Below are 63,106 nucleotides of genomic sequence, written 5' to 3'. Positions count from 1 at the left end.
TTTCTCTTCTCATCGGTAGGCTTTCCACATAAAAAATTTTATGCTTTGCTTGTGGTTGGTTTGATTTATTTTTCTGTAAATGTTTGTGAGTTTCTTTTTCGCTACTCAAGATTGTTATGATTTGCACAAAAAAGGGCACAAATATTTTACTGTCTTTGTCATTGAATCATTGGTGTTCACCCAAACAAAAGTTGTTTAATTTGCAAGACATAAACTAGGACAAAGCCAACAAACGAGGAAAGCTGTTTTTTTTTTTTTTTTGGCAAACTCACACACACAAAGAGTAAGATATTACATTGAATTTTTTATAGGCTTACAATTCCATCAAGCACCATACAATAATGCTAGAAAGATAAAAATTAATACTTTTCCTAAAACATTTTATTTAACTAAATTTAAATTTGAGGCTTTCTTAAATTCACCATTCTTTGAGTTTGCTACATCCTTCCAAAATCTTCACAAACCATTTGTACTTCCTTGCAATCACAATTTGCCCCACAACAACTCCTATCATAAATCCACATCCATACCCTATGCCAACTGCTTTCCAACTAAATTCAAATTGAGGCTTTGAGCTTTGATTGTCTACAAAGGGAGAAGGCACAGTTGCTGTGTACTTAAAATCTCTACATTTCTTCCACACAACCCTGGATTACTTCTAAATGAACTATTCTAAAATGTTTCAAATTGATTTTCTTGTGGTATATATAGGTCCTATTAGACGTTTGTTGGAGACCTTAAATGACGCAAGGAAAAATACTTGTGTTAGTTATGGAGGTATTTCTCCAAACAACTTGTTTTCAAAAAAGTCCATTTATTTCATACGTGTCAAGTTCCCTGATGCAGCGTGACTTAGTGCGCTATAGTGAAGAACAAGAAGAAAGCATCGGATAACTAATTCTAGATCTTGACTTTATCAATGATCTAAAAATTCTTCTAAAAACAATAGATATTCTCTAAAGTTTAAAGGAAAAGAGGAATAAACTCAACTCTGAGTATTCTTATTAATCAAAATCAATAATAAAACAACAACTGATTTCTCTGGAGGCTATAAGCATATATTTATAACTCAAAACCCTAAACCTAATAAAATATGACATAAATACCCCCAAAACCTTAAACCTAATAAAATAACGAAATAAAAACTCTCAAAATCCTAACCATAATAAAATAACAACATAAAGTCGATTTAAATAATAAAAAAGCAAAAATAACATAATGACTCCCCACGTGTGCTCAATCGCAGGCACTCAGGCGATCGATCGCACTTCCAGGAACTTGTGCGATCGATCATGTGCTCGATCGTAGGATCGAGCGTAGTATCAGAACATGTGTTCTGCGATCTACATCATTCTCCCCTTGTTGGAGAGAATTCGCCCACGAATTCGGCCAGTTCTTTCCACGGTCCTTCGGATGTCCAGTAAACTCATTCCACTCGCCCTTACTCAAGATCAAGACAAAACACCACCCCACATTAAATGCGAGGCTCTTCATCATCGGTATACCTCGATTTTTGTCGTAAAAGCCCCACATACCACTTGGCAATACTTTAGATTTGTCATTCTTCTCTCGTTCATTCTCCCTTCCACGTGCCATGAAAATACTTAAGAATGGGTCAGCCATTGTTTCCCTTGTGAACATTTAATTTTTCTCATCCGCATAAAACTCACCATAATCGTCATTAGGAGAATTTAAAATATCTTCAACACCAAGGAAATCAACATAATCAACCTCTTCACCAGTAAAAGTAGGCATTTCACCTGAAAGGTCTTCACCACCCTCTTCATAACCGATGATGTCATCCGTGGGCTCTTCTCTTCCAATTGATCATCTTCTTTGGGGTAGAGGCCATCAAACATGGGATAAATCCCATCTTCTTCGTGCTCCTCCAGGATTTTTTTCTCTTCCCATGAATCATCTTCTTCGGGCTCCTCATCATAGGTTGGTGGGGAATCTCAAGTCACAAATCCTTGCGAAGGATCTTCAACAGCTTCATGTTGGAACTCGTCATCAATGAATGCGGATTCCTGAAACTCTCCATCCACATATTCTTTTTCTTCCTCCACAGAATATGGATTCGGTTTATGGATTTGTGGTTGGCAAGTAAGGGTCTAATTTGCCCGTCGTGGACTCTTCGCCTCACTCCATGTTTCCCTAAACAATTTTTTTTTGTAGGAATTTTCTATTTTATTTGTCACTGCCATAAACCCTTGTCTCCAATTTTGTGACTTCTGACCAATGGTAGAACTATGGGGCAAGAAAGCGACTCGCATATATTTCAATAGTTTTTCCCAACTAATGATCTTCTATTTGCCTTGCCGTATCCTAGTTTTCTTCAGTTGTTGCCACCACGCACCAACTCTTCCCCAGAATGTGCGTACCACCAAAGAGACTCGTCGCTCATCGGGCACCCCGTTGAATTCAATAACCTCTTCAACAGCCAACACCCAATCCATAAATTCTTCGGATTCTAGATCCCCATCGAATTTTGGAATATTGAGTTCAAATCTACTCACCCGCCAATTGGCATGAGCTTGCGCAAGGTGCTAACGTCCATGCATTCGGCGCTCCGCAAACGGGTTTCTAGATTCGCTCTCATGTTGACGACACCAGTCGGATACTTGGGTAGTGAGGTCTTCAATTTGTTCCCTCATGGCCTTGAGTCGATCCTCAGTGTGTTGCCTACGTTCAGCGATATATTTGTCTTCCGCCCCCGTGAATCGCGGTCTTGGTTGGCAACGACAACCATCCGGCACACCACTCATGTACCGCAAGCGAATTGCCGATTACTTCTTACGTGCACCTCGTTCATGTTTGCACAACGGTCACTCCTCCCCATTCATGGAAAGTAATTGAGCTCTTATACCAACTGATGTAGTGTGACTTAGTGGGCTGCAGTGAAGAACAACAAGAAAGCAACGGATAACTAATTCTAAATCTTAAGTTTATCAATGATCTAAGAATTCTTCTAAAAACAATAGATACTCTCTAAAGTTTGAAAAAAAAAAAAAAAAAAAAAAAAAAGGAATAAATTCAACTCTGAGTATTCACATTAATCAAAATCAATAATAAAACAACTTATTTCTCTAGAAGCTATAAGCATATATTTATAGCTCAAAACCTTAAACCTAATAAAATATGACATAAATATCCTAAAAACCTTAAACCAAATAAAATAACGAAATAAAAACTCTCAAAACCCTAACCCTATTAAAATAACAACAAAAAGTTAGTTTAAATAATAAAAAAGCAAAAATAACATAATGACTTCCCGCGTGCGCTCGATTGCAGGCACGAGGGCAATCAATCGCACTTTCAGGAACATGTGCGATTGATCATGCGCTCAATCACAGGATCGAGCGCAGTATCAGAACGTGTATTCTACGATCTGCATGATTCCCTAAGGATGATGGGACAAGACCAATAAGAGCATTATTAGAAATATTTAGCAAATGAAGTCTTTTAAGACTCTCCACAAGTTCTGAAATTTCTCCTTCAAATCTATTGCTTGAAAAATCAATGACCATGAACACATCTTGGATTTTCTCATACTCTAAATTTATGCGTTTGTTTGTCATTGCGACTTTGTATGGGAAAGTTGAATCCCACCGGACTACGTGAAAATGTGCCACCATGTATTCCAATTGATTTGGACCAACAATTTTCCTGGAATTCCAATGTAAGAAATCCATTGCGGTCAAATTTCCAGAGAAACTATTATAAGCGAGATCAATAATATGCAATCTTCTAATGGGCAGCTCTGGACATTAAACAGCATTCATTTGCCCAATCTCAAATAACGTAATAATGTCGGTAGCACTCCAAATCGCCTCGTCAACAATACCGTTAGTAAGCCCGTCGTGATGAGAGAGTTTCAAAAGAGACATAGAGAGCTCCGTCAGCAAGACGTCTACACATTGACATGAGTACTTTTAGAGAGCACCGTTAGCAAGCCGCCAGCAATAGTCTATAGAGGCAATCCAGAAGACCAATCACCCAGCAGTTTCAGTTTCAAAATATCCAAAACTTTGATAATCCGACACGTAATTGACACCCACAAAGCTGAACCTCCACGCCCAAGAAAGGTTGAATTATTATTATTATTTTTATTTTTCTTTTCTTTTAGCTTCAATTCAAGGGCTTTTGCTTCTCTCTCTTTGAAATCGGGTGAATCGAGCCATGGGTTGGCGGTGTCGCATTCTTCTGAAGATCGAGGATACGAATCAAATTTCAGCCTTTTTTTTTCTTTTTTTTTTTTTTCTATTTTTTGTGCGAATTGAAGCTCGTTTAGCTCTATTTAGTTGCAAAGAAATATCATAGGAAAAACAAAGAGTACTAACTAGCCTTTTCTATTTTTTTTTTCCTACTTAAGCATTGTTTTTCTTTACGTACGTTTTCAATTATCTGGCAAAATGAGGGGTTGAGATTATTTGTTGGAAACCAAAGCAACGCTATAACTAGTAGATCAAGAGCGTGTACGGTACTATGGTCTACTCGTTAACATCGAGTGTATATATATATATATATATATATATATAAATAAAATTAAAAAAATAAATATTTTAATGATATATGGAATGATTAAGGAAAGCTATTGGGTGTATTTTGACATAAGAAAGCAAAAAATAGTTTAAATTCTTAAATATAAGAAAAATGACGAGGAAACTACTAAAAATGCTCTAGAGTACGATTACAACTCTTAGGTGCATAAACTTCATTGTTTGAGAAGTCTTTATACGGTGTATTTGGAGGTAAGGAGCATGACAAGTTTGACAAAGAGACAAAGCCTTTCCTTTTTGTCTACTATGAGTATGAGCCAATTTTTCAACAATTCTCCACCTTGGCGAATATTCTCTACTTCACTGTTGCACTCCCAATTTGCTTCAAATCTTCACAATATTGGCTAAGCCCAAACAATGTTTGAACTTAGCTCCAATAACCACTTATGGTTAGCATATCTGCAGCTCCTGTTAGGAAATTAATCCTATTTCCCAAGACCCGTGAGATGCAAAAAAAAAAAAGGATGCGGAATAATAAAGATAAGTAATCACACACGACACAAAGATTTAAGTGGTTCGGCTTAACAAGCCTACATCCACTGGCGGAGACGACCCAGAGAAAATTCACTATCAAAAGATGAGTACAAGAGAGTAACAGGGTGAGAAAACCACTCAAACTCAAAGCCCCAAATACACCCAATTCTTACTTTGCCCAAAGGAGAATAATAACAAAAAGGGGAAAAACAAACTCTCTCTTTTTCTTGCTCTCACCTTTTCTTTCTCTCAATTGCTTTTGGCACACCAAAGCAAATATTATTTTTATTTTTGCACACCTCATTGCTGCACAGCACTTGTCTTTATATAGGAGCACATAGTCGGTGCTTTTTTCCTACTAGAAGTCCAACAAGGAAACCCACTTTCGTGTAGGACAAAAACTCCAACTCCAACCATGAAAGGGAATTCCAATCCTTGTATAACACAACAAAATTGGTTGGGTCCCACCCCTAGATTCAAGGCACGCATAACAGCTCCAATCTCTAGAAGAAGAATATCACCTTCTTCAAGTTCCATTTGCATCCAATTGCTTTTTTCTTTCTTGGTAGTTGAACCACCTCCCATTTGCATCCATTTGTTAAGAATGTTTAGAATGGGCAGAAAGAGAGAGAAAGAGAGAGCATTCCAGAAGAATGGAGGCATCCTACTTGAGAAGCTGGTTGCCACTTGTAATGGCAAGCCTCCTATTCCCATCCGTAACTTCTCCGAGACAGACCTTATCTCTGCCACCAATAACTATGATCCTCGCCTTGCTTTACATGATGATGGGTGCTGGAAATGGTATAAGGGTTCTCTTGAAGGCCGAACTATTTCCATTAAGAAGGATAAAGGCACCCTATATTTGGATGAGGTCTTCACTGATATAGTTATTTCTGCAAAGATGAACGCTCACAAGAATGTTCTACGGCTCGTGGGATGCTGCCTCGAGACTCAAGTTCCTATTTTGGTGTATGAATCTACTGAGAAAACAACCCTTCACAGTCGAATTCTTGGCTCCAATTCTGATGCATCTCCACATCAGAGAATGGCGTGGCAGAGTAAATTAAAGGTTGCAAGGGAAATTTCTCATGCAATTGCTTATCTCCACACTGCTTTCTCCAGACCCATCGTTCATAGGGATATAAATCTTAAAAATATTTTATTTACCGAACATGATGTCCCCAAACTGTCTGATTTTTCATATTCCATAACAATTCCAGAGGGTGAAACTCACGCAAATGATTCGACACTGTGCGGGAGTTTTGGATTTATGTGCCCTAACTATGGTGCAACAGCCCGAGTAACAGAGAAAAGTGATGTTTATAGCTTTGGTGTACTTCTATTAGTGCTTTTAACTGAACTACTGGCCCGTGATGAACGTCGAGGAACAGAAGATTCGGACATAGTAAAATATGTGAGAAAGTGTAGAATAAATGAGATTGTGGATCCTGCAATCATTGCAAGGGAAGGAGCAGCTGTGCTGGAGCTTGCCTTTGCATGCACGAAAGACGATCCAGATAATCGCCCCACAATGGTCGATGTTACAAAAGAACTTAGGCGGATTGAGAGGATTCTCCAACCATGATTATTAATATTTCCTCACTTGCTGCATCCAAGTGCCTTTGTAAGCGTCAATTTTATCAAATAAGGGAGAATGTATGGCTCCCCCTAGTCTTTCCCTCTGGTTATTTTCCCTGTTAGTCCATCAAATTTCCTATGTAAACATTACTTATCAAATAATTAAATATCATTTTTATGGCTCTCCAATTTTCGGTTAATAATATGTGTAATTCTATCTTCCTCTGTGAAGATAGAATTGTAGAAGCCCTTACAGTACTGGAGCTGGCAGATGATTTGTATGCAATACCTTTTGATTCTGTTGAAAGTTAGAGAACTTACACACATCAAGAGAGAGAGTTCTACAAAAGAAAAACTTCAAGAGGACTTTGATTTTTTGATTCAACTTTATTCAGCTTGGGCTGATTAGTCAATTGAAGGAGCTAACAAGTCCAAGCCAAACCCCAAATAGGCCCTCTAATGATACTGTTCACAGTTTTTGTGTTAAAAATAATAATAATTATTGGTATAGAAAAGTGAAAAAATGGTATTGAAAAATGAAAAATTTTGTTTTTGTAGTGAATTTTTTAATTGAATAATAGTAAAAAATGAATGATGCGATATAAAAAGTGAAAATGTATTAACGTTGATTTTTTTGAAAAAATGAAGTGAATAGTATTTAAGGATGGGTGGTGTTTAACAAACAGGCCTTAATGCCACCTAAATGATGCGTGCACGTTATTAGAAGGATTATCAGGGAGATGCCTTATCAGAGTCGGTGTCCAAACGTTATAGGCAATTCACGTGCAACCCAATTGGAAGACAACACCTAGGAAGGTCATGCTGAGAAACAGGCTCCAGCACAAGATATTAATTCACTCATTCCTTTTACAATAGATTAGCCGTTCTTTCTAATTTCGAAAGTTCTCAGCCTACTTCGTAGGTTCACTCAAGTGACTTGGGCATCGAAAACATTTTTCATCGACACACCCGACAAGCCTTCGTGCTGACTCTTCTTCTTATCGTAGGTATCACAAGTGTTCTTTGACTTGGACTTAGTATGGCAGATCTCAACATCATCAAGCATCAACAGCAAACAGAGGCTATATATGAATGTTGTTGATAAAGATAAGATGCAGACGCAAGCAGAGAGGATTATACAGACGCAACCATTGCTTGACTAAAATTTAAATCATATACAAATAATTGTATATGCAATTTGTTGGTGTAAAACGTGGCAAATTTGAAACTTGGGGAATTAATCCTCACCCAAAATAGACCCTCAGCATACTTTTATGTGCATGGATTTGTGATCGACAAAAGGATAAACATGTTTTACTCCCTGATATCAAAAGTAGGCACAGGTTTGGGTTCAAACAGTGGTAACACGTTGTCTTCTGCAGTAAAGAAGGCCTCCAACAAATGCACAGTAAATTTGAAGGCAGGCTTTGTGCATTTTATTATGTGTTCTAATCATTTCTTGTGTACTGCTTTTTGACCAACCCTCGTGGTTAATAAAAGAAAAAGAAATGAGCAATAAGGCTCAATTTAATGTGTTTTAGACCCCTTTTTTTTTGGAAAAAGTGGTGAAATACGATATAAATTCTGAGTATTTTATGTTTTAGCCGTCGTGAGAAGAACAAACAAAGCCTATCTTTTAATAAAAAAAATAAAAAATAAAGAAATCACCTATGAGATGGCCCCTTGAGACAAAAGAAGAGAGTGTTTGTTAGTTTTGAAGCAAGATCCGGGTGTTTCAGAGTGAGGTGAGACGCGAACAAATTAGATGGGAGAAATTTGGTAAGCTTTTGTGGGGTCATTTGTGGTTCAATTTTACTGAAATTTTGATATGTTGTTTCTGGATATGAGAGCTTTGTATTGATGGGTGTTGATCATTGGAATTCCTCTCCAATTGTTTGGTTGACAATACCCACTTGGTGAGAACTTTCCTTGTTATTTTTATTGAAATCCACCTTGAAGTGATGAATTTATATTGTAATCTAAAAATGCATAAGCTCTTAATGTATTGGTAACCTCTAGAAATTATCATAGAAAAGATGGAAGTAAACTCATTATTGTTGACATTAGAAGACTTAATTGGATTAGATCCCGTGGCTTTTTCTTCTCATTGGAAGGTTTTTCACATATTTTTCTGCAAATGTTTGTGAGTTTCTTTTTTGCTACTCAAAGTTGTTACTGCACGTATATGATTATGATTTGATTTGTACAAATATTTTATTGTCTTTGTCATTGATTCATTGGTGTTCACCCTAACAAAAGTTGTTCAATTGTTAGTGTGGAGCTTTTGTGTAAGTTAACTAGGAGAGTCATCTAACAATATGATTAAACTTAGTAAGAGGAGAATATTTTGAATTGTTTGAACTTGGTGAATTGAATAGAAAAGCAGTCAAACGTATATATTAGGATGTTGGTTGATCAAAGTGTCTTCCATCTCGTAATTAAAAAGATGGACAAAGAGTTACGGAGCAAATGAATAATTTTTAAAAATAAATAATGAATACCAAGACAAATAAAATAAAACAAATATTTGAATAAAATAGAGGAGGGAGATTGACGAAAAGGAAGAGTTAAAAGAAAGCCCTACCAGTAGGAATCTGAGTAGGGAAAAAAGGTCGGCATTTTTGTGAGCCAAATTAAAATAGGAGTCATACAAAGTAGATAAGAAATTAAGAATAAGCTACAGCTCAGAGGGCCCCATCACCTGCATCGAATTACCACTACAGCCACTTGAAGGCTTTGAAACTATACATTAACAATTAGAAAGGCCTTTTTGGTCACCCACCACCTAAAAAGTCCCCAAAACAGCGTTTCCTACGCCCCACTCTCTCCCTCTCTCTCACGTCACTGTCCTAACTCCACCCTCCCCCTACTGCGCACCAAAATCCCACAGGTGTATTGTCGTGTCAATTCCCGCAGCAGCCACGTGTCTCTCATTCGCCACAAAAGCGTTTAGTTCCCCGACTCTGTCCCTAAACCGGTACAGATACTCTCCATCCTCTGCCCCCCACACCATAATCACTCTGCCAGCGCTTCGCAGCACGCAACCCATGTTCATGCACCCCATCACCCCGCCGCCACTCGCCCCCATGTTGAACCTACACACCTCCGCCATCGTCTCCACCCTGCGCACGCTAGCCCTCCCGCGCCCGTCCACGGTAACGTACACCCCGTCTCCCACGTCCAGCGAAGTCACCACCACGCCTCTCCGGTACTCCTCCTCACCCAATATCATCCCGTGGTTCCTCAGATCGAACACCATCACTCTCGAGCTCGTGCACGCCACGCCCAATTCCTGGTTTGTGACCCGAACCCGTCCCACGAACTCAGTTGCTTCTGTCAGCATGTGCCAGCCCATCACAGCCTCCGGGTCGGTCAACGACCCACCCACGAACAACAGCTCCTCCGTCACCCCGTCCCATATGTGGAATGCCCGGCCCGCCGCCCCCGCGTAGAGGCCCACCCACCACCTGTCGCAGCCTGTGAAGTCCACCAAAGCCCCGTCCCTCACTACGTCCCCCGCATGGGCCCTCCGCGGATGGGCCGCCGGACCAGGCTCATTAATGATCGCCACGTGGATGTCCCCGTCCAGCCTGGCGAACACCAACCCGGAATTGCTGGTTAGGACGATCCCCGACACCGCCTGCGAGAACCGACCGAGACGGTTTGGGTGGTGGGGCTGGAACGTGCCGATGTGGACGAAGCTCTCGATGTCGAAGAGCCGGACCGCGCCGTCGGCGAACCCGCACGCCACGTGACGATCGGAGAGAGTTATGCACCGGCACGTGTGAGCGTCGGGGTCGTCCATGTCGGTCAGGTCGAAGAAGTTCAGCGTGGCGTGCGACGACCTCCCTGCGCGGAAGTTCTGGGCCGTCCGATGCCAGTACACGAACTCGTCGCGCCACGTGGCGCGGAGGAGGTGGGTCCTGCCCCAGATGCTACGAGTGAGGCGATGCCAGAGGAGATCGGAGCGAGAGACTGCCCGCCACGTGGAAGAAACCTGCAAAGCCCAAAGAAATTCCACGTAGCCAATTGAAACGTCATGCATGCACGTTGAGAATTGAAAAATCAAACGGTGAAGTTAAAAAAATCGATAAGATGTTACGGAGAATGTTACCCTAAAACTTTGTGGAACAATTTAGCATACACAAACATGTCTTCGTGACATGCACCCGCTGGTTCACCCAAAAGCCTAAAAAACATAATATTTACTACATGTTCTAGGTATCCTAGTAATTTTGAGGAATTTTTGTCTTAAGTAGAAGCTCAATCAAATCAACTAAGAAGCACACCTCAAAATCACGGCTCGGAATTCACTTCATTTCCCATTTTCCTCTCATTTTCTTCTTTGTGTGGAGACGTTAAAAAAAGGTCTCCCATATTTTGGATATATTTATATTTGGTTTTGAGCAGAAACAAACCCATTTATTTCTCTACACTTGCTTATTATCATCTTAAATGTCACTCGTGTAATAAATGAGTCTTAAAAAGTAGCATTAATGACATAATACGTTGTCTTCTACTGCAAAGCAAGAAGGAAAAAGCATGCTAAAATTAAGGAGTGCAGCCAAAAAATGATTCCACAACAAAAATGGGTTTATTTATTATTAGGCTTGAAATTAAAAATTATAACGGGTAAAAGCATCCAGTTTTGACCAAGTTTTGTCCACTTTAACCGTTAAACATAAGGAAGGTGTCATAGGGTATAGGAAGTAGGATATTGAGGCAGCAGTGTAAATGAATGGGTTCAGCTTTTAACCAAAAAGAAAAAGAAAAAAGAAAAAGGTAAATAAGTGATGGCAGCATGTGATTGGGTTCCCAATCAGAAAGCTGACGGATATTAGAGCCAAAGTCCATGCCACGCCCGAAAAGCTTTGAATTGTGAGAGACTTTGGAAGGTGGAGGCAGTGATAGCAGGCAGGCATGAAGCAGCTAGCAGCTAGCAGCTAGCAGCCAGGCAGGAGAGACTAGGGACTAGAGAGCAGAAGTATAGGTGTAAGAGAGATGTCAGGCGGAAGCCCTAAATAAACAAAAGGGTTTTTCCTTTCTCTTTAGTGTATATATATGCTGTCTTTTTCAACATAGATAATTACCTTTGTCTTGTAGCATGTTCATGAACAGCACCCTCGCTCGTGCCATTTTACTATCAGGGGGGAGGGAGACCATGACAGCTCCTTGCTTTATAATTACTTACTCAATCCATGTTAACAACAAATCATAAGGTACACACCAAGTACAGTCTCCCACGTAAAGAAACACATAACGAGAGAGAGAGAGGCAACAGGCTGCAGGCAACCGCAACCATTACTGCCATTTTTACGTATTAATTCCCTTTTTGAGTAACCAATGCAAGCAACAACAGGTGCTGTGCCATTTAATGTCAAAGAACCATACCTTATGGCAAAAGGGAAAAATTGCTTTCATTATTAGCAATTCGACAAATAAATTAGAAAATTTAATGGGATTCATATGTTGATTGCAAGAGATACCTTAACAAGCAGTTGAGGGCCGGGAAAGGACAAAGACAAAGAGCCTAGGCTAGAAGAGATGTGGTCCATGCGTTATATCATTAAGAAAAGGTTACATAATATGAGATATATAAAACATAGGATAACGAAGCGTGCTTTCCCACGAATTTTTCTTTCATTTCCAAGAAAGGGCAAGCCAAAGGCCTGTCTCGTTAAAAGCAGAGAATCTTTATCTCCCATGACCCCCCTCCCCCCAAACCAACCCTTCCCCTTCTTCCCCACCCCCCACATCCATCTTGACCTTCCCTTTTTCAGATATCTTTGACCCTCTGCCCTACTTCTGCTACATACCCACAAAATTTTGCTCAACTTCAATACTTCCTTGTTTTTTTTTTTTTTTATAAAGTCCATCTTCTTATTTAAATTTTGGACAAGAGGAAAATAAATAAATAAAAGAGAATAGGAGATCGAGGGTATGAACAGCTTTGCAATTACTTGTCAGAGAAAGAAAATAGGATTTCAAAAAGAATACAGTGGCCACAACTAAAAAACAAACACATAAAAAACAGAAGGCCATAAACTAGGTTGTTGGGTTTGTAATGAGACCATACTTGTTGAGGTGACCAGAGGAGACATCAAACATGTTAACTCCAGGAAAGGGCTCCACGTGCTTTTTGGCTTTGAAGCACATGCTTGGCCTTGACTAATGCCAACGGTACCATCAACTAGTAATTACTAATATTTATAGCTCGCTTTCAAATAAAATAGTGCAACACCAAACATGTCCTTTTGTCTTTTATTTTCATGTTTTTTTCCTTTCATACATTAAGAAGCCACCCAAAACATAAAACACTATTCTTTCCACTATTATAAATTTAGTGGGTTATTCTAATCATATAAATTTATTCTGCATTCATGCTATTAAAAATTAATTAATACATTCATTGAAGAGTGAGAGTGGACCAAAATCTTTTTTTTTTTTTTTATTTATTTCTTTTCTCGAGAGTGGAACATAAAAAAAAAACAAAAAAAAAACAAAAAAAAGGTACTATTCCGACACAGGCAATGCTAACTAAATATAGAAATGCAAGACTTACATGAATAGAGCCCCCCCCCCCCCCCCCCCCTCAAATCATGCTACATGATTTCCCAACACTACCGCTAAGTTAAAAAAATAAAAATAAAAAGTAGGCCTCACATGTAGTACTGGATTCTTTTATAAAAAAACATTTGAGTATTAGAAGATGAGAAAGGGAACCCACAAATTTTCTAGAGAGATAAGAAAGTTGAGTCAAAAGTAGGAGAAATTCTAAAGCATAAAATGATATAAATTCATGCCAATAAAGGGAAAAGGAAATCTCCAAGCCAAAAGAGCCCTTTTCATAAGATATGGAAAGATGGTCCAAAAATAGACATTTTCTGAAGTGGTAAACGGGAGGGAACTAATTTTTGCCAAGAAGAAAACCACACCTTCTTGAAAAGGACATGATTTCGTTAGAAAATGACCCATCAAAAAGCAATTTGCTTTCACAAAACTGTTTCTTCTTGGATGCTAATTATTATCTCACCATTCATTTAGATCCTCCTATTGAGCTTGGTTTTATTTATTTAAAAATAGAACAGAATCATATCCTCCTATTTAGTTTTTGGCAGGTGCTTTGACTCGATCAATAACTTGTCCATTTCGGGAACAACACCAACTTTTCTTTTCTTTTGTTTTTTCCTTCTGTTTCCAATTTAATGATTCTAGCTATTTCCTAATGATATACGAGCTAGAGAGATTACCCACATTAACAAATGCAACGATTTTGGCATCACAAACAAAATCTCAATCAAGAATTCCCAAGAAAAATTTCTCAAGAAAAAACACTAGGAGCATGAAATGATGGAAATCGTGAACATACCCGAAATACATTGGCGAGGGCAGGAGCGGCAGCGAGGCGGCCAAAGGAGTGAGAAGCGTCAATGGCGACTTGGGCAGCAAGAGCTTCAACAAAAGGCTCCGGCCAGACCTCGTTGACGGCGCGCCTGCGAGACGATGAAGGCCCTTCAAAATCACCCCCTCTTCTTGCACTAGTGGCGCCAACGCCACCGCCACCGCCATTGCCATTGCCACCGCCATTGCCATTGCCGTCATGGGAAGACGAAGAAGAAGAAGAAGAAGAAGAAGCAGAAGAAGAAGTGGAGGAAGACATTTACAAGAAGTGAAGCTATAAAAGTGAGAAGAAGGAACAGAAAGGAACAAGGACAAAAAGGTGGAGATAAAGACACAAATTGAGGGACCCAAAAAGAGGGTGTTTGTGCTTCTTTGATATATATTGACTTTTATATATATATATATATATATTTTTTTTTTTTTTGTTACGTGGATAATTAATACTATATTATTTATTACATACACCCGCATTTATATATGATTACGTATGGCTGGCTCAGAATATATATATATATATATAAAATAAAAAAATAAATACATTTACTTATTTATTTATGAGAAGAATATATTCATTTATGAGGTGGGGTTCCCTCGGTTTCTCGCCCTGCAAAGACGGCGGGGGGTTCTAGTTTCAGGTTCATGTGATAGTGAGACTGTTGGTTTTTTCCATTTCACCACGGTTTTTTCAGGTGCTTCTAAACACGTATTTCGGCTCTCTGGTCCTTTTCTTCCTCTGTGCCTGTTTTGGGTGATTATCAAGATCAATTTTTCTTCTTTTTCTTTTTTTATTTAAAAAAAAAAAAAAAAAAAAAAAAAAAAGAAAAGAAAAAGTTGTGTAATAACCGTGAAGTATACACTTCAATCGGAGGATCCTTTGGTGTTTTGGAAGATTAGCAGCAGGCAGGAATGGATGAAGCAGCTGCCAACCAACCAATCTGCAGGTGTACGGCACAAGAATTAGAACAAGCTACGTGAAAGACAAATCTTAATTACGCGTCCGGCCCTTGGAAAATTATCAGATAGATTTTTCTCACTTGCAAAATTAACCCATTTTCATTTCTCGTGTTTATTATATATCGATTTTAATATAATTAAGAAAAATGAAAGAGATTACATAGTATGAATCAACCGTATAGAAGAGATGGTATCAAGAAAAAAATTTCCATTCAAACAAGTTTGTTTGGATCTTTATTTTTTATTCTAAAAAACCCCAAAACACATATTAAAACACTCTTAAAAACATAAAAATAATTTTCATATATTTATATAATATCGAAGCAATTTTTTAAACAAAAATAAAGAATACCCACTAAAACACATTAACAAATATATTTTAAAAATCTTTAAGAGCATGTTTTGGTGTATTTTTGAAGGATCTAAAAGTGTGTTTGACATTCAAAAAGTATCTATTTAATTAAAAATTTTAAAGGTTAAAAAACCTTAAAATTACTAAAATACACTTTTGACAAAATCTTAAAAATAAAGATTTTTGTTAAAAAGTGTTTTTTTATTTTTTTTTTAACTTAAAATTTTTATTTTTCAAACACAATTTCAAACATACTTTAAATACGTAAAGAAAATGGTTACAATTATCATCGGACAAACATAAATATTTTTTTGTTTGGGGAAACTTCACTTACCCCTCTATACTTCCGTGCTTTTTGTAGACATTCCCCTATTGTTCAAAACCTCTCACTTTGGTGTATCAAACTTTTGTTTCCTTTCAAATACCTCCCTACCGTTAGCTTTTGCAGTTAAATCAAACGATAGATTTAGTAAAAGACCTTTTTAATAAAAAATAAGGGCACGATTGTAATTTTTCACCCTTTCCGTTAGGATTTAACAGAAAATCCTAACGGAATGGGCAAAGTGAAAGGAAACAAAAGTTTGATACATCAAAGTGAGAGGTTTCGCGAAAGTATAGGGGAAAGTGAAGTTCCCCCTTTTTGTTTTTTTGTTTTTAAAACAAAAACATTAATAAATAACTCAAAATTTATAATAACTCATTCTCCTTTTATATATATATATATATATATATATATATATATACCATTTTAAAATATAAAACACCCTCTAAAATTCATTAACAAACAACACATAAACTATAATTAAAAAAAAAAAAAAAAAAAAAAAAAAAAAAGGTGAGAGGAGGAGGAGGAGGAGGAGGTAGGGTTGAGGAATTAGGAGGGAGGGTGTTTGAATTTGCATGAAGACAGAGTAAACCTACCCACGATATTGCGAATCCTAGAAGAAGTACTGGAAAGGGAATCGTAGCAATGACTAATGAGCAACTTGTGTGACACAACTGTGCCATTGCTTTCCACTGTAAAAACAGCAGGGATGGAGTACTGCAGGGTCACGAGTCAAAAGATCGCCTTCCAAATGCTCCACATGCTTCGCTGGATTTTTACTTGACTAATCAGTAATCAGTTTCCACTGCATTTCTGGGGAAAATACATTTCTTTCATTTCATCATTTTTATCTATTACGTTTCCTTTTTTTACCTGAAAGGGTCCTCCCTCACTGCTTCATCTCCTTTGGCATGAGTGACACGAACCCCCGGCCCCTATCTACTTATGTGAAAAGTTACTAATTGTACTACTCAATTGATTTGTCAGAATTAGTTACCTTTCTTAATAATGCTTTTAAATAGTGTTTTCTTAAGAATATATATATATAATTGTCTAACTTAAAAAGTGAAAATAATTTGTAGTGTTTTATGTTTTGAAGTATTTATTAATAGTTTTCTCTTGAAAAATAAGTAAAAAAGTTTATATTGTGAATTTATTAGAACATTTTTAATGAGCTCTCTAAAATCTATTTTTAGCCAAAATTTGGTTAATCTTTACAAAAAGCAAGCTTTATCCGGCTCTCTATTTCTTTCTTCATTTAAGTAGATTAGAGTAAAATTTAGAAAGTTTATTATTTGATACTTTTGCACAGCTACTAGAAAAAGTGAGTGTTTAGCCAAATTTTAACTAAAGAATTGAGAGTTCATTGAGAATTTACTATTCATACTAGAAAGAAAAACTCCAGAATGATTATTCTATTGGAGAGGAAAAAACGCTAATAATAAACAAATTTGACAATTATAAAAGATTTGCCTATTTTGCAAGAATTACTCTAAATAAAAGGAACCCTTTTCCATTAATCCTACACCAACAATTAATAGACTAAGATGTATTAAACCAAAAACAACTATTATTGATTGTCCAATAGAACTATAAAAGTAAGAGTGATATTTCATATTCGCGTGTTAGATGTGATAGTGTTGAGGATGAGTATAAGATTATATAGATTAATCATAATTTGATTCATTTAATTAAACGAGTTAAATTCATTAAAATTCTAACTAGATAATTTTATAATAAATTCACATCTTTGTCAAAAATTACTAGCCTTAAATTATCACATATTTAAATTTTAATCGTATTAAGATATAGATATGGATATAACATTTTATATAAATCAACTTTATACTCAACCCATATATATTAAATTCAAGTCAAATTTAGGTATCCCATAAGAAATTATTGTCACTATACCTAAAAGTAGCTCTTGATTATGGGAAATTCGATTGTTCCTACATCCTGTCTAGAGTGTAGCTAGGTTTGAAAAGATTTGTTTCAATGCTTATTAAAAAGAAAAAAAAAGAAAATAATTGCTTCAAGGCAGGAAACAAAGACAGGATCTAGCGAGATGTGTTGAAATAGGAATTGTAAGTGATCGAGGAGAAAAACAAGTACCAATGAGTCTAGATTTGGTACTGGTGGGTTTGATTGAACTGAAGTGTCAGCACAAGGATGATTGATGAAGGTGGGTCTGGATTGGAGATCAGTTCCCATGATTTGTGTTGAGAAAAATATATATAAATTTTAAATCACAAGCAACATGCTCAAATCAAAGTAAGCGTGAGCTCCCTGTCCCTTGTGCTTGTGCCACCATGACGTGTTGATATGATCTGTGATCATTACATCCCATGCATAATTTTTTCTTTAGAATTTTGGCTAAGGGAGTACCATCCAATGATGCCTATAAATTCTAGTATAATAAGTTGCCGGTGTAGTGCTCAAGAAAGAAAAAAAAAAGGGCCGGCTACAAATTGATGGAAATCTCCTTCAATTCTCTCTCATTCAAAACTGGCCATTTGGGGGGTGGCAAAGCTTTAATTTGGGTATTAAAGCCTGGTCGGAGGTGATTGAAGCATACTGTTCACAATGATTAACTATTCTCTTAAGTTATTTGAGGTGGTTCAATCATCTTTAAAAACAATTAAAAATGGTTTTATCACTTTTAAACTTTTCTTTAAGAATAATCAAATCACTCTTTAGTCACAAAGACGAATTACTATTTTTTCTCTCTTGTACATTGCTTTACATACTATCATGGCTATCAATCTAAGAACGTACTTGTATTGAAGAATAGTAATTGACAAGATCATATTTGTTTAAACAACAATGAGATATTTTATAATTCACGGTCAATCATAATTAATTATATGATTATACGGTCTCTTGCTCAAACACTAAAAAAAAAAAAAAAAAAAAAAAAAATTGGAGTAGGAGAGAGCGTGGTTTCACGTAGGGGGGGAGGAGGACGTAAGGTAAGAGTACGAAATGGGGAAGGAAAAGACAGGAAGGGAAGGGGAGGGAGGTGGGCCCCGAAAAAGACATGGCCCGACCTTTTTGACCAGAAGAAGAGGGAGGGAGGAGGGGAGGCCATGCTCACGTCTTATCAACGATAATCGATGATGGAATATAACTGAAATATCTTTTTGCAAAGTACAACTTCCTACCTTTATAAAGAAAGACTGTCTATTAGCCTATTTAGGTCTTTAGCCCTACCCCTCCTATGGATTTGCCCTACCCCCTACACTACTTCTCTTTCCCCCCAATAACAACACCACACTACACACAAAACAAATTGGTTTGTCCACTGTCAACTGAACCTGTGAACCTTTTTCGTTAGGTCCCCGTAATTCTTTGGAATTAAATCCCACTGTTTTGAGTTAATAGTAAGAGTTAAAAACGTTGAATAATAAAGGTTGTTGCACCTCTCTTTAAGGTAATCGGCCACCCCATTGAAGAGCAGTCGACCACTATTTCAACGGGTGAGGAGGCGGTCGATTATCTTAATAAGGTGTTTGGGGTGGGCTGACTAGTCTCGACAAAGTGGTTGAAACTGTTCAACCACCTCAGTAGATGACTTGGGGTAGTGTACAACTTTTTTCTCAATAAATGTTACACATTCTCACTTTTACACTCCCAAGTATGAACCATTTACACTTTATACCGCCAAGTTAAAAATGTAAAAATGAGAAAATGTATAGCATTTTATTTTATTGCTAAACACCCCTATAACTATCTTAGAAGTAGTCAACCACCCTTTAAATCATTTCTCTTTTTTATTTTGATGGCCAAAGACCTCAAGCCCTTATGGGGGTGGTCAACCACCCCACTTAGAGATAAGGGGGGTGGTCGGTCATCTTTCAAGGAGTAGTTGAGGTGGCCGACCACCCTTTGATATTGAGGGGTGGCTAATTAGCCTCTTGGGCCACCATTCCCTTGAGGGAATTTTCCTGTCCCGAGGAATTATAAGAGAGCTTATCATTGGGGGGCTTTGATATGTAAAAACACTATTTTGCTTATGTTATGTGAATGATTTCTGTAAACACGGAATACATAACAGGGGTAAATTTTAAGTTATGAGAGAACTTAAACATTAGATTTTAAGGAAACCTAACTTTTTAGATTTTCAAGAAATATAAAAATCATTTTCCAAACACAATGTTTGGGATTAACAATTAAACTAGGGAACAACTAAACAACAATGATAACCAGACTCTAATACTATGACTCCAATACTATCTAATACATTAAGTCTAATCTTGAAATATTGATAACAAAACTAATTTAAACTAATCTTAAATAAAATATAATTTTTATTAAATAGAATTCTACTCTAATTCAATGTCTACTTTATCTTTGCATTGCTTCCGTAACAGCTTAATTTATTGGCAAGACTAGTTCACTCTTAGAAACTCTCTCAATCCTTAATTCATCGACAACAAAACAAACAAGAAAATACAAGGAAAAAGACAAAAACCCACAAAATAGCTGCAACCATCGGAGCAAGGAGCAAAGAAAGGCTTGCTGGAGGATCCTGGCCGAGAGTGAGGAAGTTGCACAAGAGCGTGGATGCTAGAGAGTGACTCGGAAAAAAGGCGATGGATGGAGATGGAAAGGCGGAGTCACGACAAGCGGTGCTTTTGGGCATCAAACCAAAAAAAAAAAAAAAAAAGAAGAAGAAGAAGAAGCTCCAAGTAAAAAATGGTACACAAGAGAAAAACCGCACAGGCGAGGAGGAGGGGGGGAAGCTCTCTCAATCCTAAATATTAAGAAGGGCTAAAATAAATCAATTTATAAGAGAAGGAAGTGTACTAATGAGAAATTGTTTAATTCATCCGCCTAGTAAAATCAAATTTTGTCTATCTCAAAGATGACCCAAACTTGTTAAAAGCTTTTTACTTATCCCTTTTGTTTTCTATTTTTAAAAGAAAAGCATTAATAATTAACAACTTAAAATACAATATACTCAAAATTATTTTAACATTTATTTCATATTAAAATACTTTTCAAAAAAAAAAAAAAAAACACAATCAAAATATACATTAATAAATGAAGCCCAATGTCGTACCTTATATGTGATAGTATGATGTAGAACGCATCAAGAGGTCCTTTATGAGTGATTAATTAGGTAGATGAGTGATAAAAATTTAAAAAATTTTTTTTAAAAAAAAATTAAAAATTATTGGTCGGTAATCAGTTAAAAATTTTATACCGATAAGCTTATCGGTCGGTTAAAATTTTTTTATCGGTTAACCAATATGACCGATAAGTTATTTTAATTTTTAATTTTTTAAAATTTTAAAATTTAATATTTATTATTAAAAGTTAAAACCAAAACAACGTCGAATTTCCTTCCAATGAAGAATTTCAATTTTGCCATTTTGAATCAGATAAAGCTTGATTTTTTGGTTGACATATTTTGTTCATTAGAACAAAAATGGGCTTCCAGAAGCTAGAACAGTATAACCGATTTTGCATTTCTGCTCATGGAGCAATCTCAGATGATGCTCCCAGTAAGAGAGAGAGTTTATTATATTAATATAAACTTTTTTTTAAAAAAAAGCCTAATAAAAAGCCCACAAAACTCAATCTAGCAATTCTAAAATTAAATTTAAGCCCAATTAGCAATCAGTAAAAAAGCCCAATAAAAAGCCCACAAAAGCCCAAACCGGTATAACCGACCGATTAACCGACCGGTTAACCGATTACCGATTTGACCGATAATTTTCGGTTAAGACTTCTTATCGGTCGGTAATCGGTTAAGATTTGGTTAACCGATAGCTTATCGGTTAACCGACCGATAAGTCCATTAACCGGTCTTAACCGACCGAAACCCAGCCCTACTTATGATTATTAAAATAAATAAATAAAACGTTTCTCTCTCTTCTCTACTATCTCCTCTCTCCTTTTATGATTCTCTCTCCTCTCTCCTCTCTCCTCTCATATATATATAATATAATTAGAAAAACAAATAATTTAATGATATAATGAATGATTAAGGTAAGTTATTGGTGTATATTTTGACATAGGAAAATAAAAAGTAGTTTGAATCCTTAAATATAAGAAAAATGACGAGAAAGCTGCTGGAAATGCTCTAAGCAAAATTTAGGGTTAATTTTCTTTAAGTCCATCGATTTAAGATTTAGTTTACGAGTTTTTGTCAGTTTAGGGTGTTTTTGTTCATTAAGAATTATAAGTCTTTATTTGTAATAATTATTAATTATTATCCCTTAAGGCTTAAGAGTCTTTATTTAATTTGTTTTAGAATTTCCTGTAATCTTATGATTAAGAATTATAGGACATGTTATGAATCTCTACTATTTTAGCATATTTTTCCCATTATGAGGTTTTGCAAATTATTTGGTAAAATCCTCATATCCTCTATTTCTAAAGAGTAACGCTATATATATATCGTATTTTTATCTCACAATGCTAGCTTTACGATTTAACCTTTTTTTTTTCGCTATTTGTTAGAGTGCTCAATAAATCTGTTGACCATTGTGGCTCTTGACAATAAAAAAATAAAAAATAAAAAATAAAAAACTCCTAATTTTTTACCATGTCAATTTATTCAAAATAACAAGAGAAGTGAGAGAATGGTTCTTAGAGGAGGCCCTCTCACACATCTTTACCGAAAGAGGGGCCGTGATTCAGAGTATACGGCGTGCTTAGCACACTGTGAAGGAATTTTTTTTTTTAATATTTTAATGCAAAAAATAAATTTTCACGTGGCGTGCCTCTTTTCATTCACCCCCAAAGAGAAGAGAGAAGAAGAGTGATATCTACTTTCAAGGGGTCCTGCCCTTTGGAAAGAGAGTCAAGTCTTACATGGGACTTTACACTCACGGGGCCACCTGTAAGGATAAATTTTCTGCAACCACTGAGCTAAAGTACACATGGAAGGGTGCTGTGCTTTTTTTATTTTTTATTTTTTGGAAAAAATACGTTTATATATTAATAGTAAACCCTACTCTTGTAAATTAGTTTCATGGAAGGGTAATGACTCATAAGTAAAGCTCAAATTACCCTTACTTAAAGAAACATAATAAATCCCTTCAAAAATAGTAATAATAATAATAATAATAAATGGGTGTGAATAATTTTCAATTGAAGGGGACTTTTATTAGTTATCTCAGCTTTACAACACCCCATCTCCTAGGACTTGGCAAAATGAGAAAGTGATTTCTGACTTTTTTTTCTTATTAATCTAGCTTTTTCCAATTGGGAGGTTATGAAAATTCACAAAAGTGAAAATTTTTGCACTCATCATATATAGTATATTGGGTGGTAGCAAGAGTTTTCTCGAGCTGTATTCTCACCTTCTTTTTCCCCTTTCTTTCATCCCAATTTGTAGTGGTAAAGATCCACCCCCTCTCTCTTATAATTGCTCTTTGTTTTTGAATGTAAGATTTATTAAAATTTTTTTAAAAAAAGAAAAATAAAAGACACATACTAAATAAAATAAAATATAATTTTTAAAAATATATATATAATATAATGTTTTTAGAAAAATTTTCACACCTTTAAAGATTAGTTTTAAAAATATGATTGTTGAAAAAGAAAGAATAAATTTTTTTTAAAAAAAAAATTCACTTATCCTCGTGAACTATCACGTATTTTTCAATGTCTCCTTAAACTTTAAAAATTGATTATTCTCACAATTATTTTACCCTGACTAACATGACGTGTTTTAAATACTTTTTTTTTAAACAAATAATTAACATAAAATACACCACGCTAGCCAATGTGGATCTGATAATTGGGGTGTTGTTTGTTAAACATCACATTCTCCCACATTTTTCAAAAAAATCAACAACAAAATATTCTCACTTTTTATATCATATAATTTACTTTTTATTTCACATTATTCACTTTTTACTACTATTTAAATAAAAAAATTACTACAAAACAAAATTTTCTCACTTTTCAATACAACTTTTTCACTTTTTTATACTAATTATTACTCATATTTTTCCTCACCACTCATGAACAGTGCATTGTAAAGTCATTGATGTTTACCAAACAACACCCCATTGTTGTTGGGTGTCAAAGAAGCATTTTTCTTAACAATTTGCAATGTGGATTAATGATTCATCAACCCCTTTCAATCACCCCCATTCCGTTTGATTTATAGTTAACTTAAATTGCCAGCATATAAAATTTATGTTCTACTCCCATAAATTTTTTAAAAGTACAATTTTGCCTTTAGTTTAAAAAGATGGAAAAATTCAAAAATAGTTCATGTAGTTACACTAATTTGCAATAAGCTTTTAGTAGTATAAAAATGTTCTAAGAACTCCCTGTGATATACAAAACTAACAAATATGTTCCGATGTAACCCATCATTTTTCCCTAAAAAAAAGAACTAAAAAAAAAAAAGAAAAGAAAAGGAAAAATCATAAGAAGGAAGACCTACTGCTAAAAAAATAATAAACAAAAAAAAGTTGGAACCCTTTTTAATACACCTGAGACGAAAGCTCTTATGAGAAATGTTACGTACTCTCACTCTCACACTTTCTGATGTGAGAATGAAAATCATTATTGAATCCAAAATCCAATAATAATATATACAAAGCATATGATGATTTTTACCGTAATACATAAGATTGCGTGTAATACAAAAGCATCGTGCACTAAAAAAAGAAACAACTTCTGAAGAGAAACAAGAGTCGGCTGTGAGCATCGAAGCTCTTGGCCGCTCATGAGTCCTCACCGCTGAGATCTCCCCATCGAACATTGTGCTTTGCAGCGAGATAATGTGCTCCAACTGGTCCTCTACTACCATGTGGGTAGAGCTCTGGAACAATCTTCTTCTCTTCAAGTTCATTCAACAATGGCGTGAATAGTGCCCAAGCAGCATCAAGCTCATCACTTCTGATGAACAACCTCCGTTCCCCTTCTATTGCATCCAAGAGTAGCCGCTCATATGCATCCGGTATTTCACTTGGATACCTGCACATTAAGATTAACTGAAGATATAAACTGGTAACAAGAATGAGATCAATGGGTAACACATTGCCTTCAAAGATTAAAAAAAAGGGTGGGAAATATAATGTAACTCAAGATAATACCTCTTTCAACCATTTCCATTAAAGCAGAGGAAATTTATGTCACCATTTGTTAATGCTTTTTAGACCGTGTTTTGTTTTAAAGTGTGTTATGATATGACATAAATATAAAAGTAGTTTATGTTTTGAGAGTGTTTACTAATATTTTTGTTTTGAAAAGAGAAAACAAATACGAGAAGGTCTTTATCATTCGTATACCTTGCTCGATAAAGCAAATTTAGGTCGCTGCGATCAAGTCTCATTCCAAGACCAGGAACTTTGTTGTTGATCTTCAAATAAATGGCTTCATCAGGTTGTACACGAAGCACAAGCTCATTTGTAGCCTTATCTAAGTCCGTTCCAAAGTTTCGCTTGTACAGGTTTCCAGGGACATGTCTAAACTGAACTCTGATCTCTGCTCTGGAGTACCATTGCAACATTTTCAGATCATTCCATTTATTGAATCTCCACAGCATACATAAAAAGAAAAGATTCTCATCAAGAACAAATTTTACGTACCGCTTAGTATGGAGAGCCTTGCCAGCTTTCATCAGGAAAGGAACCCCATCCCATCTGGCATTATTAATGAAGAGAGCTGCTGCTGCAAAGGTTGGAGTGAGACTGTCGTTTGGCACAGTTGGGTCATCTGTATAAGCAGGATATGATTTCCCACCCTTGCTGTGGCCTTTATATTGACCAACAACCACATCTTCAAGCTGCAGTGGTCTCATTGACCTCAAGACCTTTACCTGAATCAAGGCCAGACCAACTAACTGGTCACTATATTACAATCCCCTCGTAAATGAAGCTACTCTTTCATGGGACTTTCGGAAACCGTTTCTAAATTCATATTCGATTTGGGGTGGAAAGACAAGGTGGTGGTGGTGTGTGTTGGGAGAGGTGGGTAGGAGTGCTAAAGTTATCAGAAGTTTTTCACTGAAGTTTTAGCTAGTTTTTCAAAAAGCCAGAGGTGATTATCAGAGAAGAAATAATTAAAACTGCAATCTTGATGGTAAAGAAAATAATTTTTTTTTATTTGTATGGTAACGAATATAAATAAGAAACCGGATAATACCTTTTCATTCCTGATATCCTCCGCATCTAAACTGACAGGAGACTCCATTGCGAAAAGTGCTAGTATTTGCAGAAGATGATTTTGCATTATATCTCGTATGATTCCATAGCTGTCAAAATATCTGAGAACACAAACAAAAACAAGGAAGTGATCATTGTCTGAGAAAGAATAATAATGTTATTTCAATACTTGTTTCATCTCACAACATATGGAGCTCACCCCCCTCGGCCTTCTGTACCAAAATCTTCAGAAAATATCAGTTGCACATTGCGGATGCAGTTCCGCGACCACAGAGGCTCAAAAATAAGGTTTGCGAACCGAAGCACTGAGAGATTCTCTACAAGCTCCTTGCCCAAGTAATGGTCAATCCTGAAATTATCAACAAGATCAATATTTTCTCACCAACTCTATAGGTACAGATTATCACAAAGCAATAATAAAAATGTACCTGAATATTTGGTCTTCAGCAAGGTACTGCTTCAAGCATCTCGTTAGCTCACCAGATGACTTTGAGTCACGACCAAAAGGCTTTTCAACAATAACCCTTGTCCACCCATTTTCTGAAGAAGCTCCAAGGCTAGCACATCTCGCGACATCAACAAATATATTTGGAGGTATTGATAAGTAAAATAACCTATTTGACAGTTTTCCAGCCTGAAAGAGTGCACTACCAGACAATTATCACAACACAAAAAAGTGTAAGCTTCAATAACAAGTCATTTATTGCTTCAAAGTTTAATTCCATGTCAATGCTAATCTAAACATTTAATAGGGCAACATAGAGATTAATTAGGATTGAAGTTATATGCTTTCATGCTACCGCAATAAATCTGTATACTATAATAAAGAACCCATTTCAGGTAAGTTTTAATTAGTATAGAATGGAATTTGGTTCTCTCTCTTTCTGTGGTTGGAAACAGGTATGCAACAACTAGTTATATCAGCTACTTAAAAAAAACATATGAAGCTCCATCAACGACAATTACCAGTAGCTATATTTCACAGTTGATACAGACAGACAAGAGATACAACCAAAAGGTACTGAATTCTATATCTTAAGTAGACAAATTACCTCTCTCTCTTTCAGCTTGCTGTTTAATTCTACGAAATGCTCCTCAGAATCATACAGTCCAGAATGGTAAAAGCATCTTTTCAAGAAATGATCCATTTTATCTTCACAATTTTCCCTGTTAAGTCATTGCCTCCAATCAATAGATGCAATATGGAAAACAGAAAATAAGTAGTTGTTTAGCAAAAATAGAACCTCTTGTCAATTCTGCAAGTCAAGGTTCTGCTAATCATGTTCCTCAGCTCCTCATCGGTCATTTTAGTCCGAGCATAACCAAACACGATAAAATTCTGCATAAACACAATTGAATGATAAAATGTAGAAACTGGTAAGCCATAGCCAAACGTTTAACTCATATCGAGAACTATGGATACCATTACAAAACAACAATATGAAGCAATGGAAGGATGGAACCTTGGGTAAACAATCTTCATAATAGAGCGCAAAAAGTGCTGGAAATATCTTCTTTTTGGCAAGGTCTCCTGAAGCGCCAACAATGGTTATGCTGAGGTGAGATTCTACGTTGTCCAGTTCTGAGAATGGAAGGGATCCCTTTTTCCCTCGAGGCTCAATATGTTTTTTGGCCAGAGGACTTCCAGCTGTACCTACTCCAAAATCCAATCTAAGATTGAACTTCAAGAAACTAAAGGTAAAAAAAAGAATGGTATTGAACATATTACAGACACATAAATGGAATGCCAACATAAAGAAGAGGCGAATCAGAAAACCAAATACACACCTAATCTTCCAAAGAAAATAACTTCCTCACAACTTGGTGAAATCGTTATCATTAATATTTCAAAATCATGTCAATAAACACTACATTGTGGCCGATCCACCAATATCTATGAATCTTTCAAAAATTAAAAAGATTGATTTTTCTACTGTCGAATTGGGCTACCTTAACAAGTTCAAAACTTTCTCATTTCTAGAAAACTTACTATTAGACCAACCACTATATAGCCAAATAGCGAATGTTTAGTAATCCAATAAGCATTCCCCAATCCCCATTATCATTGTGAATTAAGGGTTTTCCATCACTCTCTATGAGTGATAAAGCAAACAGAAAGCACCTTACAAGAAAACTCGAAATTAACTAACAATCTGAAACCAAATCAACAACCAAAAGACAATTCCTTTGGGCTTATGCACACGCATTTCTCTAACATAGAACAATACCAAGAAGTGGGAAACAGAAACCTGAGAATCACACATCCGAAAAAAGGCAAACGCACGAAAGCTGATTAGCTAACTAATCAAAACAGAAGAAAATGGGATAGTAAAGATCAATAGAAAAGCCAAAAACCGAACCATCTTGCAAAGAAACAGCATTGAGTGGATGCCCATTTGAGGATTTGAGCTGAAAGTGATTTCTGGCACGGATTCTTGGATGAATCAGAGAGACCCATGAGGAGGAATGTGGTTTTCTTGGCACTATGATGAATCTACTGGATAGATGTGTCCCATTCTTGAATGAAGAGGGTGTGAAGGTGGTAGAAGAAGAATAAGAGGAAGAAGAGCAAGGATTCAAGTGTCTAGCCATGCAATTTGGGTCACAAAAAACGAAGCTTTAGCTTTGAGCAATTATGGGAGATATATCCAAGAATGTGTCTATAGTTGTTTTTTTTTTTTTGTTTGTGGAAGACTTGTGTGGATCAAATAGATATCTCCCGGAGAAGAAAGAACATGGGCTCATCTCGCTGTCTAATATCTATTGGCCCTTTGAGCTGTTGGAAAGGCCAGTTAGACAAACTATCACACTCATTAGCAGTCGAATGCTAGGCAAATCCTCTATGTGAGGTCGAGGATTTTTTAATATAATCTTTTATTTTTTAATTACTTTGTTCAAGTGGCACTTTGGTTAACAGGGCGAGTGATTAGGGATGATTTTTTTGGTTAATTTTCTCAACTTAAATTTTGATGCAGCGATCCGTGGCTTCTTTTCTTTGGGAGTTATTATCTGTCCGAACTTATTTGAAAACTTTCTTTTTGGTAAGATAGAAAAGCTTCTTCAAAGTTATAGTGTAAGAATAGTTTTGTCTCTTCAAAAAATAAAAAAACAAAAATATTCATCCATTATAATTAACTGGATATTCTCCAATTCATTTGAACTGGAGAAGATCCTGTTCGGTTTTCACTAATCTAAGTGAAAGCATTCTCAATTATTCTTATAGTCCCAATTAGTGATATTAACCCCCTACAACATCAAAATTAAGTAGAACAATAAAAGATCAAACACAATAAAGTGGAAATCATTTGAAAAAGCACTTTAAAAATAAAACAACTTCGGAGGCAACCAAACCCCAACAAACTTTTCAATATAGAAGATTAAAATTACAATCAATTAATACTTAGTAGCCTAAAAGAAAGATCATCTCCCTGAGATGCTCAACCATTTTAGAGTACCCTATTATAACTTGCACAAATGGCAAGTAAGTAGCTGACTAAAACTAAAGTGTGAATGAGAAATCCGAAGGACAGCCTTGATGCATCCATTTTAGTTAAGAGGAGGGTCGAAGTCTTCTATTAGATTCCTTGATTTGTTCTATGGATATCTCAAGAAGAAGGCATATATTATAGAACAAATAATGAACAATGACACCAAGTTGAAAGTGGAAAAAGAATTGAAAGAAGCATTGAAGCTTGGGTGTTAATACCAACCAAAAAAAACAAAAAAAAAAAAGGATTGGGTGTTAATCATGACAAGATACTTGGCAGTCCATTCAAGAAACAAATGTTCTCTTTAAATGTTTGGGCTTCTATGCATTGTGCATGGGCCAACTCAAAGTCGATTGTTTCGGGCCATAGAAGCTATAGCCTATAGACTATAGTACATCCTATTTCTTTTGCTTTGGTCTAAATATATTAGAACAATAATTAATTATTAAATTAATTTTTTTAATATATTAAATAATTACCTTAGGTTACTCAAGCAACTTTTTACATAAAAATAAACATATGGCTATGAGTCCCCCATGTAACAAGCATATAAGAGTTCATTTTCTTTCAAATAACCATTTATTGATTGAAGTATTGAATGCTCTGTTCTCTAAGCCTGACAGTTTCTTATGACCTTTTTTTTTTTTTTTTTTAGTTTTACAGGTGATTCGTTGTCCGTCCAACTGCCTTAAAATACTTTTTAACAACTTAAACTATTCAATAATTGGTAATTTAACAAAATTTGTCTGGTTCCAAGCCCTTCCAAGCTCCGAGGTACATCATCATCGAATTAAAAGAAAAGACATATAAGATCAAAGAAAATGTTGATGGCAAGCACAGTGAGTTTTCTCGTCATGTGCTTCTATCTGTCTCTGAAAGTCTAAAACATATACCAACCATACTTTGAAGACTAACGAGCATTACAAATTCAGAGTAGCTCTAAATTGGCGAAAAATAGACTCTTGGGTTATGCTAGCTTACCTAGCAAATGGCTTATCGAATTGACCAAATTGGCCCTATTGGTTTAAGAAAATTTGGACTTTATCAAATTGACTTTAATACCTTAAATGAATTGGTAACACTTGGATCTGCCGTGTTTTTTTGGCTTCATTTTAGAGTGTTGAGTCGACGTCAGAGCCTCTCCATCACCCCCGCAAAAGGAGAGACGGGCAGAACACAATGAGAGGTAAGGGTAAAAAAAAGGTTAGTAAAATTTACTAACGGTCTCTGTTAACCATTTAGGCGGTTAATCAGCAGTTAGTAGTTAATAACCTTAAGAACTACTTTTTAAAAGAAAAGATTAAAAAAAAAATTAAAACTAAAAGAAAAAAATCAAAACGATGTCGTTTCTATGGTAATACGATATTATCCTATTACATACGACATCATTTCTAAATTTTTATATATATTTAAACATAAAAATAATGTCGTTTCATGTATTTATATATATAGACGGTTAGCAGTTTCTCTTAACCACCTTTAAAAGTGGTTAGCAGTTAATATGGTTATCGTTAGTACAGTTAACAAACAATTAATAACTGTTCGTTTTTTCATCGGTAATGAGAGGATGGCTCTTACAACTTCCCCTGCTACTTACTTGAGATGGCTCATGCATCTATCTGTTAGGGTTGAGGGTTGGTGAGATTTTTTTTTTTGGGTAGATTTTAATTCTCTCAAGTTGATTATGGAGCGTGTTAGTCTATTTGTTAATTTGTGAAATGCTAATGTATTCACATGTGATTGAAAGGGGGAAAAACTTTTTTGCTTTTCTTTTTTTCCTTTCGTATCAAATATTTGATCCTCTTAAAAAAGGTCCAGCTGTTAAAGCTAGCCCATCCACGTACACATCACCTGCTCAAATGTGAACGCTCAACTGATCCCAACAGCCTTCACAATATCATCGTAAGGTTTACGGCGTGTAGTCTATTTTTTGAATTTTCTAGTGTCCTGGGCCCTGCCTGCTGTCCGATGACTTAGTCATCCATCCATCTGAAAATCAAACGGTCATCACATCAAAGGTATTATAAAAGCATTGACTTAAGGTCAACACTAGTCAAAAGAAACGAAAAAGTTAATTAAAGCTACTTTCGTGTTACCCCCACCTAATTTTGCTAATTCATCAATTTATAATTTTTTGGACATCTTTTGATGAGATGATTGGCATTGGCTGCAATCCCATCTTTGTTCATTTCGTGGTTTGTCGATTGTAATGTGAGAGTTCTAGATAGAAATAAGTATTCGAATAGTTGTTCGGACAACTTAAGACTTGTTCGGATACATAAGCTTTATCGATGACTTCTCTCAATTGTCTGTTCCAATTGCAGTGGATTTCGATCGGTAAAAATTAAATTTTTGAGAAAACTTTACTCTTTCTTTTATTTTTTTTTATTGCTTTTGTAATTATTTATTTAAACTTTAAAAATTCTCAATTTAATGAATCTAAGTTTAAAAAAATTGCAATTTCACTTGTCGGCTAAGATTTTTTGTTAAATTCTAAGAGATGATGTGGAAATTTTCAAAATATTCCTATTTTTGAAAAGAAAAAAAAAAAAAAAAAATTGGTGGAAGTCATTTTTGACCCACGGCTACCACCCAAGGGTAGGGCGGCCGTGGGCTTGGTGACCCACGACTGAGGCTAATCGTAGGTTAGCTACGACTAATCGCTTGTTTTTTTTTTTGTTTTTTTTCCTACTCTTTTTTGTTTTTAAAATTTTTAATTCAAGTGTAATTTTGTATTTTTATTAGTTTTATAGGGGCATATGAGGCATTTCAGTAGAGGTGCCATTGCAAACTTTTTTAACTTGAATACACTAAATTGAGAGTTTCTAAAGCTCAGTTTAGTGATTACAAATGCGATAAAAAATTAAAAAGTTATTGAAAATTTTCCAATTTTCCCTTAAGAAATGCTTTAAAAAATGTGTTACCAATAGTAGAACTTGAGATGGAGAAGGCCACAATTACTATTCCAACTAGATTTCATCCCTACCCAAAGGCCAGAATTTTAAGCTCAACCATTCCCGAAATCAAGCCTTGATGCCAATCTAACATGTACTATATATTTCATACTCGAAATTAAGATCGACCCAAAAATTTCAAAACTTTAAGATAGCCCATCCCCTAAATTAACCCCACAAATTAATCTACCACCTACTAGACAAAGCTGTAAAATTACTATTCATCCACATGCCTACACCAAAAATGCCAAACTTGAAGATTGAAGATGTATATTTTGGGGAAATAAACTAACCCATTTAAAAAGAAAATTCAATTAAATTTTTTCTTTCACTTTTACCCTCACTTCAGACCGAGAAAATGACGCTTATACCCTCCTAAACCCTAATCTAACATATGAAAACAATTTCAAATGAGGGCAAAAGTGGAAAAAAAAAAATTAAAATGACACATGATTTGCACATGATCGTTGACCGTCTATTTTAACCCATTTGATTGACGGAAGAGGGCTTTTTATCATAAGATGGTAGTTTGATAAGGTTAAGTGTTATGGCTAGTAGTTCACGAGGGAAAAGTGCCAAAACGCTATAATTCATGAGGTCAAAAAATAATTAACCCAAAAGAAAATTCAATTAAATGAACCCATTAAAGCATTTTCTTTATGGTATAACAACATCCATAAAATTTCCTCAAGAAACTTTATTCTATTTTATTGGCCTTAGGCTACTTTTCACACGGAAGATTCCAGTCAAGTGAGTCAATTGAATTCAATAAATACTGCCTTTTGTATTCTTCTTGATGTGAGGCAGCTAGAAATTTACCCAAAAGAAATACTATAGAGGTAGTTGACTGACTTGGTCTGTCTTAAACCATGAAGGGTGGTTCTAGGAATTCAATTTTCACCCCATGTTAACCACTGTGGTTAACATTTCACTCTATATATACCAGCCAATCTTTCAGCATCTGTCATCGCTCTCTCTCAAAGCTTCTATCTTGTTAGCACAAAGATCATCATCATGGGCAATTTCAGGCACCCATATATCCAGATTGCAAGCCAGTTCAACCACTTCTGCAATCCCAACAAAGCCATCAGATTCTTCCTCTCTTTCTCACTCTTATCTATCATATTTTCATCACTCCCTTTCCTTCTCCACTCCTTCCATGTCCACATCTCTACATTTCCCATGAAACTCTTTAGCTACACTACTGTTGACAAGAACTATATGTTCCTGCTCTGCAATGGACTCCTTGCTTTCATTGTCAAGAACTCTGGTCTGGTTGGGAAGTCTCCATTGGGGGATGATCTTACTGAAGAACATGTCATGAAGAAAGAAGATGGTCGGCCATCAGTGCCTCAATTATCAGAGAATAAGGCCATGGATGCAAGTGAAATTGTAGTTATGGAAGTTGAAGAGGAAAAAGAAATGGCAGATCGGTCTTTGGCAACAGTAGGAATTGGAGATGAAGGTGACGCTGAAGAAGAAGGAGAAGATGAAGAGGGAGAAGAATCTGAGTTGATGAGTGCAGAGGAGTTACACAAAAGATGTGATGATTTTATAAGAAAGATGAAAGAAGGAATCAAAATTGAATCCCGATTCCCGAACATGATTTAATCTTGGGATTCTTAGCCATGTTAAAAAATATTGTAGTCACTTGTAGTTTTGTTTTCAATTTTTTGGAAGGAATCAGAATTGTATTTTCTTCTTTACATGTCTTTAGATTATGTGTAGGATTGTAAGTAGTAATTCTAATTTAGCTCGAGTGTGTTCGGGTGAGAAGTTTTAGGCCTACATCGTTTGTACTAATTCTGCAGAAGCAGAGCATGAGTTGTTTTGAAGTAATCATCCCATTAAATTTAAGGGAAAAATGCAAATAATTTCTCCTAGTTTCACCAATTTGCAATATGGTTCATTGGATTTAACAATTAACTTAAAAGGGAAAAATCTACTTTACCCCCTGAAGTTTTAAGGGTCTTTCAATTCTAATTTAGCTTGGGTGTGTTCGGGTGAGAAGTTTTGGACCTACATCGTTTGTACTAATTCTGCAGAAGCAGAGCATGAGTTGTTTTGAAGTAATCATCCCATTAAATTTAAGGAAAAATGCAAATAATTTCTCCTAGTTACACCAATTTGCAATATGGTTCATGGGATTTAATAATTAACTTAAAACTTCAAGTGGGATCTTGCCATCCTGAATTTCCGTTTGAAATTTTGACTAAAGTCGTCACCGAACTACCCTCAAATCCTTGGAGATGACTCGGTTATCCCATGTGACCATTTGGGATGGTCTGACCACCCAGTAAAATTTTTATTTTCGGCTTTCTCTCTTTTTATATTTATATTTATATATTTATTGCACAATATAAATCTTATTTATTTATTTTTCCTACATTTAAAGCTGAAGACAGTTTTTAGGTATCAACCAAAAACTAAGGACCATAAATGGGGGCAAGAAGGGGGCAGAATACTTTCAAATTACCTGCCAGTCATCTGTTCTTACGAGGAGGGTTTTAACTTTTATGTACTCTTATTTCAATTTTTCCGTGTATTATATGTCCTTGTCGCATAAAGTCTTTGTCTTGCTTTATGCGTGTGAACGTTATCTTTCTATTTCCATGGAAAGGGAAAGAAGCTACCAAGCAATTACTCACTTGACTTCAGCCCGGGTCTTTCGCAAGATGCAAAAAAAAATTAGAGACAGCGAGAGAGAATTGGTCTCAGTTTAATGCATATGAATTTTTACCAGAATCCCTCTAAAAGAGAGAAAAATTGTCTCATTTTAACATCTATACACTACTAGATACTATAGAGAACAAACAGAGGTTTCTCGAAATTTTCTGCCCGAATTTTAAGTGCTTGCCTCTTTGGCATTGAATGAGAGAGGAGGCTCCAGGTCCTGAAATGTTCAAACAGGTCTTTGAATAGCTCGGAATGCACCACCCACCTGCCCGGACACCTCAGGCTCTCGGGTTTCTTCCCCCACGAAATTCAGACAGAAAATATAAGAGAATCCCAATCCGCAAATAACTCTATGGACAAATGCGTACACCAAATTCTTAGGTGGTTAAGTGCACTGCCAAGTCACAATAGCTAGCTAAAGCTTCTGGCAATCGCAAATACTCAAATATAATGGGTGCAATCACTTTTTTTGGGCCACTTTCCCACACACTTGGGGACAACTACCAACCAACCTTTGAGATCCTATGATCTTCAAGCATGTTTAACCGCATGATGAGCTTCCCAATCTTGCTCCGTTCCAACCTTGAAAAGGGAATCTCTATATGCAATCACTTTTTTTTTTTTTGTGTGTTATTTTGGCGTGCACAAAGGGTCAAATCAACCTCCAACCAAACTTTGAGATCCTCATATCTTAAAGAGCATGTTTCAGTGCGTAATGAGTTGCACAACAATCTTTCTTGGAGTTATCGAAACACAGACCCTACCATCATACACACGAGCTTCCCTTAGTTCTTACTCACTAGTGTCAGTTCTTCCCGGACCGACAATTTTTGTATATGAATCGTGAATCCGGCACTAATATAAAATTAGTACATTCGGATTAAAGGGTTTGATTTGTTTAATTAAATAGATTAGTTTAAGGTTGATACCCATATCTCGATACGACTTGAACTCGACATGAGAATATGAATTGCCACCCGTATCTGGCATTCTATGGTCCTCAAACATGTTCCGGTTTTGGACGGAATGTTGGCTCAAGAAAGTTGAAACAAGAACACAAACAAAAGCTTAACGTTCGGAAACATTGTAAGACTGATATCGACTTTGCACCTGGCTAGGTTTCCCTGGTGACAAACACCCAAAATATATCAAATCAGCAACAAGGCAAAGTGGGAGACAGGAGCTTAAACGTATTTGACAGTGCCCCCATCAAATGACCCCACAATAGATTTACGTTTACTCCACCTACAGACAAATGAATAAGGAGTATAATCAACCTGTGCCCTTACGAGATCAGACAAAGATCTGTTTTCTACCGGAAGGTTGCCAAATTCTGTGGCAATGAGAGACATGGAATTTAATTCCATGGATTAATGTAACAGGTTCTTGTCGTCCTCTATTTCATTGAACAGCAGTCAATGGTGGCACTCAAGGCTCCAGTCCATGGCATTATTTGTTCCTAGAATGTCGTGTTTCAAAGGCAAGGATGGAAAAACAATGAGATAAAGATTGCTTTCATTCAAATAAATCGGCGGAAGATAAATTGACATTTCACAAAATATCACTCTCTAGAAACTTTCTCCTCTTTTTGAGAACTTGTCTGGAATTGGGTCGAGAAAAGGAGCTAAAAGCCTGAAAGAATTTTTTTTAAAAAGCTTTATTTTTAAGCCTCAAAGTTGAAGAGCTTAGTCATGCTCAACTTCACAAAGCCTTCTCTCAGATGTCTGCGTGCTAATTGGATACCTTCCTTTTTTTTCACCATTCTGATCAACCAATCAAGGAAAAAGATAGGCCTGCATTAAATCTTGATCAACATGAAATAATTGCGACTAGAATACCACTGTCAAATTGGGTAAAATTCAAGGAAGAAGAAACACCACCTTCTTAGTTCACTCTTTTTTTTCTTTTTAAATAAAAGCTATTAAAAAGAGGCACTTTACATTTACACTAACAACTGACCAGTCCTCCCAAATATTTGCAACATTGAATTAATATTCAAAGGAAAAACAGTGAAGAAGAAAAAAATGAAACTGGTGGAGACTTGTCAAAAAAATCGGTACTCCCCTGTTTGTTTCAAACTATTGACAGGACGAGCTTATGAATGTCAGTTGTTACTTGGTGGTGCATTTCACATGACCTCCTTTCATCTTCCAGAAATGGCTAAATCTCTGAAGAAATAGGGTCCCCCCAAGTGAAGAACTCATATCACATTAGCCACCATTTGCTAAATCAACAAACCTAAGATTCACTGACATTGTTAGCTGCCATATTCATGGCAAATTCATCAATGACTGGCATGTTTCTAACATGCTCGAGGAGCCCTGTAAGTTCTCTATGAACATAATTAAAACGTTCCTTAGAGATCAAGGATTCTGTCAATAAAGTTGCAGCAAGGGAATGAAATGCTTGAGTGCACTCGTCGCTGCTGATTTGAACATGTTGATCATCCATGGGAAGTAAAGAAGTCTCTACCCGCCATCGATGCAGAAAATACCTTTCTGGGAGCTCAAAGTAGTTCTTCACTAGAAGTACTCGAAGAGAGTGCCTGCATAATATTCCCGAATGTTCAAATTCCTTACATGAACAGTGGATTTGCTCATCATCTGGTATCCAAATCACCAAACATTCCCCATCCATTTTCTTGTAATGTCGCACAAGATAGGATCCATTTGCCATTTCTGTTGTTGCATATTGCATGGACAGCACAATTTCATGTTGTAACACACTGAAAGCATAAGGTGTAAGAATACTTCGTGCATGTTCTTCAATAGGTATGCATGTCTTGATATGCATATACTGAATTCCTTCTCTGGTTTGATTTTGAAGGTTAGCAGCAATTCCAATCTACAAGATCCAAAAAGAAATCTGAAGCAGTTAATCAACTAAGTGGAGGAAGTTGGGGGAAGGGGGAGAGAGGAAACAAAACATAGTCATGTAGGCAGAATACCTGCTCAAAGAATACTTGCAAACACGTCGGTGCACTCAAGATTCTTTTCAAGAATGAGTCCAAAGATTGAGAAAACTCAGCTGTCAACATACGAGCCACGAAGTAACTTCTAGTGTAGGAAAGTGGCCAGGATGCTCGATATGAAAACAGTAATGATATGTGCTTATCTGAAACAAGTCCAAACCGAGCAACCAAAAGATTCCATTGATGTTCAAAATCTTCTACACTCTCCAGATGACACAACATATCAAAGTCAGCTTTAAAATCTGCATACTGTGATCCAAGAGGCAAAGAGAACCAACTAGATAATTTGGACAGAATATGCCATACACATATCACATGTTTAGTATTTGGTAACTCCCTTGCTATAGCATCTCTGAGGCCCGAATCTATATCAGTTAGAATTGTCTGTGGCCGTCTTCCTCTCATAAATCGAACAAAAGTCTGTTCAAAAAGAAAAAATCATAAACAAATTGCATGAAGATAGACGCGAATTAATCACAAGAATTTGCGTCCACAAACCTGTAAAGCCCATGCAAATGAATGAGAATTTTCTTCTTGTAGCAAAACACACCCAAAGAAAATTGCCTTGCCATGATTATCTATACCAAACCATACTCCAAGGAGCAATCCATAGGTGATAGAACGATATGAGGTGTCAAAAGTAGCTACGTCACCAAATACTGTATATGAGCGAACAGAGTCGCCAGATGACCATGCAATATTTTCAACCTTACCATTTTCATCTGTGGTATAATCATAAACAAAATCTGGATCCCTATCCACCATAGCCTTGCAGGCGTCGACAAGTTCCAGTGTATCATTCTCCCTTTTCTCAGTGAGCAAAGCATCATTTTCTTGTACAGTCTTTTTACATGTCCGAACAAAATTTCTAACATCCTTCTCTATGAACGGCAACTGCCCAGGTTGAACACCCTTCTCTAACTCCAACACTTTCACTATCCGATTCACAGGAAACCCAGCTTTTGAGAGTAAAAGAATGCGTTCTTGATCAGCCTCCTGTATTTTCCGATAAGCAGGAAGTAGGCGAACTTGGTCATCTTCCAATAATTCATGGTTATGAACATTACTAAATTGTGAAACATACCATTGAGTAACACCATCAACAATTTCCTTTGTCAAATATAATTTTGCATCACATCCGCATCGAACTGATTTACGCTCCCTTGGATGCTCCACATTGGCTTTTTTTCTGGGTTGATTAAACCCTGACCGATAACAAACAAAATCTCGTCTATATATACCTAAATTTTGGCTTTCGGTTGATCGTGCTTTTCGAATTGAAAACCCATTCTTCCGGGCAAAATTGCTATAGTATTCAAAAGCATCGTCATCAGTTCTGAAAATTTGACCCACATAAGGAGTAAAGACTGCTTCCGCCGATGATGATGATGGCATTGTTTCACTCTTCAGTAGCTGAGAGCTTACTGAAGCCTGATCATCTCCTTCATACTTGATATAACACTTCCAATCTCCACATGGGCACTGTTGGCGTCGAATCCAGATGTTGTTTGATGGCTTCATCGTCATTTTGATCGGAAAACCAAAAAAAATGTTCCAAAACTCTTGTTCTTTTGTTTTGTAGCTGAGAATACACAGAAAAAGAATAAAATAGTTAAATTATTTGAGGCAGAAGAAAATGAAAACATTCACCCAAAATAAAATTAATTACAATTATTTTCATCAATTAAGTTCATTTATTTATTCGTGTATTGAAACTAAAAGCATAGCAAATAAAGTATCAATATTTGCTTCCATTTGCATATTCCCTTGTTTTCTGATTAACCGTGGACTGTGGAAGCTTTCAAGAATTTAAGGTCAGAACTCTCTAACATGAACTTTTCAATGCTTGAGTTAAAAATTATTTTTTCAACTACTGCAAAGATTCGGCTTTGCCCTGAAGTCCTGCTTAGATATAGGTTCAACTTAAAATTGAGTCGACTCTTTTCTTTTCTCAATGAAAAAGAAGAGAGACCACAAACCAAACTTAAAGCAGATAATGAAAATAGTGAAAGCCTCTGACATCAATCTTTCTTACGGGTACTTACTTCTTTGATACCCTGAAAACCAAAAATTCTAAAACATTTTATTTTTTATTTTTGATAAGTAAAAAGACAAACATTTTTTCTAAAACATAATACTAAAAACTTCATTTTCTACATTATCCTCAGTTTCAGCACCAAAATGAAGGGAAAGCTAAATGGGAACAAGCTTTCTTGGCCGCATAAACTGTTCAGGTAGGGATACTTGCAAATAGACAGAAAACCAGTCTAAGGGATTTCATTTCCTTTAAAAATGTAGTTCAAGTCATAGCAAACCCAGGAATGAAAAATGAAGTAAAAATGACAAAAAAAAAAAAAAAAAAAAAATCTAATTTAGCTAATACAAGGATCATTTTCATATAGAGAAAGATAAAATCAATAGGACCAGTTAAAAAAACCTAAATTTAGCTTGAGATTGTCTATGTACCACAATTTCAAAGCAGACTCAGGTAGGTCTAACCAAAGGAAACGGACCCAGCTCTAACGGAGATTGACACTTCAAACAAAACGAATAGAAACCCCAAATTTAGCTTCAGATAGTGTAAACTAAAAACTGAACAAAAAAAAAAAAAAAAAAAACTATGCATTAATTGCGATATTATCACATACCCAGTAAATAAAATTGCACAAAAAAGCCTTTAAATGATTCTAATTTCTCTGCCTTTAACAATGTGGTGTTGCAGAGCACCTGTAAGCACTGATAAGGAAAGTAAAAATTATGGAACAGAATTTGATGAAAGAGTCGAACATCAAGGCAAATAATACAAAAATTAACTGAAAAAACTGATTAATTAGATATAGATTACGTACCAGGACGAGAATCTTGTGAAAAATAATAAAAACCCTAATCAGAACCGTTTTTCAGGTACTCTGTTTTTGTTTGTGCTTTGGGTTCTTCATCGTCCCCTGCAGTAGTTTTACTAAATTTAGTATTCGTATTATTATAATATATTATATATTATTATAGTGTAAGTCAATGGGGGCCCAAAATCTTCGTATGGGCCCTCTTTAGAAAAGCCCAATTCCAGAACCTTGCCAAGTAAGCAAAATGACATGTCATTCACTCGGCTCTATGATGACGTGGCAACAACTGGGATGGGTCGTGGGCTTAACAAACTTATTTGTATGATGGGCCGGTTTGTGGGCCTTATTATGCGGGTCTTCCCAGCATCCCATTGTCTGCTCAAGAAGGAAATGGCATGAATTCAAGAAGATTAATGAAACCAAATTAGTAAATTAATTAGAGTTTATTCAAAACACATTCCTGAAGGGTATAGGCTTTGAATGCTAGGATTATGCATTGAGTTTTTGATAGTAGATCAATAAACATTAAGGTGACTTAGCATCCAAGAAACTCTTATTTTAACTGCACATCCTGCATGAATTTTCTTCTTTTTTTTTTTGTTCTTTTGATGCCTTTCATTAGAAGGAAAACTTTGCTGAAGATCCTGCCTTTCGTTGCAATCTAGATTGTAAAAAGTTGCAGTAAACATCGCAGTATAAATAGCATCCTTCTTCATGTTCCCATATCAAAAATGGATCTTCTGACACACAACAAATTCCATCAGCGTTAACATATTGCAAATTGAAAGAAATGAGAGAAATAGATTCATCATTGTTAGTGTGGAAAAAACAGCAAAAACCCCTTTTTTATATGAGTAAATTGCCTTCATGATCTGCCTTTGAGAGCCAATCGAAAGTATAAATATGTGCCTTGGTATGAACTCTTACCCAAAATATGTGCCATACAAGGGAACTATAGGAAGTTTCTCTGTACTATTCTGCTAACTCTTTGGTATTCTTCCTAAATGTACACAAAAGGGCTCTTGTAAGTGCCAGGCACGGAGCCAATCTAACCTAAGTGCTTCCAAGTCTATGCGCAAAGGAAAGTCATGTAAAAACGCCGCAACACATTAGGCACAGTTTGGATACAAAAAGAAAACAAAAACAGCAAAAATCCTACAGAAAATCATGCCGAAGAAGAACTACTTTGGGCTTCATCGGTCCCAGGTTCAGCAGGGTCCTCTTCATGTAGAACTCCTTCAGAAGTGGACCGGCCATCTTGAGCAATATTGTCTTCCAGAGATGCGAGGGCCTCAAGAATCTCGGATCCTTTATTGATTTACCTGAATACTCAATAGCCCCTGAATTCCCATGAGAAACCCAAACCATTCCAAGCCAAAGTGCCATGCAATAACTCAATTAACAGCAAGATGCGAGGTCAAAATGAGAACAAAAATACATGATATCTTTCTGAAGTCATACAGAGCTCAATTGCATACCTTGTTGATCTGCGCTTTGCTCCTTGTAGCCAAAATCCAGATAAGATTCTCTGAAATCTTCTCGCGGAGTATTTTACCCTCTAACTTAACCTGAGACCCAGAGTCATGTTCACCTCATCTCCCTCATATAGGTATGAAAAGCTGGGAGGAACGAAACCTATAAAGTCGCTAGTATTTTGTATTTAATAGGAAAAGGACAAAGATAATCTTAAATGGACTTTTTGAAAAAAGAAGATACCCAAAAATTTCAAATTTTATATTAAGAAGCTCATAACACAAGCAAGTTTATGTATTTCACTCGCCATTTCTCTAAATACAATCATTGCACAGATCCCCCATTTCTCTAAAATTCAGAAACTCATATGAATAAAAGAAACAATAGACAGTTAGACACTACATAGAATGCAAAACAAAAAAGAAACCCTCCAAATGAGACATCTACCAAAGTGAAAATGACCCACTTAGATCTGTAGATGAAAAACAGATTGTGCTGTTAGGAGCTCCAACAATAAACCACCTGGAAAATTGGAAGCCCTTGAATTAGTTGAATTAATGGTTAAGAGATATCCAGTGAAATCGGAGCATAAACTAAAAATGCATCCCCAAAATCGTTCAAATCTAAACTCTAAAGGGCTCAGCCAATACAATGTATCACAGTTCTTTTATTTCAAACTAATCTAATTAACCAAAAATAGGCATTGATATTTTTGATTATTTTTAGATAAAGTGACATGTGGGAAGCTTATATGTAACAAATAATTGAACCAAAATGAATACCAGTGCAGCAAGGTAGTTCTCGGAGTTTTGTTTACAGATTGTATCTTCCACACAATATTTGCTCGAGTTCACCCAAGTGCCAGTTTTCACTCAGTTAAAAAACAATGAGAAATAAAGCACCAAGAATACATCACCTCATCAATTTTATTTATTAAAATTTGTTTATAAATGTAATATTGTCCAAGGAAGCTCTAACCTGTATAGTGTGGGTTTTCTCTAAGCTTTCTGATTCAGTTCTGAATCACTTCAAATCACTGTAATCATCTCATGCATGACAGTAGTCTATCCCTGTGTTTTGTGTGTTTTCACTTTTCAGAGAGGAAGAGATAACCTCATCAAAATCTCCCATAAGGAGGTTGGTAGGTTCCTAGATGTAATGTATAATATGCCTTGTACCTTTTCAATAAAGCTGGTACCGCTTGATGTTGGAGTCTTTCTAATATATAATTAACACTCATACTGATAGCATATGTAGCTAGCACACATACACACACCTGCATAAATATATGAGTTTGAGAGGAAGAGGGAGAGAGAGAACATACAGAGGTTTTCAACTCGTTGGCAGAAGTTGCAGCAATTAACACTTAGTATCTTTGACATTGTCATAACCAAGTGATTGAGAGTAATATTTAGAGATTTCCAGATGAAACCAACCAATGAATTAATGCATTTGATGTTCTATCTCCTGCAGTTCGGAGAGGACTCAGCTGTTAGTTCATCAATTAATAATTACAGTCGGCACCTATGTAAAGATCCTCTATAAGATGGCACGACCCCTGAAAATGAGCTTGAATATAAGTATGGAATCCAAGGAATAAAAGCCTCTTATTTCTTCTAATCTTGTTCTTAATTGGTAAATCAATAAAGAAACCCTTCCCAGATGCTAAATTGCTTCTACCCTTGTTGCTGTGAAATTTTACAAACAAAGGGCCTCAAGAGTGAGAGAATTTTTTTATTTGAACAATACCTGGAACAAAGTCCTCCGCATCAAGCTTTGAAATGTCCATTTTTGGGGGACCTCCTTCGACCAAGTCCCTGAGGGTGTCAAACCCTTGTGTGAAACCGATGCCCCAGGCAGTTGTCCTGCTCATCCGAGCCTTCCAAAGTTGGCTCTCAAGTTGGGATGTTAAGCTCTCTCAGTTTCCAGGTCTTTCCGGGTAATTTCCAACTTATCTGAAACTGACTCCAACTTCCCCTGGCTGTGCCTCAGCTTCAGTTGAGTATTCTCCAACCCCCTCTGCATGGTACTTAGCTTGATTCCATGCTGGGAGGAACGGGCCAACTCAGCATCAAGTTCGGTCTTGACATCGTTAAGCTCCGTCGTCAACTCAGCTTGTTTAGCCTGAAGATTGGCTTCCACTTTGGCCAACCTTTTCTTCTCAGCTGCTAGCTCCTCCCGAAGACCCTCCAAAGCTGTAGACTTGGTCTTCTCTGACTCAAACTCTTTGTGCAGTGCCTCCAGCTTAGCTCGGGCAGCCCCAAAGTCAGTATCGATTGATCCAAGCTTGGCTGATCTGGCCTTCTCCGATTCTAGCTCCTTGACAGATTTGAGCACGGCCTCCTTCTCCTCCAGTACTGCTCGTGTCAAATTACACTTGGTTACCTTAGCCTTCAGGTCGCTGCAGAGAGTTCTGAAGAGCGCAGTCTCATTAAGTTGGGCTCGAGCATCGTCAAGTTGAGCCTGGGTATCTTTCAGTTTTGCCCGTGTAGTCTCAAGCTCGCCCAAGGATTGTAGGTCATTCTCGTGCAGGTCTTGCTCTTTGCAAAGAGCCACTGTCTCCAATGCAGCCTAAGGACACATAAAATGGAACAGATAAGTTCAGAGAGAAAGAGAAGCTGACTAAGTCCAGAATATGCATAGACTCTTACCTGAGCTAGGAGGCCACATAACCTCTCACAGATGTTTTTGCAAGGCTCTCCCCTCCTCTTCGCCAAGCAGTCCGCAGGAAAAACCTTCTCAAGCACCCTCATTGGGTGCCTGAGCTGTTCTACCCACCTAGCCGGAGAACGGGGACCAGATTGTGTTGTCTGAGGAAGTTCGGCTTGCTCGCCAGAATCAGAGCTCTCAGGCGGGTCAGAGGGCCACTCCCTTCCCTCTCCCTTCAGGCACCCGATCCACACTGTGCAAGGCTCCAGGCTGTTCAGTTGCTACCTCACCATTCCTGCTAATAATAAATAGGACATCAAAACCAAATGAGGCAGAAGCTTCAAGTCCCATAGGCACAGTCCACTCAGGTTGGGCAGCTGGCCCCATTTTTGAGGCCCAAGCAGTCAGCGGTTTAGAAGCCTCAGGCATCGGAACATGATCCAGAGATGTTGCAGGTGTAGCAGCAGCCGAAGGCGCCTCCGCTGACTTGGTTTGAGAAGGGACTTTTTCCTTCCAGAGGCCCTTAGAACCGAACGCAACAAAGGAAGCTAAACACCTCAGAGCGTGAGCGTCCTCGGGAGTAGTATTCTCCCGAGAAGTCTTTGCTTTTTTGCTCGGGCGGGCATCAGCCTCTTTCAAACCTTGAGCCTGGGACTTCTGTGACTTAACAATGGCCCGAGTATCGTTTGAAATTATGCCTGCCAAGGAAAGGAATGCGGTTGAACACACAAAAAAACAGATATAGCCCCTACTGGAATAGGGGTGTCACATTTACCTATCCCTGCTAGAGAGGGCTTAGGGTGAAAAAGGTATTTCTCCATGTTCCCCATGGATGTCAACTCACGAAAACTCCCCTTCATGTTTGCCAACTGATTCACCCGCCCCAACTCCTCCACGCTCAAATTGGGCTTAGAATGAGCTGCATAAGACAAAAAGGAAATGAGCAAACAAAAACGAGCCGGCGAAAACCCACAATGAACAATGGTCAAAAAGAAAACCATAACAAACTCACCTTTCGGGCGAAGGTATCCCCATCTCCTATTGACACCTATTGGCTTCTGTTTGTCCGCCATGTCCATATTCCTGAACTCCCACTCACTGCCGGAGATTAAGAAAAACCTATTCTTCCACTTCTTGTTACTGGATTGGAGATCCGACACAACATTCCATTTGGAGCCGTGACAGTGGAAGGTCCACCACCCGATGTACTTCTCTTCAGGGCGGTAGCAGTACAGGAATTCCTTCACTGACAAATGATGCTTGGCTCCAAAAACAGAGGGTGAGAGAACAGAACAAGCTAATAGGGTTTGCCATGTATTTGGCAGCAGCTGGGAGGGGGCAAGATTAAGGTAGGCCAGCACCTCCCTAACCTCACGGGGAATCGGGAATCAGGAATCGGGAATCGAAGCCCGGCCTTCAGTGAGTCCTCGTGCAGGCCCACTTCGTCCCTGCCAGTGAAGGCGGACACCCTTTCATCAGAATTAGGAATCCTAAGGTTTATAGAGCTCCAGATACGGTAATCCCGCCGAATGCGTCCCAGCTGCCGGTACGTCAGGGTGGAGCACCATCTGTTTGCTTCAAAAGTTTTTGACCGGGCACTAGGCATAGCAGTCTTTGACCGGGTACAAGGCATAGCAGTCTGGAAATTGCTGGAATTTTAGTTGGTATTTGGAAAACAAAAAATCTCAACTTAACTAACCCCAAGACAATAATCTTTCTTGAATGTAGTTACTTCTTTAATACCTTCATAACCAAAAATTCTGAAACATGATATTCATAAAAATCATTTCTTTCATTATCCTCATTTTCAGCACCAAAATGAAGGGAAAGCTAAAACAGAATGATGATAGGAACAAGCTTTCTTGGAGGCATAAACTGTTCAGGCAGGCGCAGGGATATTTACAAATAGCTAGAAACCATTATAGGGATTCTGATTTCACAATGTGGTTCAAATCACAGCAAACCCAGGAATGAAAAATGAAGTAAAAATGAAAAGAAAAATCTAATTTAGCTAATTCAATGATCAGTTTCATATAGGGAAAGATAAAATAAAATAAAAAAAATAAAAAAGAGTTAAAAAACCTAAATTTTGTTTGAATTGTTTATGTACGACAATTTCACAGCAGAATCAGGTAGGTCTAAAAGCAAAATGAAACATACCCAGCTCTAACGGAGATTTGACACTTCAAGCATAACGTATTGAAACCCCAAATTTAGGTGAAAACTAAAAACTGAACAAAAAAATTATGCACTAATTGCGATAATATCACATACCCAGTAAAGAAAAAAGCCCTCAAATCATTCTAACCTTTCTGCCATTAACAATGTAGTGTTGCAGAGCACCTGTAAGCACTGGTAAGGAAAATAAAAAGAGAAATGCTATGAGAACTTCCAAATGCACACTTCGTCTATCATCATTTTTGACGTGACGATGAAAATTACCCTTTAATCTTAAAGCTACATGAGAGAGTGTGCACTTAGGTATACATATATGTAAAATTTGATGAAAGAGTCAATCTTTAAGTTAAATATACAACAATTAATTGGAAAAACTGACTAATTACACTTACACTACGTACCAGGACGAGAATCTCGTGAAAAATAATAAAAACCCTAACCAGAACCCTTTTCAAATACTCTTGTTTTTTGGGTTCTTAATCCTCAAATGTAGTGGCCAGTAGTTTTCCTTTACTAAATTAGTAGTCGTAGTATTATTATTTGTATTTGTATAATGGGCTCAACTGACTCATTTGTATAATGGGCCTGAGTTGTGGGTCTTACCAGTATCCCATTGTCTCATCCACATCCCAAGAGAGACTTTCAAGAAGGAAATGTCATAAATTCAAGAAGATCAATAAACTAAATTAGTAAATTAATTAAAGCTTACCACTACACTAAAGCCATAAAAATAAAAAAATAAATAAAAAATCATTTGGCCCTAGGGGGTGGTCCGGCCACCCCCCTAGGGCCAAACTAAAAAAAAAAAAATTAATGGGGTGGCCGGACCACCCCCGTTGGGCCATGGGCTGGCTGGCCACCCTTAATTTTTTAAAAATATTTTTTAATTTTTTATTATTTTTATTTTTATTTATTTTTAAATCTAAAATAATATTTTATTATTATTTTTTGTTAGTGTATAGGTGCCCTATTTATGGCTTTAGGATTTCTAAGAAGAAATCATAACTAGAAACTGGATATTCTCCAATCCATTTTGGACTGGAGAGAATTCTATTCCTAAATTTACTCCAAAACATTCTTGAAGGAATACGCATTGAATGCTAAAATTACATTGAGTTTTTATTTTTTATTTTTTATTTTATTTATTTATTTATTTATTTTATATGGTATATCCATAATAATAGTAGTATTTGTGATTGATCTAAAAAAAAAATGTAACAAAAGATTCAGTAGAAATGAGATAAATATTAGAACAATTTGTCAATATGAACATCATAAACTGTCCCTTAGGAAAACCAGTTGTTGCTGATACTTTCTTTCTTGATTCCTTCTTCTCCTCCTACTCTTAACATAAAAGCCATGTGTAACACAAGGGTATCATAAAATCCCATCATCTGGTTCAAGGGGAAAGAACAATCAAGCTTGCATAGCAAAATACACCACTAATATGCCTCATATTTACATCAGAATCTAAGATTCCTCAAAACACAAAACAAAGTAAAAAAACTTCAGTAAAAAGCATCAATTAAAAATCTCTTTGTTCAGTAGCTATCTGCGGAGCCCTACTTCCTTTTTGCAGTAAACATCAAGGTGACTAGCATCCAAGGAAGTCCGATTTTAACTGCACATCCAGCATGTTTTTTTTGGATGTCTTCATTAGAAGGAAAACTTTGCTGAGGATCCTATTATTCGTTGCAATCTACATTGTAAACAGTTTCAGTAAACATAATGGTTGGGCAGTATAAATATCATCCTTCATGCTCCCATCTCAAAAATGGATCTTCTCATACAAACCAAATTCCATCAGCTTAACATATTGCAAATTGAAAGAAATGTGAGAAATAGATCCATCATTATTACAGCGGAAAGAACAGCAAAACCACCCCCTATTCCCTTTTTCATGAGTAAATTGCCTTCATGATCTGCCTTTGAGAGCCAATCAAAGTATAAATCTGCGCCTTGGTATTAACTCTTCCGATACAAAGGAACTGTAGGAAGTTTCCCTGTAATATTCTGCTAGCTGTGCCATGGTATTCTTAACCCTTTAGAAACAATGGACCTTCAGTAAATTCATATTTTTGTAAAATCTAATCCAGTAATTGATTACCAGTAATCCCCACATGAACACTTACCTTCATGAAAATGATGAAATCTGTTTGTATCCCGTAATACTATTTGCCGACCAACAATCTTAGATATATATTTAAAGGCAGTGTGGCAGTCACCACAAACCCGGAGATTTTTCATTATCCTTATAGGCAACCCTGATTTGCGAGTGAGAACAAAAGCAACTGCTAGTTTCTCACTATGATAGCTTAGGAGTTCTTCCTTGTTTTCCAGCTCAAGATCATATAGTGCAAATCTTGTCTCGGGAACATATCCGGCATCTCTCATTTTCCTGTTAAGTTCCTTTAGTTTTTCATATATCAGATCTTTCTCTGGGTGTGATTTGTCTCCAGCCACAAAAACATGAACACCATCCTTCATGGTTACCCAACTACACCCAGCTTCCTTCTTTACAGCTGCTTTCTTCATAGCAATTCTAGCTTTTGCCGCATCTTCCCACCTCCTTCCAGAAGCATACATGTTAGAAAGAAGCACATAGTTAACAGCATTTTGAGGTTCCAACTCCAAAAGCATTTTAGCAGCCCTCTGACCTAGCTCTGTGTTACGACCATTAGCTCGGCAGCAAGCCCCTAAAACTGTCCTCCAAATAAGAACATTTGGTTTCATTGGCATCTTATTGATGAAGTCCTCTATCTTGTTAAGTTCACCTGCCCGCCCAAGGAGATCTACCATACATGAAAAGTGCTCGACTCGAGGAGCCAAACCATATACTTCACTCATGGATGTGAAATGCTTAAACGCTTCATCCACCAAGCCCACATGGCTACAAGCTGATAAGACCCCAATAAAGGTGACATGATCTGGTGGTTGACCATATAACTTCATTTGTGAAAAAAGCTCCAAAGCTTTGTCTCCATGTCCATGGCGTGCATAACCTGATATCATTGAATTCCAAGAATATACATTCCTCACAGGCATCAATTCAAAAAATCTCGAAGCATAATCTATTCTTCCACATTTAGTATACATGTCAACGAGTGCACTGCCAACTACAACATCAGATTCTAAACAAGCTCTTATCGAGCAAGCATGGACTTCCATGCCACGCTCTAGTGTTGCAACAGAGGCACAAGCACTGAGAACAGTGGGAAAGGTGAAACAGTCCAATCTCTCACCCCTCTGCATCATAAACCAAACCAAATCCATGGCCTTGGGCAAAACTTCGTTGTGTATGTATCCAGAAATCATAGAATTCCAACTTACTTCATCCCTCCTCTCAGACATCCTAGAAAATATCCTCTCACATTCATCCATCTCTCCCCACTTTCCATAGCAAGCCAAAAGTGCATTCTCAATAGCAGTATCTTTTGCAACACAGTATTTTAGCACTAGACCATGAATCTGATGGCCCAGTTGATGAAGTGAAAGAGATGACACTGCTGCAAGAATATTTATAAAGCTTACTCTGTTAAGACACCACCCAGCTCGCATCATGTTTAGGAAATATTTTACAGCTTTTACAACTGATGCCTCTGAATCAGCAAAAGCCCCAATAATTGAATTCCATGAAACTTGATCATACTCTGGCATCAAGGAGAAAACTTTCTCAGATTCCATAAGACATCCAGTTTCAGCATATAGTGCAAGAAGAGCATTAGAAACTGAAACATCCAAATCAAGTCCCAATTTAAGTCCTTCACAATGTATTTGCTGTCCCAGCATCTTCCACCCCAAGCTTGCACATGAACTCAAAGTACTAATCAAAGTGAAATTTGAAGGCATCTCTCCAGTTCTCCTCATTGCTGGGAAGCTATTGACTGCATCTTCAAAACACTCATTCTGGTCAAGACCAGAGATCATGGTGTTCCATGAGATTGAATCTTTATTAACCATGAGCCTAAAAACAGAACAAGCATCAGCAATAGCATGACATTTAGCATACATATTAACAAGTCCGTTCCCAATTTCATGCTTGATGTCAATTAAGCCAGTTCGGATTACGTATGCATGGACCTCTGTTCCCTTTCTTTTGCCGTCCTCCAATACAGTGAATTCGGGAAAGGCACTTAATAGAATCACATAGGAATCAAGATTGATATCAACTAAGGTTCTCATCTCCATGAAAACTTCAGCTGCTTCTTCTCCTCGTTTTTGCCTCACCAATCCAACCATCAAACCATTCAGGGAGACCGCATTCCTCTCACTCATCTGCTCAAAAACTTGCTTAGCAAAATCAATCAGTCCAAACCTGGCAAACCCACTTATGAAAGCACTACCAACATAAAGATCCCCAAGATATCCAGACTTCTTAACCCTAGTGAGCATCTGCCTAAGCAAAATCCCTCCACAATCAACTGATGAAGAAGCAGCAGTTATTAAACTTCCAAACGTATACTCATTAGGTTTTGAACTGAATCCTGAACTCTCCTGTTGCATTCTTGAGAAGAGTTCGAAAGCAGAAACTGCATCTCCTCTTTGAGAATAAACTGAAATAATAGAATTCCATGATGTTGAATTCCTGATCTGTATCTGCTCAAAAACACGGCGAGCATAATCAGCAGAACCCAGACAATTCCCATACATTGACATCAGCACATTACACACCACCACATCAAGTGCATAGTGAGTTTTTGATAGTAACCCGTGAATTTGCATCCCAAATTCAACCCCTGGCGATCCAAATTCCTGGCAAGCTCGAAGAGCACCACCAAAAGCATAGGTATTTGGAAAAAAGCCTTCGCAAATCATCCATTTAAAAGTTGCACACGCCTCATCAGGCATGCGATTCTTGGCATACCCCGAAATCAAACAAGCCCAAGTAACCAAATTCCTCTCGGACATTTCAACAAACAAGTTAAGCGCTGAAACCAAACGACCAATTCTGACATACACATTAATAAGAGTATTGCACAAAAACAAATCATTGGAAAACCCATTTTTGAAAATCTGCAAATGAAGCTCTCTAGCATCTCGAGGACAACAAGAATCTCGGTATCGACTGATAAGAAATTCACGCGTTTCCGAATACGAAACATGTGATGAGGTGGGTTGGGTTGTAACTTGGGAGTGAGATGTTTTGTACTGATCAACTAAGTTTTGTAAGGGGGTGATAGGAGGGGAAGGTCTAAGGTGATTTGTTGGGTTTTGATGTTTGAGGGAAATAGGGTTGTCTTGTGGTGGAATGGGTGAGACAGTGAGCGTAGTAAAAGCAGGGTTTGAATTGTAGGGTAGGCGCCTATGAGTGCATGTAAGGTACCACCGAAACATAGTAGTATTGCTAAGACAGCAACGTTCGGGTAACGTCTTTTGGCGCCTTTGGAGGGTTTTCTCTTGTCAAACTGTTTGGAATTTACGTGCTTATTAGGGCATGTTTAGCGTCTTAAACCATCGTTACTAGTTATGTTATAAGATAATGTTATATACTACACAATTATCTAACTATACGGACATGACATTATCAACCCACCTTATTCAACTTAAAATTTAGAGTATTGCCATTTTTCACACCTATTTATCACTCATATCACATTAGCTAATGCTTCGTATTTTAATTGGCTAACATGAGAAGCCACTTAAAACACTAACTTGAATATGATAAATAAATGTGAAACATAACATTACTTTAAAATTTAAGCAATAATACATAAAACAAAATTGAGAAATGTTATACTTTATACCACAATCATACTATGCTGATGTGACATGGTGTGAATTCAACCATTTAAATTAATATTTTAATAATACTCTTTTGCTGAAACTAGATTTTTTATTTTTTTTTTTCAAAGAAAGGCCAAAGCTCAAAAGAAGTTATTTGGGGCTTTAGAAATTAACTTCAAGGAGCCACTTCATACGAAAATATGAAAACACTTACAAATTCTTAAAATTTTTTGAGCAATGCACTAATGTAGGGTGATCATTCAAAGGTGGCTATTAGTAGGCCAAGCATATTTGTGGGTATCATATTATGCATAAGAAACTCGAAACATATACAAAACCTGTTCATTTGGGTTGCCCAATTGGGATCTCAAAAGCTGTTGCCATTTTTGAATTTCCCAATCCATAGTCTACACACTGTTTTCAATATCCCTCTCATCAAAGATGAGGCTTTTGATAAAGGAGATGATATAACATTTAAATTTGGTTATACATACAAGAGAAGGCGGCAATTCAATCACATTTAGTAGCATGTCTAGAGGCACCATGTCTTTCGCTCTCGCTCGTGCAAGATGGGCCAACTTCATGTCATGGTAATGTTGGCACTCTCACGCAACTAAGGAGTCACTGATATTTGGTTGATGGTCATAAATTTCGTATAAAAATGATATTATTTAGTAGACTGTTGTATAATTACCATATAACTTGATGATATGTCAGTGAAAATTAGTCATTGGATCAGTAATTGTAAAAATAAAAATAAAAATAAAAATAAAAAATGACAAATTTTCACTGCCATGTCATTCCAATGATATGAAAATCCTATAACAATCTACTGAATAACATTATGCATCTTGTAATTGCCTTGTTGCCAAAATTAATATACACTTCTATTGATTCACTTCCAAACATGATACAACAACCCTTTCCTTGGTTTATTCAACACCCCAGACTGCACTCTCCATAGATGAGAGGGAGAGAGGGAGAGGGAGAGGGAGAGGGAGAGGGAGAGATTTTAACGCAGAAGGCTTTAGTCAGTGAGCTCTTCCCAAAACAAAGCTAACTTAATTGAGGAACGATGTTACAACAAAAGAAGTTACAGAAAGGATCCAGATGCTTGAGGTTGTGAGAAGGGTTTTAGTGAACATGTTCTTTACTTCTAGAAACATCAGAAACAGTTACTGCTCTTCAACTCACCTGTTCAGCATTTTCTGGTCATCAATCCAGTTTCCAAAATTGGGCAGCACAAAATTCAAGCATCATCCAGCCTCTGTACAATCCCTGGTCCAACTCTAGCTATATAGGCACTCCTTTTATGGGCATGCCATTGACTTTATTTGGCCAACATCTGCTAGTTTGTTTGTGAAATTCATCTCTCAATGTGGCGAGCCAAGGGAAATTCAATAAGAATTATAAAGGATGATCTCTCTGCTTCCCTCATATATTGCACAGTGCCATTCATGATCTTCACAAGCTTTTGACTTATGCATAGGCCGAGACCTTCCCTTGAGAGACCGTGGCTGTGGTGAAACATCTCTTGAATTAGATTTTCTGGAACCCCAGGTGCCGGATGGGCGATCCTGCCATGTTAAACACCATTAAACTCATTGAGTCCTAATGGATTCTTTTTCCTTTTTCACTTCCCAACAATTAGTCAGGATAATTGTGATGCATGTCACATGGCACAGAATATTAAACACAATGTTAAGGTCATGTAGAATGATATTGTTCTATGGCACAGAATATTAAACACAATGTTAAGGTCATGTAGAATGATATTGTTCTATTTTGTCTCAGTTTCATGTTCGAGTACGTACCTCATTTGCATATGATAGAAGGTAACAACACAAAACTATAGAAAGAACTGCAAATATTCTGAAATCACTTAATTAATGCCCTAAAAAATTTCTAATCCATGCTTCCAACGTTTCACCAAATTTGTGCTGTTCCAAGTTTCTCTTTAGACTAATTAGCATATGGTACATCTATATGCCATGGTCTTTATCCTTGATATTGTATTCTTAAGCATTCAACCATGTGATGAAAGATGCAGAAATAACATAAAGGATAGGCATGAGGAAATGAAAAGGACACTAGTGAAAAAAAAAAAAAAAAAAAAAAAAAAAAAAAAAAAACTTTTTGGAGAGGGTTACAGATGGCAGAGAAAGGGTAAAAACAATTGGCACAATTGGAATACATATTATCAAGAGTTTAACTTTGGTCCGGATGAGCCTTAAAAACCCCCTATTTACAGCGCCCAATCAACAACTGCCACATAAGCAAAAGCACAACAAGTGCACAAAATTAAACTACACCCCAATTCACCAGATGAAGACAAGAGAAAGAAGAAAAGAGAAAGAAGAAAAGAGACAGAAGAAAAGAGACCCAGCGCTGGCCATGGGTCTGGCCGTGACCCACAGCTGGCCAGACCAGCCACACACGGGGCCAGACCCATGGCTGGCCAGACCAGCCACACACGGGCAGCGCCGTGGGTCTGGCTGGGTCACCCTTTCCGGCCTTTAGGGTGATAAAATCCTTAAAGGGTTAACTCTCCATCTCTAAGTTTTAATTTTGAATCCAAAATTGAGTTATGAGGCATTAGAAATAGGTTTTGAGGCATTAGAAACAGGTTTTGGGGCATTAGAAATAGGTTTTGAGGCGGGTCACAGCAGGTTTGAAGCGGGTCACGGCTGGTTAGACCCGTGGGTCACGCCAGCCACGCCCCACGCCATGGGTATCTGGCCAGACCCACGACGTGGGTCTGGCTTGGGTTCGCCGGCTATGGGATTTTTTTTTCTCTCTCTTTTGATTTGGTGTGGTTGATCTCACTTTCATTTTTTGCATTTTTCTTAAATGGATGATGTGTCACATGGTGTTTGGGTGCTGTAAAATGGCTTGTTTACACCAGGTCTTGATAGTAGGGGCTCTCTATTATCAAATGCATTGTTTACCCACATGTTTTGGAATTACTCTAAGTTGGTTCCTAATGCATTCTAAAATCTTCTTCCCATAACTTTGGACATTCTCAAGTTCGTTTCTGAAGATGTTTTCCCATTTTCGAAAAGATATAATAAGTTTCTCACCCATCCTTCTGAAAATGGATAACTATGGTTCAACATATGTAACAAGGGCGCTGCCATTTCAGCCTTTCTTCCACAAGTATTGAGTAGCAATAGGCATACATGCATCAGAGTACTCACAGTAACAGAAAGTTGAGTTTTTAAAATAATCATCTCATACACCTGATATCCACCCTAATATCCTTGTAAATTTGTAATGCAGTATCCAAGTCCCTTAATTTATTGAACAAAGACCCTCATGGGATACAGTTTAGATGTAATATTGAGCCTCAAACACATACTTGATTCCTTTTTACATTTTTTTGGTGAAGAACACAACTTTGAATTGGTGCTATTTCTAGATGACTTGAAGATGATGATGATATTCAATCCATCATTCAGATATTGTCATTTGATCTGACTTATCAAAAAAAAAAAGATATTGTCATTTGATCTGATAATTACTCGTTATTGAACTTATATGGAAACACATTTAAGCAATATAAACCTTGACAGTTTTTGATTTGGCAATATAAACTATAAAATATTTAAAGGTATGAATGGAATTACCTAAATTCAAGATGGACAATGTGCATTTTCGTCCCTATACGTTCCTTCCTTGGAATCACTCTAAATGAAATAAATGATCCTTCTATTGCAGGGGTGAAGAGGAGTGCATTAGTCAAAAAATGTGAAAGGACCTGCTGAAGCCTCAAGTTGTCTCCATATAAGTGCATCGATGACACTTCAGCAGGTGAATCAAGCATGACCTGCACCTGGCGCTCCTGGCACATACTCATAACTTGATTCATGACAGCTTCAAGAGCTTCCCCGAGGTTAAATTCAGCAGATCTCATTTCCATGTAGCTGCAAACAGGTAGCCCAAAGATCCAAAGGCTTTTCAGAAGGCATAAAATCAACAACAACAATGCAAGAAAAGCAAGCTAATAGAATACACACCGAGCTTCACACAACATGCAATAAGCAAAAAGAGAAGGGCAATTTAAAATGCAATTTGAAATCTAGAAATGTACATATATGGTAAATAATGAGTAAAGATGCGACTAGGCCATGAATGATTTACAGGTGGAGACAGAACCCAAGACAATGTTTACAGGACAAACCATAGCGTACATCCAGCAATTGGGTCTAAGACCATAATGGACCTCAAGTCACATTCCTTTTAATGGATCACAAGAAACTAAAGAATTTCTCGGAGGAGAGACCATAAGGTAAAATTGACACAGCAAGATATAGTGAATGTGTATTTTTTTTTTTGTCAGCAACCACTACATCAAGAATGATAATTACTAGTTCAATATTGAAACATATATACTGATTAAGTACACAAGCATGCCAACAGATGCTCAAGCTAAAAGGCCATACCATTCCTCAATACTTTCAATATCAGTGTCATCAACAACCTTAGCTAATTGTTCCTGACACAACGAGGTCGTCTTAAGTAGCTGCTTCTGCTCTTTGCTTAAATCAGAAGATCCCATTAAATTCTGCATAAACATAACCCCATTAAGAGGCTTTCTGATTTCTCGACGAATATATGCTAGTTTCTTGATGCTATCAGCAGCAGCCTGTTCTGATATCCTCTGCACCTGAAGAGCATACTGAAGTTCTGGACTAGCCACATGCAGAAAGCACAAAACACCAGTAACCTTTCCCTCGAAATCAGTCCTTTTACTAGCAGAAAGTAACGCTTCAACATAATTACCCTGCTTATCATAGAATCCAAATAACAACTTATCAGAATCATGGCCCGCAATTACCCCATTAAGTAGTATCCTTAGCTTGGTTAATGTGTCATGATCTTTAACCCGACAACCAAAATATTTTACAGTGAAAACCTCCCCAAGAAGCATCTGGTCAATTGCCTCTTCCCTCCTCAAACCAGACAATTTTTGCATAGCATCATTCCATTCCAAGCATCGGCCATGCTCATCAGTCATAAAAATTGGAGGAATAAGTGCAGAAGGGCTCCGCACAATTCCAACATAGTCACCTTGCATACGTGTATATTTGTCCCAAATAACCTTTTGTTTTGTAACATCTTGACCAACAAAGCAAACCCCTACAACATTTTCTTTTGTATCCCGGCTGCAACATGAATTAGCAACCAAGATTACAGGACCATTGTGTTCCTGAGGACCATATGTTCTAAGTTTAATTTCAATATTTCGCTCTTCTACACCTGCCATTTTAATATCAGATTAGATGGTCTAGCACAAAAATCATTAGAATAGAAGAACACAATAGGACATGGAGCAGAAAATACAGTTGAGATGAACCTCGAGAAGCAAAGTTGTACAACATATAAGTAATTGGGAAGAGGAGTAACTGACTGACCATAAGATATACAAGCTTTCATTCTACAGTTATACAAGCTTTCATTCTATAAACCAGGCACATAGTTCTTACATACAAAAACTAAATCATATTACCAGTCAAAAAAGGATTTGATGTATAACTGTAGTTTTTCCATTTATCCGACGTGCATGTGATGGGTAGAACAGAAAGGGTGGGGTTGATGCACCATATTATTTTATTTCAAATATTCATGTATTTTCAACAATACATTGAGTGGGACACGACATAATTTATACTAGGGAAATTATATATAAACTCCTTAGGTCAACGCGCTTTTATTAAAAACTCCCTAGGTGTTTTTTTTCGGAAATTGACTCCCTAGGTCAATCGAAATTACAATAAACTCCCTACCGTCAAAATTTTTTAACAGTCGTTAGTGCTACTCAAAACTCTCCATTTTACCTCATTACAATATTAATTTAATTTAAAAAATTAAATCTTAAAAAAGAAAGAAAAAAAAAAAATTGAAGGGTGGCCACCACTCCCCTCCCCCCCCCCCCCCAAAGCCCTATAGGGTGGCCGTAAGCCACCCCAGGTGGTTTGGGGTGGCCCGCAAACCCCCAAGGGGGTGGCCGCGAGCCACCCAAAACCACTTGGGGGTGGCCGCAAGCTACCCCAGGGGTGGGGCAAACCCACCCCTGGGGTGGCTCGCGGTCACCCCATTGGGGGTTTGGGGTGGCCCGCAGGCCACTCCAAACCACCTGGGGGTGGCTGCAAGCCACCCTAGGGGTGGGCACACCACCCTGGCCACCCCATAGGGGTTGGGGGGGTGGCCAGGGGTGGCCCTGGCCACCCTTCATTTTTTTTTTTTTTTTTTTTAAGATTTAATTTTTTAAATTAAATTAATAAAAAATTAATATTTTAATGAAGTAAAACGGGAAGTTTTGAGTAGCACTAACGACTGTTAAAAATTGTTGACGGTAGGGAGTTTATTGTAGTTTCGATTGACCCAGGGAGTCAATTTCCGAAAAAAAAACACCTAGGGAGTTTTTAATAAAAGCGCGTTGACCTAAGGAGTTTATATATAATTTTTCTTTATACTATACAATTAATAAAGTGGGTTAGAAAGCCGCACCCAGACTACACACAACAAAAGCAATAATAATTTGACTATTTAGTCCTTCGTGAAGTTCATAAACTGGGAAGCAATAAACGAAAATACGAGAACAACAAAATAAAAGACCTTAAGTAAAAATCCAGACGAGAAGCTCCTAATAATGACAACACATCTGAATTCATGTACCATGTTTTTTTTGATAAGTAATAAGAAATTTACTTGTTTCAATAGTTGATCCGACAATTTAAAATTTATTTGAGAAAATAAGTCCTTGGGTTCTCTCACAATGTGTTGGGAGAGAACTCAAGGACTTAAAGAACTCAAGAACTCATGTACATGTTTACTTTCACTTATTAAGTCCATCTCTTAATATGCTTCTTTATCTTTCGAAGTAATTGCATAGATAAAGAAACTGTCTGTTTTGACCATGCTGAAATCACATACTTCAATGTAGAGAACATGAATAGAGGGGAACAAATGTACAAATCTCTCTCATCATAACTACATATCTAAAATCATAGAACACCAGTCTTGCAATTTTTTCATCTGATAAGCACAAAGCATTCCATTAATAGCATGATATGCAACTAAAAAGCTAGATAAAAAAGATAGAGAGCAGTGTCACCTTGCGAAGCCAAGATGAGGAGATTCTTTACCACTTCAACTGAATCATCCCAGACAAGATCAGTTAAGGACATACCAATGGCTTTCTCAACAGACAGTCCTGTTAGTTCAGCTGCTTTTGTATTCCACCCATTTATACTACCAGAGGCGTCGATAGCCAAAATAGGGACTGCAGCTGTCTCAATCAGGCGAACCATTTCATTTGTGACGATGCGCAATTCATCCACTCTCTGTATCCTGTCATCAACCGATGGAACATTTACAATCATTTTAGACTCATCCTCCACAACCTCATCTTGCAAAGATCCCCTCAATATCAGCTGTAAGGAATGGATGGCATCCATTTCCACATCTTCCCAAGGTAGGCACCGATGCTTAACCACCTCCAGAAAAGCCTTGAACGATGATCTGGGGTGCATCTTTCTTCCATCGTCCTTGTCATCAGGGTCATGTTTCGCACCACCCCACTTGATTTCCTTTGCAGTGTGCGACCGGAACCAAAACAGGAAATCCTTTGAAGTAATCCTAACAGCTGCCATCCCACAAACTTCATCTCCGAGGCCTGAAGCACCTGGGTAGCCAGCGTCCATAAGGCTATCAGTACTTAAACCTGTGCTCCCACTATGGTACTCGAGAAGCCATTCAGCTATATTTCTAACTTGTGCCTCTGTCGGGGTGACCCCAAGCAACCAAAATTTCTTCCTGTAGTATAGTGCAGCTCCATCACACTTGACAAGATCCATTACATTAGGTGATTGGGTAACAATACCTACAGGAGCATCTCTAAGAAGCATGTCACAAAGCACGGTTTGAGTTCGCAAAATATGCTTCTCCCTCAGTTGAGCAGCCAACTCCACTTCTTTGTTGATCTGTACGCCGAAAACTTGAATCAAGAACTCACAAGCATACCTCAAAGGAAATGGAACAAAACGAGGGCTTGTGTGATGGCAAACAACCAAACCCCACAGTTTTCTTCCCTTCTGCTGATCACTCTCCCTCTCATTGTCATCTTCGTTGATAGTCACTGCCATGACAAGAGATGCAATGGAGCCCATATTTGCCATATAATGTGCATGACAACCATGAGGAGATCTCAACGTAGATCCAGAAAGGCTCATTGGCCGAGACAATCTCTTGTCTTGAATTACTTTAACTGGAGGCGCCAAACAATCGCATATCATTCTAACCTTGTTCTTCATGAATAGGAATCTTGAAGCTTGTGGTATATCAGTAGCCGGGTAATGTAAACCGAGATAAGGTTCAAGGTCAGGTCTGTGGCACTCAGCTACAACTTCCCCATGCTCATCTTCATGAAATTTATACACCATTACACGATCATAACCAGTTAAATCAATAACTTCCTTAACCAAAACATCACATAACAGTGATATGTTCACACTCGGTAAAGACTGCAACCTTGAGATGGCTTTGGCCGCTAGCTTATAAGATTTCAATGCCCCAGCAGCAGTCACCGGCACGTCAGCTGGATTCACTGGTTCCAAATCTATAACTAACCCAACATCAATTCGATGCAGAATTGCGTAAAAGGGCTTACCTGAGGTTTTACAATGAACCAATATGGGATTGAGAAGATTCACTTCCCCAAAGTTGACTGCTTTCTGCAAAGCAGTTGCACCTGAGGACCGAAAGAGTGTTCGAACATCTGTTCCAAAAGTCAGAGCTTCTTTCTGCTCGATGCTTGGAACGGCATGTGGAGCCAAGTCCAACATTTCGGGAGCATTTTCGCTATACGCAAGAACAGCGAAGTTCTGCTCCTCCACAGCAATCATGCATCCGAACGGTTGAATGAGGCTTCCTCTCTGCATCTTTTGGAGGTAAGCTGATACAGTGGAGGAGGGGACATTGCTAGTGGAACTTGAGATATTGAAGTCAATTGAAGTGGAGTAATTAAAACCCTGTTCGGATTCTTCAAACTCTCCATGAAGCTTTGCATCGATGGGGGTCTGTGTAACCACACGGGCCCCATGTCTTGCAGCAGAACTGCTCCTAGAGCAAGTGGTCTTGTTCGTCGACTTTGATGACATCTTTCAACCCTCCTTCCTCTCCAGTTTCTCTCTTTTTCTTCCCCCACTAACAATTTCAATCGACCCAACCCTCCTTGTACATGAAATAATGGAAAACCAGGGAACTAAAGTGTAAATCCCCAAACATAGAAATGCCAATTATGTGCTCCCAACAAATAAAACCAGTAAATTATCAGCATCAACAAAAACCAAACTCAAAACCCATATCAAATTACCTACTTTTTGTCAGCCGGAATCTACCGGACCAGGAATCATCATGAAAGTTGAAAACAGTAAAGCGCACCACCATTTCAATCCCAAAAAGCAGCCCCTTTTACCATTTAAAATCCCATGAACCCGTGAAAAGCTCCAAAAACAAAAAAGAGTACTTCAATTCACATAGTCCTCATGAGTCTATTCTCAACCAAAAGGCCACCAAGAAGAAAAAGAAAAAGTGTCATCTCTCATCCAGAAAGGATTCTCTCAGAACATCTCCCCAGTGGGTTCACCTCCCTCAAAAAACCGAATCCCAGATCACAATATTCCACAAACTCAGCAGATAACGACAAAATCGTCAAACCCAGAGCAGAAACCCACTTCTATGGCGTGTTTAAGTAATCGAAACTGATTGCTAATACCTCATTACCCACAAATTGTCGTTCAAAATACATTTAAAACAGAATTCAAATCCCAAGGCCGAGAGACTTCACAAAGTTCCATAAAAAAACAAAAACCAAAACAAGTACTCCTAAAAAAATAACCAGAGAGTTCCTAATAAGACGGTGGGAAAGTGATGGGTGTTACTGACCATCAAATTTGCAGGGCATGGATGAGCAACACGTGAAACCGACCTGATTTCTGCAGCTTACCCATAAATCAAGAGCCTACAAAAGTTTACAAGAGAAATCACAATATGTTGATAATACTGTATGTGTGTGTATATATATATATATATATATAAAGGACTCTGACACTGTCCTCCTACATGGGTTTTATTTCATTTTAATACAGTATTCTTGTAACTATGTACTATCTTCTACTACTACAGTACTCTTTAAAGGTGAGCTCAAAATGCCACTGCTTGCGCTTCTTCTGCTGAGGTAATATAGTCGTGGATAGCCTAGAATATATATATATATATATATATATATATATATGGTGGGGATAAACGTTGGGTTCGTTCATTGGATTGAGAAACAGAGATTAACCCATGTGAAGCTCAGGCAGC

General features: G+C 37.2%; 6 protein-coding genes and 2 pseudogenes across 11 annotated transcripts; 2 read left to right on the top strand and 6 right to left on the bottom strand.

Annotated features, from left to right (window-relative positions):
• The first annotated feature begins 5,605 nt into the window (after nucleotides 1–5,605).
• On the top strand, nucleotides 5,606–6,709 carry LOC132183372 (serine/threonine-protein kinase ZRK1 pseudogene; annotated as a pseudogene).
• A 2,768-nt stretch (nucleotides 6,710–9,477) lies between these two features.
• On the bottom strand, nucleotides 9,478–14,271 carry SAP (Transducin/WD40 repeat-like superfamily protein). The gene is made up of 2 exons (XM_059593135.2): nucleotides 13,981–14,271; nucleotides 9,478–10,608 (listed from the first exon to the last, which is right to left on the bottom strand). The coding sequence occupies exons 1-2, from the start codon at nucleotides 14,269–14,271 to the stop codon at nucleotides 9,478–9,480; spliced, it is 1,422 nt and encodes a 473-aa protein (XP_059449118.2).
• Nucleotides 14,272–24,093: 9,822 nt separating this feature from the next.
• Nucleotides 24,094–28,478, bottom strand: LOC132180321 (glucose-6-phosphate 1-dehydrogenase, chloroplastic). Of its 3 annotated transcripts, none has more exons than XM_059593108.2 (10): nucleotides 28,143–28,478; nucleotides 27,246–27,436; nucleotides 27,027–27,121; nucleotides 26,835–26,949; nucleotides 26,211–26,416; nucleotides 25,982–26,131; nucleotides 25,763–25,883; nucleotides 25,207–25,436; nucleotides 24,907–25,107; nucleotides 24,094–24,592 (listed from the first exon to the last, which is right to left on the bottom strand). In XM_059593108.2, the coding sequence occupies exons 1-10, from the start codon at nucleotides 28,372–28,374 to the stop codon at nucleotides 24,340–24,342; spliced, it is 1,794 nt and encodes a 597-aa protein (XP_059449091.2). In that variant the 5' UTR covers nucleotides 28,375–28,478; the 3' UTR covers nucleotides 24,094–24,339. The 3 variants fall into 3 exon arrangements, with proteins under 3 accessions (XP_059449091.2, XP_059449092.2, XP_059449093.2); XM_059593109.2 differs by having other exon boundaries at nucleotides 27,246–27,430; XM_059593110.2 differs by having other exon boundaries at nucleotides 27,246–27,474; nucleotides 28,143–28,326.
• A 4,721-nt stretch (nucleotides 28,479–33,199) lies between these two features.
• Nucleotides 33,200–34,108, top strand: LOC132180326 (uncharacterized). The gene has a single exon (XM_059593118.2). The coding sequence runs from the start codon at nucleotides 33,239–33,241 to the stop codon at nucleotides 33,833–33,835; it is 597 nt and encodes a 198-aa protein (XP_059449101.2). The 5' UTR covers nucleotides 33,200–33,238; the 3' UTR covers nucleotides 33,836–34,108.
• A 2,623-nt stretch (nucleotides 34,109–36,731) lies between these two features.
• Nucleotides 36,732–40,813, bottom strand: FRS10 (FAR1-related sequence 10). 3 transcript variants are annotated; one of them, XM_059593102.2, is made up of 5 exons: nucleotides 40,721–40,813; nucleotides 40,520–40,607; nucleotides 38,370–39,453; nucleotides 37,848–38,291; nucleotides 36,732–37,744 (listed from the first exon to the last, which is right to left on the bottom strand). In XM_059593102.2, the coding sequence occupies exons 3-5, from the start codon at nucleotides 39,396–39,398 to the stop codon at nucleotides 37,139–37,141; spliced, it is 2,079 nt and encodes a 692-aa protein (XP_059449085.2). In that variant the 5' UTR covers nucleotides 39,399–39,453; nucleotides 40,520–40,607; nucleotides 40,721–40,813; the 3' UTR covers nucleotides 36,732–37,138. The 3 variants fall into 3 exon arrangements, with proteins under 3 accessions (XP_059449085.2, XP_059449088.2, XP_059449086.2); XM_059593105.2 differs by having other exon boundaries at nucleotides 40,520–40,598; XM_059593103.2 differs by lacking the exon at nucleotides 40,520–40,607.
• A 727-nt stretch (nucleotides 40,814–41,540) lies between these two features.
• On the bottom strand, nucleotides 41,541–47,511 carry LOC132180322 (uncharacterized; annotated as a pseudogene). Its single transcript, XR_015912160.1, has 5 exons — nucleotides 45,849–47,511; nucleotides 45,612–45,755; nucleotides 44,839–45,534; nucleotides 43,937–44,758; nucleotides 41,541–42,022 (listed from the first exon to the last, which is right to left on the bottom strand). The product of XR_015912160.1 is annotated as an uncharacterized LOC132180322 (transcript).
• Nucleotides 47,512–48,803: 1,292 nt separating this feature from the next.
• MEF7 (Tetratricopeptide repeat (TPR)-like superfamily protein) lies at nucleotides 48,804–52,372 on the bottom strand. The gene has a single exon (XM_059593138.2). The coding sequence runs from the start codon at nucleotides 52,346–52,348 to the stop codon at nucleotides 49,118–49,120; it is 3,231 nt and encodes a 1,076-aa protein (XP_059449121.2). The 5' UTR covers nucleotides 52,349–52,372; the 3' UTR covers nucleotides 48,804–49,117.
• Nucleotides 52,373–53,646: 1,274 nt separating this feature from the next.
• PHYC (phytochrome C) lies at nucleotides 53,647–62,806 on the bottom strand. The gene is made up of 4 exons (XM_059593197.2): nucleotides 59,856–62,806; nucleotides 57,181–57,997; nucleotides 56,365–56,661; nucleotides 53,647–54,315 (listed from the first exon to the last, which is right to left on the bottom strand). The coding sequence occupies exons 1-4, from the start codon at nucleotides 61,897–61,899 to the stop codon at nucleotides 54,105–54,107; spliced, it is 3,369 nt and encodes a 1,122-aa protein (XP_059449180.1). The 5' UTR covers nucleotides 61,900–62,806; the 3' UTR covers nucleotides 53,647–54,104.
• Nucleotides 62,807–63,106: the final 300 nt, after the last annotated feature.

Source organism: Corylus avellana, chromosome 5 (assembly GCF_965113065.1).
Source record: "Corylus avellana chromosome 5, dhCorAvel1.hap1.2, whole genome shotgun sequence".
NCBI lineage: Eukaryota > Viridiplantae > Streptophyta > Magnoliopsida > Fagales > Betulaceae > Corylus > Corylus avellana.
This window is presented reverse-complemented; position numbering and strand designations above follow the sequence as displayed.

What these genes read in the sequence shown, in the direction of transcription:
- FRS10 (XM_059593102.2), bottom strand. Translation starts at nt 39,398, where the DNA reads ATGACGATGAAGCCATCAAACAACATCTGGATTCGACGCCAACAGTGC. An exon ending in CATTTGCATGGGCTTTACAG is followed by an intron (nt 38,292 to 38,369) that starts GTTTGTGGACGC and finishes CTTTTTGAACAG; the next exon opens with ACTTTTGTTCGATTTATGAG. An exon ending in TGCAAGTATTCTTTGAGCAG is followed by an intron (nt 37,745 to 37,847) that starts GTATTCTGCCTA and finishes TGGATCTTGTAG; the next exon opens with ATTGGAATTGCTGCTAACCT.
- MEF7 (XM_059593138.2), bottom strand. Translation starts at nt 52,348, where the DNA reads ATGTTTCGGTGGTACCTTACATGCACTCATAGGCGCCTACCCTACAAT.
- LOC132180321 (XM_059593108.2), bottom strand. Translation starts at nt 28,374, where the DNA reads ATGGCTAGACACTTGAATCCTTGCTCTTCTTCCTCTTATTCTTCTTCT. An exon ending in TGCTGTTTCTTTGCAAGATG is followed by an intron (nt 27,437 to 28,142) that starts GTTCGGTTTTTG and finishes ATTTTGGAGTAG; the next exon opens with GTACAGCTGGAAGTCCTCTG. An exon ending in GGTACAGAAGGCCGAGGGGG is followed by an intron (nt 25,884 to 25,981) that starts GTGAGCTCCATA and finishes TTGTGTTCTCAG; the next exon opens with ATATTTTGACAGCTATGGAA.
- LOC132180326 (XM_059593118.2), top strand. Translation starts at nt 33,239, where the DNA reads ATGGGCAATTTCAGGCACCCATATATCCAGATTGCAAGCCAGTTCAAC.
- PHYC (XM_059593197.2), bottom strand. Translation starts at nt 61,899, where the DNA reads ATGTCATCAAAGTCGACGAACAAGACCACTTGCTCTAGGAGCAGTTCT. An exon ending in ATTGAAAGTATTGAGGAATG is followed by an intron (nt 56,662 to 57,180) that starts GTATGGCCTTTT and finishes ACCTGTTTGCAG; the next exon opens with CTACATGGAAATGAGATCTG. An exon ending in ATTGTCCATCTTGAATTTAG is followed by an intron (nt 54,316 to 56,364) that starts GTAATTCCATTC and finishes TTAACATGGCAG; the next exon opens with GATCGCCCATCCGGCACCTG.
- SAP (XM_059593135.2), bottom strand. Translation starts at nt 14,271, where the DNA reads ATGTCTTCCTCCACTTCTTCTTCTGCTTCTTCTTCTTCTTCTTCTTCT. An exon ending in CCCTCGCCAATGTATTTCGG is followed by an intron (nt 10,609 to 13,980) that starts GTATGTTCACGA and finishes TGGGCTTTGCAG; the next exon opens with GTTTCTTCCACGTGGCGGGC.